The sequence below is a fragment of the Artemia sp. Qi Xiang Cuo genome, chromosome 20 (genome assembly GCF_049724085.1).
Source record: "Artemia sp. Qi Xiang Cuo chromosome 20, ASM4972408v1, whole genome shotgun sequence".
Taxonomy (NCBI): domain Eukaryota; kingdom Metazoa; phylum Arthropoda; class Branchiopoda; order Anostraca; family Artemiidae; genus Artemia; species Artemia sp. Qi Xiang Cuo.
In genome coordinates this window covers 22148310-22200307 of record NC_142813.1, presented here as the reverse complement: position 1 = coordinate 22200307, position 51998 = coordinate 22148310, and the positions used below count along the sequence as shown (strand labels likewise).

Sequence of the window (51998 nt, the reverse complement as noted above, 5' to 3'; positions counted from 1 at the left end):
GACACCCTGCTGGGAAAATGTTACAATATAAAACTTTGATCGTTCGAAAAAATCCCAAAGTGATATCTTAAAAGTCATAAATTAAGCGACACCTGTTGGCAAAATATTGCAGTGTAGAATTTTTAGTTGCTAGAAAAATTCCAGAGTGACATCTTGAAAGTCATAAACTTTAATTAAACCCAAGTAGCTCATTGGTGCAAGCCAGTCCAATAGTAAGGTAGGACAAATAGTGCAGCCAATAAGGACTGAAAAAATATACTTTTAGCAACGCCTAAACGTGACCTCCGGCATAGTTGCAGAGGATAGATAGTTAGGACTTAACAATTTTGCGCCAGTCTTTTACAGTCTATTTTGAGTCTATTTTCAGTCTACCACGAGCCTTAGTTTGAGTTCAGTTTGAGTCTTACACCATGATTGCGTTGTAATAAACTTTTGAAGTGTACAAACTTTGAATCATTTCCTGTGTTGTTAATTTGTTGATATAACGAAGAACTCTGCGACTATTATGTAAGTAACAATAAATGCATCATTATTTTATTTTACTCTCTTGTGTTAATATTTCTCAAGCTCGACAGTCCTTGTGGCTCCACTCGCTCCTAAGGGAAACTGAAACTCATCAACCTGATTTCGAGTTAGTATGGCCGTTAATATAAGCTCCCTGCATGTACTCCTGGATTAAGCTCCCCACTCTAGAAGTTCAGCCTCCACTCAGGTAAGCCACCCGCGGACCGCTAACCAAGAGCTTAAATAAATTTCCCATTGGATAAATTAATCGGAAATCCTCAAAAAAAGATATAAGAATTAGTCATCTTGAAAACCCCCTCAATAGAATTAGCTTTAACTAACCAAACTCGGCTATCGACCATTTTCAAAAGAAACCCCCCATTCGACGGGGCGCGGTCGTTTTAAAGTACCAAAAACACAAGGACAACATTGAAAAAAAAAACGTTGATAAAAATTAACGACAAGGAAAAATTTTTTTCCTTTTTCTCTTTGCATGCTTTGAAGTGTAATATTTTTTACATATTTTAAAGTGCAAAATTTTTTTTTAGGCCTAAATCCTCCAAAAATAGTATCAAAAGAAAGTGCATGTAATTAAAAAATATCAATTTTAAAAATAATATCAAACAATTAAAAACCAGTACCAAATTTTAACCCATCAAAAAAAACAAAAAAACAATATGTCGTTAGATCAAAACGCACAATTATTAAAGCAAAAACTTATTGCCAAAACAGTGGAAATATCAAAATCACTACCCCCATATAACGGAGACTCAGATGTGGAGGAATTTATTATCCAATTAAACCAATTTGTAGAAGTAACTCAAACGGACTTAAAATCATTAGTAGGCATGTTGTTAATGAGACTTAAGGGACAGGCATTAACATTCCTGAAACAAATTGAACAATACGATAGGGGAAGATAACAATCTTCCAATAGACTCAATTGAAAAATTACTAAAAGCGTTCCGAGAAAGATTCGTTGAAACCAGTTCAACACACAAACTGAAGCATGGTACGGTTTGTTTCGACGAAACACAAAATGTTAGAGAATACCTACACAAGGTAATGGTATCTATTGAAGCCAAGTACGGAAAAGAGTTTGGTCCCTTTATACGATAAAATCGTACTTAAATGCTTTCATGCAAGGATTAAGCCCCAAACTGTACAGAATGTTGATATCAAAAAATATTCAAACGTTAGAACTAGCAGTTCAGGAAGTAGAGAGAATGATAGAAATTGACTCAATTGTGGCGAACCACAATAAGTCAAGAATAAATAACGTAGAAAATTCAACTCCGGGACGATCACGAGGAATTTCCCCCAATTCTTTTCCAAGAAAAAACTCACCCAAACCAAACCAAAATCGATCTCCACCCCCTACGAGACAAAGACTGGTACGTACCCATAAATGCAACAAACTACGTACAGAACCCTCCAATTATATGCTATTCATGTAATAAACAAGGACATATTGCCAGGGACTGCCATACTAGAAATAACTTTACGCAAGCAACCCCCAATTTTACAAACCGTTTGTTCGGTAGAACAAACTCAAACGCCAATGGGGCAGAAAACTATAGAAATAACCCCCCACGTCTCCCCTCGTACCGCAACTAGTACCAACAAGAATTTGTACACACGAATCCTTCCCATTATACGAATCCCCATACCTATATAAATCCTTCCCCCAACCGACAAAGTAATTATCGGCTCCCCAACCCAAATACGCAACAAAACATGTACCAATATAATTCACGAGCAATGTATCCAACCAAATTTGACAGTAATACAGGTAATGACAGAAGAAATTTTTTCCCGACGGGTAACGAAAGAAATTTTTCGTCAATACAAAGTGAACAAATGCCACGAGCCGTCGGCACAAGAAACTTTAACCCACGCAATAATGCGTGGCAAACAAGACAATCAAAAGTCAACCAACTTGGAAATTCACTAGCATGTGAACTTCCCACTGAACCCCAAAGTCAAACCTCAACTTATCAAATAAGATCACAGGGAAACGAATTAGGCCCCCAAGAAAATTATCTGGGACCCTGGAGGCCAATATTTTTTATAGGTCCCATCCTGTAGTTGTACCTTCTTTTAGTGATAATAATGATACGCTACCCATATTGAATAATTTTAGTTTCGCAAGTATTAACTTCAAAGCGTTAATAGATTCGGGTGCATCGGTTAACATAATAAATACGAATATATTTAATAAACTCCCAGTATATATTAAGCGACGGAAAAATTTCAATATTCCCAATTTAACAAGTGTCACGGGGCATAGGCTGGAAGCTATAGGCTCCATATGCCTAGATGTTGTAAAAGATAATAGGATCTTTCCTACAAACTTAATAATCTTAAAAAATTTCCAATATGAAGCTATATTTGGTGATATTTTTTTAAAATATAATATGGTTTTTTTTTATATAGAAAATAACCGACTCGTGTATCCACACGACCCTATTCTCCAACGCGTGGAGAGAGGGGAAGAAACAGTAAATAGAATAAGATCTTTTGCACCACACGTCGCGTCATTCCCCCCCATGTCTCGTCCCGTGAGAAATCAAACGAGCACACGGATCGAAAATCAAACTCAATGGAGCAGACGAAAAAGTAAATCAAACAGTAAATGGATCGAGTCAGTAAAAGTAAAAATAGGAAAAATGCAGGAGTATAGACAAAAAGAGATAAAGAAAATAACTGAATTGTGGAATGAAATAATAAATCCAAACACTGTTGTAAGGGGAAAGGACTTGGAATCACCCTTACAATCAACTGCGAAAGCGGAAGACCTGACGCAACCAAGCGCCAATCTTAATTTAATAGAAAATAACACGGAAAAGAAATATTATGGGTTCGCAGTACGTAAAACAAAAATCCCTCAAAAGACCATGCAAAGAGTACAAATCTCTCAAATGGTCACCCCTGTAAATGACAATTCTGAAATCTGGTTTGCATCCCCGTGTAAAGAAATTCCAGAAAATCTGTTTTGTGAAGAACAGATCATCTCATACGAAAAATGCGAAGGTTTTATTTGGTTAACGAACACGCATGAAAACGATATAATTACAATGAAAAAAGGGACATGTCTCGTGGAAATACAGGTTATTTCTGAGCAGGAGCTAAACAAATGGAGAGACTCCAGGGAAAGCTCAGTTAATAACATTGGAACCAACAATCCAAAGAATAGGTACCCCCTCACAAAACCCCAATTTTTCGAAAAATTTAAATTAGATCATATTCGAGATACGCAATTAAGGGAAAAATTATGTGAATTGCTTTGGAATTTTAGAGATATTTTTTCTACATGTGAGGAAGACATCGGGTTGATACCATTTTATCAACACTCTATCCAAACCACAGGGTTACCTGTAGCTAAACAGCCCTATCGCATCCCCCATCCCTATAAAGGCTGGTTAAAAAATAAAATCCGCGAGTTAGAAAGAAATAATATAATACGGCCGAGCATAAGCCCGTATTCAGCCCCCGTTATACTAGTACCAAAAAAGAACAAGGACTTTAGACTCGTAGTAGATTATAGAGCCTTAAATAAGCAGGTAGTTAGCGACAAATTTCCCCTTCCCCGAATTGATGAAATCCTAGATTCCATTTCAACCAAAAATAAAATTTTTACATCCCTCGACCTCACGCAGGGTTATCACCAAGTTAAGATAGCAGATGATGACGTCTATAAAACGGCCTTTTCAACGATGGAATGTGGTTCTTATGAATATTTGAGAGTACCCTTTGGACTCAAAACCAGTTCAAGTGCATTATGTAGACCTCTGTTACACTTATTGCGAGGTATAGAAAATATTATCCATTTTGTGGATGATGTTATTTGTGTGGGAGAAACACCAGAGGAACATTTGAACACATTAACCAAAGTTTTCGAAAAATTCAGAGAGGGTAATTTGAAATGTAGGCCGGAAAAAGTAAATTTGTTTCAATCCGAAATAAAATTCTTAGGAATGATAGTGACCCAAGGTCAAATATCACCGGACCCTGAGAAGATAAAATGTGTAGAGAACCTTAAGCCGCCAAAAACTATGAAACAATTAAGAGGCATTATTGGTTTAACCAGTTATTTTAGAAAATTTATACGTAACTACGCCCAAATCGCAAAACCCCTAACAGATCTAACTAAAGGGAAATTCCCAAAATGTTACCTGGTCTCAGGAAGCTCAAACTTCTTTAGACACTCTCAAGAAAGCTCTTACTTCTGAACCAATATTAGCGTTACCAGACTTTGAAAAAAGTACATTTGTGGTTACCACCGATGCTTCAGCTCTAGGTATCGGTGCAATCCTTTCCCAAATAATCCTCGTGGAACACAACCCCGATCCCCAACAGGATCCCCCCCAATATATGGAGAAAGTCATATGCTATTCAAGCAGAACTCTAACCAAAGGCGAAAGTAGTTATTCAGCAACGCAATTGGAGTTACTATCTATAATTTACCACTTAGACAAATTTAGACATTATTTAGTAGGTCGAAAATTTAAGTTGCGCTCGGACCATAAAAGCTTACAGTACCTAAGCACATTCAAGAATCCAACCGGAATCTTAGCGCGATGGATAATGAAAATCCAGGATCTGGATTATGAGTTTGAACACGTGACCTTTAAAAAGGATGCCCCTTGCGACTCCCTAAGTAGATACCCTGAGGATAACCCCTCAGATGATGAAACCAAAAAGATAAATAACATCAATCTAAGTCAACGGAAACCAAATAAGAAAATACCAAAAATCACTACAGAAGAAAAAGGACCACGAGTAATTCCCTTATCCCTAGACAATATTAAAAGAAACCAAGTTAAGGATGAAATATGTTTGACCCTCATTAACTACTTTGTAAACTCCGATAATCTCCCTAATAAGTTCAAAGCCATAAGACGGGAAATAGACAATTATTATTATGACCTTGACGAAGAAATCCTTTGCCGGATAGTAACAGGCGAAACGAATAGAAATCAAACCTTAATAATCCCAGTGCTCCCCCAAAACTTAATAATACCTGCCTTTGAGTACTTCCAGTCGGAAATAGGTGGACACTTATGAATAACCAAAACCTTTCACAAGCTAAAACAATACTTTTATGTCCCCTCGTCATGGACAAAACTCAAAGATTTTATAAGTAAATGTGAAGCTTGTAACGTAAGAAAAAATCCTCAAACGTACCCAAATCCCCCTTGGGAAGAGTGCCAGTAGCAAGGTTCCCTTTCGACATCGTTTCATTTGACCTTTTTGGTACAAGTGGAGGATTACGTGTTTCTAATAGAGGTCATACTTGCATCCTCTCAGTAATAGATCATTTTACCGGTTTCACTTTTGCCAAAGCATTGAAAAATCAAGGCGCATATGCCACAAGTAAAGCCCTAGCAAAAATATTTTTAGAATTTGGCGTTCCTCAACGGGTCATTAGCGATAATGGATCTAACTTCGTTTCTAAAGTAACAAAGGATTTAATGAGTGTCCTTAAAATAGAAAAACTAGTAACCTCTCCCTACCATCCCCCAGCTAATGTAAAAATTGAAAATAGGCACAAAATATTTTCCAATGTTTTGAGTATTTATTCAAAGGACAATCGAAACGATTGGTACTTGTATCTACCCTACCTGACCACTGTAATTAACACCACTTACTCAGAAGTAACCAAGGATAATCCATTTTTTCTTTTGTTCGGACTCGATTATGAAATACCTTATCAAGAAATTATAGAATCAAGACAGTGTTACAATAGTACAGAGGACTATAAACAAGACCTTCTAAATAAGATGAGAAAAACCCATAAAATAGTTAGACAAGAGTTAGAAAAATGTAAATTGAGTCAAGAGTTGAGGAATGAATCGAAAATCAAAGGAAATATAAATTTTAAGGTAGGCGACCGTGTCTATCTGAAAAATGAAGCTAAACTGGAAGGCAAAAAACTTTCCAATAAATATTCAGGACCCTACAGAATAATCAAAAAATATGACAACGATTTTACTTTTAAAATGATAAATCCAGAAAACGGAAGAACATACAAAGCACATGTAAGCCGTATGAAAGGTGCCAAATACCCTGTTAAGTGGGCACCCGAACCCTCATCTTCAGATTCATCAAACCCGGAAAATCAATTTCCTAGGTCCAGGCTATCCGAACTAAAACCCTTTAATTTCAAACAAAACTATTTTGAAAACAATAGCGAAGAGGAAGATTTTGAAGAATTTTTGGCCATGAAAAACCTAGTCATCCCTAAAAGAAAACCCCTAATACCCATGCCTCCAAGAACCAAAAAATCCAGAGAGTTCGTCCACAGATAGCTCAGAGCAAGAATTGGATTATACGCTGTCACCAAAAACCCAATTTTTCCCCGATAGAATTTCGACCCCATGTCCCCCCAAAAGATTTCCTGATGACATGGTATCCCCAGCAACCCCAATAGAAAGACCCCTGTCGCTACAGGAAGAATTAAACAGAGCCGTGGAGACCCCAGGTACAAAAAGGAGGAAGACTCCTCCTAGGGATACAAACACAAAAAGTTTGAGAGAAGCCATGGACATTATAAATTATCCGATAAAAACAAGGCAAAGTACGTTGCCTTGGACACAGGAACACCCGGAAGATGAAAACTTGGGACAATACCATCACATAACGGTATCTAAAGTAAAACCCAAAGAATCTCACTCCTGGAAACAGACCATGCTACGAAATACACCTCACCCCCCGGAAGATATGGCATTCAAGCAGTGGAGACATTCCCCAAAGGTATTCGACTCCTCCAAAAGTTCCCAAGAATCTTTTAACTCCCCTGAAACAGGATTCCAACGCGAGGAAATGGAAAATAAGCCCTCTACCTCAAAAGGAGACGAAATATATGAAGCAAGGGCAGGAGACACCCCTCAATCGCAAAGGACCGCCCTCGAAAGCCCAAATAATGAATCCTCAGATACTAGCTCTAATGAGTCCGACGATGAATAAGATCCTGACTACCCCCAGAATGCTCCAAAACAAAAACCAACTTCTGCCACGGCCCATGCGAAAGGCGCAAAATTAAAAGGTCAAAAATTCCTATTAAAACAGTACAAGAAATTCGACCTAATCTCTACGTTAAAATCAAAACATAGTAGAACGCCTGAAACAGAACAGGAAATTACCACAAAATCTGGCCGAATTATTAAGAGGCAAGACAAATGAACATACATCTATGATAAAATACCCAAGAAAATTAAATAGCAATATTAAATTGAAACTAACAATTTGAAAAAAAAGCCTTAAAATAATGGTGCATGAGTAGAATATTAAAATGAAAAATACCAATGAAAGGTCGAAATAAGTCAATATTTAATTTTTCCAGATAAACTAAACCTCGGATTGGAAAAGAACCACGAAGATTGAAGAAGAACAATACGAAAAAAAAAATACCCTTAATACCGGTAGAAGCCGCAGTTGTCACATTACGATTATTTAGTCACCCTAGCATGCACCATGTGTACTAGTTGGGCTCCACTCAAATACAAAGAATGGGAAATGCGCTAATTTTCCCTTAATTAGTAATGCAAATTTTCGTTATTATGGACAAGGAATTCTTAATCAATCAGAACAACAAAGGCAGTCCTTACTATTCCTTCAAATCCTTTCTGATATTTAAAGAGTTCACAAACCAATTTAACCAAATTTCACAATAAAACTCGAAAAAGCTTTAGCACAGGTAGCAATTAGAAGTATTCTTCCAAATAAAAAATCAGCAAAAATAAGGGGCCTACATACTCGTAATCGAAACCCGTGATGTCCAAACATAGTAAAGACCATTAATATTTACGGTAGTATAGCCAAATCACATAAGCATATTGGCCTCGAGTTAAATCGTCTTCACTTTTCATTTCTTCATTAACAAGAAAAATATTTGACCCGGGTGATATCGTGTACTCTGAGTTAATTGCATACCTATAATTAATAGGCTATTCGCCTAAAAACTAAGAATTAGCTTGCCATACCAAGATGTTTCTCAAATATCAAGATCCTCGCAGCAAAAAAAAATGGCCCTGATGAAAATGATGATATTATAAAAAAAAAAAAAAAAAAAAATTATATAACTTGCCATCAAAAAATGGTATCTACGATATATCCATAATTACATATTTAGTCATATATTGCTCATTGAGTGGTCTGGCATAACAGAAAATAAATAAAACAATACAAAGTTCCGTTCCAAAATCTAAGTGAATAAAGGAAATTAATTGCTAGAAAATTGATATAAAACGAAAATTTCAGTAACCTTAGAAAACGTAAAAATAGTCCGCAAGAAAAATGTAAAAATAAATCCTACATAAAATCCCTATAAAACTTAAAGATAAATCAACATTGTTGAACTTAAAATACTAAATTCGATAGGCAGACTTCAGCCTATAGAAACGTAATAGAACATTTTAGTAAGGGATAAGTCCTTTCGTAGAAACTAAAGATTTCTCTTTTGTTTCCTCTTTTAGAAGTCTCGACATCTTTTTTCAGATAATTGATCATATGTTGGTCATAGAATGATGCAGTATAATCAAGAACATATAAAATAAATATAGGATTCTCTTTTAAAAAGAAAAGTATCGTCAGAAATTCAACGTAAAATAACCGTAAGTGAAAAGTAAAGCAAAATTGTAACATTTAAATACCGATCTCGTGCATAAATTTTGACCCGTAGAGATGCCATACAATCCTTAATAGGAGGCGTGCCCCCAAACAAAAAATAAACATACAAAAACCAAAAAAAAAGGAAGACTTTTATCATCTTAAACAATTTGTATAGTTTAATTCCTGTAATGGCGTAGTCGAACGCTAATTAACATATCTTTAAGCCCGGTGTGATAAAACCATAAATAATATAGCTTCGACAAATAATCTCCGTAATGTAGATCCTAATTTCGCATCATTCTTGCATACTAAACAGCTTGAATGACAAAATAAACCTTCCTTAGTCAAGAAAACACGCAAATAGTTAAAAAAATCGTAAAATAATGTACCTGCGAAACACAAGTAAGACAGACTAAAGCAAAAAGAGAGGCATTAATTAATTTTTTATTTTTTTTTCTACTGTCCCTCTATCGTAGAAGCGCTTCGCTATCAAAAACAGCGGTACCACGAACAAAAACTATAACCAACGTCCAAGGCAATTAAACCAGTAATTGTATAAGTAATTGTAATTGTAATTGTAATTGTGTAAATAATTGTATTAACAATAATGACATTATTGCCATACAGCCGCTAAGGGAAGAATGAAACCAATCGTCATAAACTGCCAATTGTATCAATAATTATAACTAGAAATTTTCCTAGAAAAAGCTGTAGCGATAAAAAAAAATGGAGCCGCAAGATTAGAATAAATCTTGCAATAAATACATTCATCAAAAATCCAAGAATCAGCTATACGCTATATGCATATATATATATATATATATATATATATTCGAATCCTAAAATATTGCAATTGCAGAAAAAAATATATAAAAAAAATGAAACATGCCAAGGCGTATAACTAAACTAGAGTCTCGTTAACAGTGACAAATTTATTCTGCCTCGAACGATAATCAATAAGCCTCAAAGGAGGACATACGCAAAAAAAGAGGGAAACTTATTTCCCAACCAAAATATAAGGAACCAAAGGAAATAGGCAAATTTCAGCCTAACCCTGGAGTAGGAAAAAGAGAAAAAAAAATAATAGCATCCTTTTGCAAAAAAAATTAATTAAAAATGAGACCAATATAATTCTGCCTTGATGCGGCCTAGTAACTTCTTCACAGACCAAATAACGAAACGAAAAAAAAAAAATTTTTCCTTCAAAACAATTATCGCGTACACCTGCAGGAAACAATACTTAATAATTTTTACTAACCTTATAAACGAGCCACAGCCTTTAGTCAGAGTTAATCCCTATTCCCCCCAATAAGGAATATAATATAGTAAGTCACACATATTTACAAGAGCTAAGTCTTGTCCACTATGGAACAAGTATTCTTAACTGAAATTAACCAGGTGATAATGAACATATATATGAATAATTCAATGATTATTTTAAAAATAATCAAGCGAAAGTTAAGCTGTAAAGGAGAACAAGCGAATAAATTTTAGCATCTGTAAAGCACTCCTGCCCTTTGTTCTGAAAAAATGTTTCAAAAACCCTAAATCAAAAGGTAGATCAAAGCTAAATTTTTAAACTCTCTCTTTAAATTGAGTTCCGGCAGAAGAAAAACCTAGTGAAGATTAACACGATAAAATATCAAGGAAAAACAATTACGAATGCTATACGTAATGACCTAATCAAACTTATGAACCCCCCTCTTAGTCGCGTGGGACTCTCAGGCAGCACCCTTGTGGCATCAGGTTTTGGCATCAAACGTAGATATATTTTAGTCTCCACCTGGGAAATACAAAGAAATTAAATTCATGTGGCTTATGACAAGCTACAAAACTCTTATATAATTACGCGGGGGATAACAAATACCTCTACCACGTGGCGTTAACTCCGCCACAGGAGAAGAATGATTTCACACCTTAAAAGTAAATGAGTTACACTTCAACTAACTTGACTCCAATTAACAAAGGATATAATAAGCTGATGAAAGTGGAAGAATAAATAATTTAGTCACGTCACAATTAAATGAAACATAAAGATAAATGAAAAGAAGGCATTACAGCCTAATAGCTGAATTTTGAAAAGTAACAAAAAAAAGTAAACCTATACTCTCAAAAAAAGGGCCTTAACGAAGTTAATCGAAACTACTGTTTAAAAGAAAAAAAAATTTTGCCTCGTCAATCATAGACTACTTAAGAAAAATTTAATTGTAAATAAGCATTCAACAATTATAGAAATCAAATGCCACATTAAATTACAATAGAAAACTTCTGGGCTTCCCTCAGGCTGATCAACAAATATAACATTAACTGAAATACGCTAACAAAAAAATATATAATATAACCCTTTACTTAACTACTAAAGAAAAAAAAAAGATACTTTCAACTAAAAGTCAGTAGTAGTACCTTACACACTTCCACGACGGCAACAAAAAATTTTTTTTTTTCTCTAAAGAATTAATAAAAGCACGGTATACATGGCAATTCTAATTCACAAAAAATTAAATAAAACAACAGTCAACGGTCAACACCATGAAATACCTTAGAACAGCATAGGAAAAATGACTCAAATATCCACATGACGTATAATAGTGAAAACGGGTGGACCCCCAACCATAGGAAGTTAGAGCCAAGGATGAGCATGGTGTATATTATCCCACCATGCAATCACTTGACTTTCACCCGTCGTAAAATATAAGAGTTACATGAACACGAGACTTGATTGCACAACGAGACGTTGCTTGGCAAGCAATACAGCTCCTTATTCGTCAAATTCTCAAACAAATAGACCCTCGTGGGTAGCCATGGTCACGGGGGAATGGAAATGGTATCATTATCTTTCCGTTTCCGTTCCCGTTTGGCCTGGCTCTCTATGATTAATAACTATGGAAATACGAAAGGCAAATAAGCAACAAGGAAATGTGATAAATGAATGCCCTACCAATCATGGGAAGCCGTGGCAAAGTGGAGACGATGGATGGTGTTTACATAACATCCCGTTTCCATTAGGGACATAGCTCTCTTATGAGAAACTACCAAACAGTTACAAAAAATTAATCATCACATAATGAGAAACTACAGTTTTGGAGTTGGACAAAAATACCCTAAAACATGGGGACCCGCTGGTCGAATGAGGTGACATGTGGTGCATTATATCCCTTTAGTCATTATTGTTTGACCGGCGAACTCTCACGAGAAAATCAACCAATCTCTTCATAAATAAGTGACCCGCGAGATTTACCCTAACTCACTTCTTTCATAAGAAAATAATGTAATAACAAAAGTGACCATACGGGAATTTGAAATAAGGATGGACATAAGCCCAATACGCGGGGAATGCCGTGACTTTGTAAGCTTTTCCTGTTGACTGTTTGGGAGAGGCGTGCAAAGTGGAGGTATCTCTTGCGAAGTACATCTAGAACAAAAGGAAGAATGCAAAAAAAAATAGTGAAATTAACTATGTGATCTGCCAAAATTACCCTACCTAACCCTCAAAATTTAAAAATGTGATAACTCAAGTGACCATACGAGAATATGGAATAAAAATGGACAAAAATCCCGATGCGTGGGAGTGCGTTGACACAGTGCTGGGACCCAAGTAGTTTAATTTTGTGTTCGGGCCCTGCGCCGAGGTATTTACTACGAAGATCAACTCAAGCAGGAAAGGAACCCAAGGATACCAGTGAAAGTTAAATAACATAAATTAGAGGAACCAACTAAAAACAGCTAAGAATAATAACAAATATCACCAAATTAAAGGCACCTGACTAATCTATCATTATGCGTTAACCATTTTTACTTTAAGTTAATTTATTTCACGATTACTGATAAATTTTACATAAGAACACATTTCCAGATACGGTGTGTAACTAACCTTCAACCACGTGTTAAGAGAAACGCCGGAACATGCAACCATACGGTATGTTGCTTATATTAGCCTAAAATCTAGTATAATAATCAAAAAAAAAAAACGTAAACATGATGAGATACCCTAGTAATCAACGATTAAATGAACGTAGACGAGAAAATGCAATCTTTCTGAAACTTATGATAAGACAGCTTAGATAATAAATTAAGGCTCAGCTCTAGTACTGTTGACATGTCAACAATTTAATTAAAGAAGAGAAACTTATTAAGGCAGTAGAATATCTTGACTGTCTAAGACTATGTTGTCTTCTAAGAGCTCGAAAGACAAGGTTGGAACAAAGAGTGGTCCTTAGATTAACGGCAAGCCTAGTGTTTTATAATTTTAGCGCACATGAGATAATAAGAACACTAGAGCACACTAGACGAAGTGCCAACCTGGCCTTCCGAACTTTAATACAATATATCCCTTCAACAATGTATAGCTCGTTGTCTGAATATATCGCCAATAATATGTGGTACGATCAAGACGATAATAACATAACTACAATTTGGCCCATTAAATTTCTCTCCATACTAATAGACGAAGGACATATGTTAAAAGGTGAAAGTTTTCTTAAAATCCTGTACGTCAATTGTGTAAATAACACGTATCTGAATCCGATAAACCCTTCAATGGGAGCTGCAATTTTTCAAGTTGCCCCAAGAGAATACAAAGACATAAAGAAAATAACCCTGAATTTCTTCCAAGAGGATGAAAATCTCGGAAGAAAAATAGTCCCTGGATTAGACGTAATAATACGCGAGCAACTATGCTGTTGCCAATCACACGTAAACTTAAGTTTCTCCGTAGTAAAAATAATAAATGACCCATTGTCATTATCTCAGTTGTGCCAGAAAGTCATTCGTCAAAATATGCGAAGGAATGACATAACCGCCACTTTGGAAGGCCTGCACCTCCCAAACCAACTTTTAGTGTATTTAATGTACCTAAATATACCTGAAAACGGTAAAAATGATATAGTATTTGAACTCCAATTTCTCAGCCCAAATGTTTCGTCATGGGAAGATTATCGACTTCTAGATATGCTTAAATCTCCAAATTCAAAGGCGGCACTGCCGGATGATACACCCATATTGAAATTAAACCCCAACCTCGGTGGAAGAAACTGTATATATAAATAACCTTGTTAAAATGAATGATGAAAGAACCCTACAATATTACCTGAAGTGTTATAACCATGAAAATCGATTAGTATCAAAAAATGCATTATAAACCAGTATTGTGTTAATATTTATGGAACTGCGAATTAGCGTAAATGTCAAAAGGTCTAAATACATTATCAAAGTATTGACAAAAAGGTAGTTTCTCGAAAATCTCTATACTTTTAAGTCTAAAAAGCGACCGCAAAGTCGTTAAACTAGAGTATGGAACTTTAGCAATGAAATTATGTTCGAACGCATAAATAGCTAAATCCAAGGTGGCACCGGTGAAAAAGTAGTTCAACTTTATCCTAAAGTTGCCTTGTTTCCACACAAAGTACATATTCATTATTGGTTAACATGGAGCTTTAAGTAAGTTATGGTCGAACGAATTAGTACCCGATGTATTGAGGAAATGCCGGTGAAAAGGTAGTTTGACTTCGACGTAGAGTGTACCATGATCATAACCAATCTTGAAAAAATTATAAATTAAACAAAGATCAATAGAAACTACCTTTTATTTCAGAATAATGGCCAGGGCAATTATAGACACAGAGTTCATATCCATTAAACATGCCAAAGAGAATGTCATATACTCAGTGGCAATAATCATTGTGGATAAATCAGGGAAAGAAGTCTTTGCAAACAAATGGGATGTCAAGTACGACTTAAGGGAATACAACATAGGATCTTATATCTTCGGATTACGTCTAGCAAATACGCCCAAATATCGACCAGCAAGAGGCAAACTAGGAATAAAATATAACGGCAGAAAGGGCAAGTACCTTTATTTCGTTCAACACGAGATAAGAAAGTTGCAAAAACAATATAAAATTCGATATTGGTATGTTAAAGGTCCTTGTCAGACAGATTTATTACTCCTTGACAAATGTAGAAAGCAAAAACTAGTCTACAAAATTGAAGGAAACCCAAATTGTGTGAAATATCAAGGTAAACATGACCCCCTCCAAGAAATAAAATATTTTAAACAGTATTTATATAATCCAAAAAGTGCAATATACCGCGCAATGAAAAATAAAATTATATTTAGGAGAATAAAAACCTATGAAGCAAAAGCAAAGGTAATTAAGAGATCAAAAAAACTGCGCCAACCGAAACAAGTTAACCAACCTATTATGTAAAAGGAAAAATTCTTACGCGAAGGAATTAAAATACCTATCCCCCCAGCTTAAGAATCAACAGTGCAATGACCCTAAGCGATGTAACAAATTAAATGACAACAAGTTTTAATATCACCTTGTTTCCTTCGAACCACAAAAATTATTATAATATAGTAAAAATATAATATCAAACCAGTACCTTGTGCCCCCCCCCAAAAAAAAATAAAGAACAAATAATAAAAATCTGAGTCCTCGTTCAATAATCAATCTAGGAAGTCTTTCTATATAATGTCTAATGAAATATTAATTCCAGAAGCAGCAAAAAGGATGTGGATAACAAAGGTCATAACAATCTTCATTTCCCAAACTATAGCCCAAGACATCGTAAAACATGGAATAATCTTCAAACATGAGAACTCATTACTTGCAAGCCACAATGCCTGGAAAATATTTATGAAACTGGATCCTAAACCGTTTGAAACCCTGTTTCAACAGGTAATGAAACTGGATAAAAACACCAATGAATTAAAGGATTCCATATTCCAATTTTTAAAATCAGATAAAAGCTTGCAAACCACGAAAGACATGCACCATAAGGAAAATAAAGGAAATCTACCCCCCATTCTTCCCAAACTAAAGTCGAAATTCATAGTGGAAGATTTTGACAAGAAAATGGCAGAAATCGACAAAGCTTTGTTAACCAACAAGCTAGGAAACAGGAGGAAAAGGTAATTAAGAAATGGAGACGGACCCACGAGCGAATCTGCCAGAATAACACACACTACCAAGTCTAACCTAACAACTTCGAAAAAAAGAAAAATCGATGAAGGAATTTATGCTATGATAAATGAATTACCGATCCTACTGACTTTTCTCGGGAAATTATGTTAGAATCATGATTAAAAATATGTTACAAAACAGATAATACCAAAACTCACAAAGGAAAAGGATTACAAGAAAATTATTAACCTAAAGTAATTAAAATCCTCAAATACACAACGAGATGATAAGAACAAAAAGCCTACTGAAAGAAAAAGAAAAGCCACCAAAACAAACACACCTACATATGGCACTCCAGCAAGAGATATACAATCTTCAATGTCGGAAACTACGACAAGCACAACCCCAGAAATAACCTTACTAAGCAAGGAATCACCAAGAAATTTGAATACAATAACTTATCTAATGCCAACGATACTTACAAAGTGGACGTGGTCAACGGGACCCATTTTTTACCGCACCCAATCAAGTGGAATATTTACTATAGGATTTAGAGCAAGACTCCAGGTAAGGCATAACGAAATACAAACGATAAAGGTACAGGTGATTAAACCAGCAAAAAAGAAAGATAAAACTAAGAAGGAAGAAGAAGATGATTACCCACACAAAAAATGTTGGACAATAGATGGTAAACGTACGTGTGCTAGATTAGCAATGGCCGATGAGCCAGCAAAGGAAAATATCGAACCATTACCTGAGCTAAACGAGAAAAACGCTCTAAGAGTATCGATTCAACAATCCTTCCTAGTCTTAAATAGACAGAGACTGCAAGCACAATTCTAATTGTTCAATACATAAATACAAAAATTAAAACAAAGGTCCAAAAGAACCTTCGAAGTATTTTTTCGAAGAAGCAAATATCGAAGATCAGCTAGACTGATACCAATCATGGGAGAACTAGCCTCGCGCTTGTTCGGGCTTTCGACTGAGGCAGACCTGAATATCCTAAGGCAAAACGTAGGAAAGCTAAATAACGCCATGAACGTGACCTTACATGTCCAAAAAATACAGGCCAGTATAGCCAATTACCAGAGAGACAAAATTGAGGCAATCTCGAAGAAAATATCAAAGACAGTAAACATAATGAATTACTTAAAAAATGAAGTAGATCTTGTGATTACCGATTCAAGCCTCACCATGGTATCACTAGACATAGTGACAATGTCCTTACTTAGCCTGGCAACTGACGTTAGCAAATTTGAATGTGCATTATTTGCCCTTACCGGAGGAACCTTATCATATGACCTGGTGGATCCTTCGAACCTAAGAAATATTGTGGATGAAATAAAAACGCATTTAACGTTTGTACTACACCTACCAACAGAACCGGAAGTAGCAAACTTATTTCACTATTACACCAAGCTGAAGGTTTACATCACAGAGATAAATGAACAATTATTTGCAGTGGTAACAATCCCGTTAATAAATCAACAATCATTCTTCGTTGATTGTTTTTTAATTTTTAATATATCTGAATTTTATGACCTGAAGACCATTGATAAATTTAAAGCCGGACTTCACCAGCAGGATTTCCAGAATCTAAGATTCCAAACTATTGTTTGACGTCTTGGTTATACCACATCTGGAATATGAAGCCTATCCAGTAAATCCAAATAATAAAAAAAAAGGATTTTTGCACTTATAGGTTTCCGGAATTTTCAATCATACTATGAAAACGAAAAGAAAGAGGAAAAGAGAAAAAAAGAAGAAAAAAGGAAAAAAGAATGTGGAAATGCTATTGATTATCCTCCTATAGTAAAAATCGATAATTGCTGGTGTGTGTGCGACAGTAGCCGCACGCGCAAAAATTTTTTCCGAGTATTTAAAAAAAAACAGATGTGATTTAGTAAAGTTGTACTCTCAGATTTAGGAAATTCTTCCAAGCCAGGGTGGCACCCCTTCTCTTCATCTCGAGTTAATCTTTCGCCTTTTACTAAAGATTACAGTGGTGAGGGGCAGTTGATGAGTTTTAACAAATTTTTGAAATGCGAAAGGCAGACTAGTCTACTCTTGTAGTATGTTCTAATATTCCAAGATTACTTATCTGACAAGCCCGACTACTTAGTCTTAGCATTTGACAAGACGTAAATGACATGAAAGGTCAGCAGGACTACTACTTCAGGAAACGGTCTTGAGTAGTGTTCAGACAAGTAACCCTGGAAAATGCGGGACAATTGAAGTCATATATGAACAGAAATTCAATGTTTTCAAGAATTAAAAACACATTATGAAATTATGGACAGATTGCAAAAAGACACAATAACTGTGAAATATTGCAAACCTTCCAAGAGTTTCTAAATAAACTATGTTTATACTGAGGAAGACATGATCAGTGTTACAATTCACCTAGTTTCATACAGCTTTTCAGTTGACAAGCTACTGGCAAGGTATCTGTTGTTATCTTTTGCAGATTGCATCCGGGAAAGCTAATTTTAAGCAGGTAAGGGATGCTGGAAGGCATTCTTGGCTCGATGTAATAACGAGCCAAGTCTTAGGTGATCTTGACACCCAATTCTCTTAGGGCCCTCATTCCTCCTTCGTCTAGGAACAGTATTTCCATTCCAGTTAAGGAGGTTCCTCTAAAATGAGGAGTTTTGAGATCATATAGGGTCAAATCCTTTCATTTGAGGATTCCATGGGTTTCTAGCCTAATACTATCAAAGATTTGTCTCTTTGGTTCCTTATCTTGCTTGTAGACACAATACTCTGTCTGGCGGGAGGGAGAACGTAATTCAAGAGACAATGCTCTGTGTGAAGGGAAAAGAGATCCAAGAGGCAATTCTCCATGTGAAGGGAAAACGAGAATCAAAAGAAAACGGTCTGTGATGAAGGAGGTGCCTGAAGCCTAAATGCAAATAACACGAAAACCCTTTGATTTACCATCTCAAAGTTTTTTCTTCGTTGATACATTCGGGGAGTCTGAAGCCTGGCATTCTGACAGCTTAACTAATGATTCCTTGGTCCATATTCATTCAATTAAGAATGAATTTATTTAGATGATGATAAAAGTGCATTCTGTAAGATATTTTGGTACAAGGAATTGGTGTGGTCAAGGCTGGCCCTTGTTTGCATAGCAGGCCTTGCAGCAGAACCGTCCAAAATTTTACAGATGTCTGTATTTCTCCAGAGAAAGAAGACTTTTTGTGGGGTCCCATGGGCCATTACGAGATTGGTATTTATTTCTTAAGCCCTTAGATGGCGTAAAAGTGAGCCAAGTTCAAGCTACATTTAGTTCTCTTTTGTTTCGTCTTAGAAAGTAACTATGGCTGGATTTGTTATCCTTACAGCATAGCCGCGTAATTTATTTGGGCTAAAAAGTAAAGGGCAACAAATCTAGAGCAAGTCCATACACAATATTATTCCATAAGACATTGATCTTCTGCACTTGAAAAATCAAAAGATACTACCATCTTGGAATGCAACTTCCTCGTACTACTTTGTTTCTACTAAGTCTTTCTAGCTTGAGTCCATCTTATAGGACTTTTGTTTTATTTTCAATTTCTTTTCTACATATCAAACATTAGGGCGCCTTAGTAGGTTCACCATCGAATTCTACAATAAAAAGCAATTTTTACTTTGATGCTATCTATTCTTTAATACAGTCTTTTGGGTGAGTTTTTAGCAGTAACATAGAATTATGGAATTAATCTAGTAATTGACAAATGAAAAAGATAAATACTAATAAAAATAAAACAAATAATCATTTACCTGATGAAGTCTCACTGTATTGTTTATGTGTATTATGCTTGGGTGATTAAAAATTCAGCTTTTGTGTCCATCTTTGGAGCAAATTTTGTAATGTCACAATACAAGCTGTATTATTATCAAGTAGCATGGGTGAATAATACCAGTAGCTTCAATGGGGGGGGGGAGGGTGTATTTTCCTGTAAGATTTTTTTCTGCAGTTCCCCCTTCCAGATTCAAGAACCTCTTTTGGTTTTGGAGGGGGGGGGTATAAAATGGTTAAAACACTCATAGAAAATTCTTTTAAATGCATTGCGATACGTTTTAATGTATCAGACGAAAATATCGGGGGGGCGGGGGGGCACTGGATGTTGCCTAGCCTCTTTAATTTTAGTTAATTGACGCCACTGATCATCACGAGTGGTGTCAATGGGGAAGAGGGGACATTTTTCTTGTAATATTTGCTCGGCTTATTTTGAATCCAGTTTTTGTGTTCATGTTTAGAGCAAGTTTAATAATACCACAACCTAGCTTGCATTATTGTCAAGTAGGTTACATCAAGGTAAATGGCATTTACATTGGAAATGAAACTAAATCAAAATATACTATTTGTATCCAAGGTTGTCAAAAGGGAGTACATGTGATATTTACGGAAAAGTTAAGAAACCTAAGTTCAAAATTTCAGGGTATGTCGATGGTAGTAGTTGCGTAATATTTTTCTATACTCATGTTTTTAACATGATATGGGCTTGACTCCTTTCAACCCCATATAAACAAAAAAGTAGTGTAGATTTTCAACTTATTCATATTTGAGTATTTCTTCCCCTACATATCAATCGAAAGTATTATATTACAACTTCTCTCAAAAAATTGTTGGGGAAAAGTTTGGCAAAAATACAAATAGTGAACCCAAATTTGAATTCTTATATGGAGAAACAGAAACGAAGTAAAATATTATTTACTCAACCAATGCAAAACGATATATAAAATAAAAACTGTTAGATGCTGTCATTGTATAAAGGACAGAATTTTGTGTTAAATAAATAAAATTATTTAGCGAGTGATACAACTAAGAAAGAATTTTTTAATAGTATTTCTTAACTAATGCACTATGTTATATAAGTAATGTACCGTGTCCTACTTTTCCCTTGCCACGTTTCCCCCTATATTTGGGACAATCCTTTTTTATTTGGATTGTCCCCAATCATTGCTTATATTCAACAAACTTCGTAGGATAGCGTTAAACCGTGAAAAACAGCAAACAAAACTAATCACCTAAATGTTGCAACTCCTTTTAAACATTGGGCTACATATAACTACTTTTAAAATTCAGCAAAGATCTTCCAATTCGTAGCTTCTACAAATAATTTTAATGTTGCACTGCATTATAAATAGCAAAACAGAAATTCAACGCAACCTCCTAACGCAAATGGTTATGCTTGTGGTGAAATCAATGCCGGAGAAATTGTATGGAGGCTTGTATTTTTTTTTTTTTTTTTTTTTTTTTTTTTTTTACAACACAGATAAAATCCTTGAAAATAAATTTACTTCTGATGTCACAAATCGATGCAATTGTTTTTTGAAAATGTTTTTCTATGTTAAGATGTTCGAGGCTTTGCCAACATATAACGTTAAATAAGTTTTAATATAAATAGTTTAAATTAAAATTAGAATTTAATATAGAACTTCAGGCTATTTTTGGGGGATTCTAAACTAAACGAAAGAAACTTCATGCTTTCAGTTTTATCCAAAGGGCGATACGTTAGGAACGGCTAAGGTTACTGCTTTGAAATTGTCAGGACATGTTCAATGGGAAATTCAACTAAAACAAAATATACTATTTTTAAAGTATTTAATTTTCTTGGGGAGGGGGTTCCCTAAAATGTCTTTACACTTTTAGCCTGAGAGATAAAATATCTTTTCGTTGTTTTTATTGAAAAAGGCCCTGTGTTTCGTATTTTAGAGTTCTCTGATAATTATATAATTATTATATACTGAGAGTCATTAAAACAAAGAAAATGTTTTTTGTTTTTTTTTTGTTTAATAAATTGTATTTAATTTTTTTTCATCAATTCTGTTCATTGGTTTTTTTGTTTCATTTTTGGTTCACTATTTACAATCATGTAATTAAATTTTTGTTTCATGCAACATTAGCTAGAAGTTAATCATTTGCACCTCTCTGGGGCCATTTTCTTATTTCTTTTTTTTAAGAAATTTTACGCTTTTTGAAAATTTGCCAAAATTCCTGGTAATTAGTCATTGTATTCCTGGTTAGTTTCAAATCCTGTTAAAAAAAAAAAAAAACTGATATAAATTTACGGTACTATTTTACTTAACGGTACACACCGCTATAGACTATATCAAGGAAACTAATCAAATGGGAGAGACAGATACCCAGTTATAATGGATTATGAGACAAATTTGGGAAATATATTTGCAAAGTAGGGGGTGGGGGGTAAAGCATAGCATATATTAAATAAGTACCCTAACCTATGTCCCTCCCCCCCCCTAAACCCTAAAAAACAACAGTTTAAATATTTTCAATTAAATGAGAAACAAAACTGTGTGATCAATTTACATAGTAATTAACCGGATTATAAGTATCCATGCTCAATTGCTATAGAGTCTATAGGGGTGGTTACTAGTAAGTAGAATAGAGCTGAATTTACTATGATTTTTTTTTGAAAAGCTAAATGTGCTCTCAGGCGACTAGGGCATTTTTATCCGAAAGAAACCATGACTTTAATATCTAAATGAATAATCTAGAAGCTTGATATGTTAATATGAAAATGTTTCACAACATTTGGATTTATAAAATCATACGGTAAAAGTGCATTATATCTTACACACCGCTCTATACTGTATCGGGAAACAGTAAAGGAAAACAGTCAAACGGGTATTTGCAATAGAGAAATGGATCGCAAGGCGTGGTTTTCCAATGCGTTTAAATATTTAAACCCTAATGGGCAAATATATAGCCCAAATTGGGGTTCTAGGCGGGGATATGTGTATCCTAGGTTATTGTTAGCGTTACGTATTTAACTTCTATCGCGTGTAAGATATAATGCACCCCTACCACTCCTATTTATTGGGCTTTAAACTACCTATAACATGAAGGAGGCGTTCCAGGGGCGCAATTTGCTATGAGGCAGGAGAGCTGCCCCTCCAGACCCAAAATTGACCCCTTTTCAGACCTCAGTTTGTCCCTCAAGCTGAAATTTAGTTTCTGCAAAATATCTTGTCAAAACTTAGATAATTCTGCATAATTCAAGGATCCAGATAAACAGGTCAGTTTTTTTTAGTATATCTTTGTCTGATTTTGGTATTTTGAATGGTAGTTTTTTCAAGTCTTGATTGTAAATTTTTCCGATTACCATTCAAATTTTGAGATGAACTTTGATGTTACGGGAAATGTTTTTTGCTGCTTATAAAAATCTAAAGACTAAGTGATAAGTTAATTGAATGACTATTTGAGTATTGCAACCGACATTAAATCTGCGACAAACTTTATTACTCGTATTGTCATAAATTCTTTGGCAATCCATGTGGAATTATCGCTTCTCGGCCTTTTGGCTAAAATCAAAGTGTTCTTAACAGCTTAATATCTGATGCGGTCCCTACATGGGAACCAGAATATTAGACTGATTTTTGGAAACCGGGGGCACGTCGGGACTTGCTCCGCTCCCTTCAAGCATTGGCCTGGTATTGTAGCAGTGATGCCAATGGTGGTACAATTGACCATATTGGTACATTTCCCCTCTACTGGTACAATTTAGTACAATCCCACAAAATATGAAACATTTTACAAAAAATTATGGTACAGTTCAGTATTTTTAAACCTATGTTTGTATTCTTTCATCTACAAATATTTTATTTAACCCTGATCTGTTCGGCATAGTCAAGATAATTAAAAAAAAAAGTTTTTCCGAGGGAAGCGAAGTTGAAACTTAAAACGGACAAAAATTATTAATTAACAGCCCTTTGTATATATATTAATATAACTAGTACAAATAAACCAACTAATTATGTTTCCCTATGCTTTTATGGTTATGCAAAACTAGCGCTTTACTGAAAACACAAAAGTCAAGTATAAAGAACAGGATTATTGATTTAAGAGTCAAAAGTGAGCATTAAGCCTGACAACACTAAACGAATCTATAAAGCTTTTTAGAGTTTAACAAAAGTTGCGACATTAGTAACCTTCAGTACACACATAAAATTATACTAAAAATATAAACGTAAAACTAAATATTTTTTAATAACCGCGAAGTCACTGAAAAGAAGATATGAATAAAGGAATGATTTATCAATCAGAATTTGGCTCTCTCCAGGTGTAATACAAATGTTGGGTCATACACAGTCTTAAATTGTAAAAAATATGCTTTAGTAGCCATCGAAATGGAGATCAAGTAATACATAATTTGAACTCTAGAAATTAGATTATTTCTCTCTATACAAGAGTAAATTTCAAGTTATAGTACAAATCCTAAAGTTACTCTATATTCCCAATGCTATCAAGACGACCTTAATTTAAACCTGTGAACAAACTAATCATGACATGTCCTTCTAAGAACGTAAACGAGAGCCAGTCATTCAACTGAGCCATTGTGCAGAAGTGATACCAAATTAAACGTAAAAAAATAAAGAAAATCCCAAAATGGATTGTTGCTTTATTTTAAAAGTGATTGATTTTAAAAGGGATTAAAAATATTTTGATTCTATAAAAGTTGTCCTTAATTGGTTTGCTTTTACTTAACCAAAACTCCTATATTATTTTATGTTTTCAGTAAAGCGCTAGTTTTGTATAATCATAAAAGCATAGGGAAACATAATTAGTTGGTTTATTTGTACTAGTTATATTAGTATATATTAAATAGGCTGTGAAGTAATAATTTTTGTCCGTTTTAAGTTTCAACTTAGATCTATGGTTCCCTCGAGAAAAGTTTGTTTTTTTTAAATTAATCTTTCTTCGTTTTTGATTAAAATTCAACGCAGAAACAAGTTTTCTTTCAGTTTAAATTAGTTATAAAAAATTATCCCCAAAAATCGGAATTGAAAAGCTTTAGTATCCTTTTTAAGTGACCAAAAAGATTGAAAATTAAAAGGTAACTAGTCCCCCTCACAGAACCCTCTTTTCCCAGAAGGCGTCCAGTCAAAATGTTGAGATATCTTTTTGAGCCAATATAGTTGAAAGGTCTTTTAACTATGTCTTTGGAAATGGTATTGACCCCAATAGTCCGTGAAAAAAGGGCGATAAGTTATGTTATAGCCCATAATTGGTCCAGAGTTCATCTAGGCCATATTCTTAGTTATTGGGAACTGTACATGTTTTTCAAGGGGGGGGGGGGTATTGTTAGGAGCGAACAATGTATCAGTGGATTTAAAAGGGAGTTCTGGGCTTTATTTTACTGGTTTTCAGAAATAAAAAAAAATCAATTCAAGCGTAAGGAGCAATACTAAAAATTAAAATGAACAGAAATTAGTCAGTATATGAGGTGGTTAGCTCCGTTACTAAATCCTCCGTTTTAAGTTTTACTTTGTTTCACCATTATTTAAAATAGATTGATCCAAGAAAAGGACCGTTGAATTTTAACGGATGTATTTTTAGAGAACATTAAGATTTTACCATAAAGACCGAAGGTTGTGGAAGGGGCAAACGCCTTCGTATTTTCGTAGTTTTAGCTAATTCCCATGTCCCCGTCACTCACTTACTTTGAAGTGAGTATTATCTGATCAGCTAACAGGGGTATCACGAAGAAGATTATCTTCGCTCATGTTGCCTTGTTTGCTTTTACTTAACCAAAACTCCTATATTATTTTATGTTTTCAGTAAAGCGCTAGTTTTGTATAATCATAGAAGCTTAGGAAAACATAATTAGTTGGTTTATTTGTACTAGTTATATTAATATATATTAAATAGGCTTTGAAGTAATAATTTTTGTCCGTTTTAAGTTTCAACTTCGATCTATGCTTCCCTCGAGAAAAGTTTATTTTTTAAATTAATCTTTCTTCGTTTTTGATTAAAATTTAATGCAGAAACAAGTTTTCTTCTAGTTTAAATTAATTATAAAAAAATTATCCCCAAAAATCGGAATTGAAAAGCTCATCGGAAATTATTCTGCATATGAGGGTGTCTACTCCGTTACTCAATCCTCATTTTTAAGTTTTACTTTTTGTAACCATTATTTAAGAGAGATTGATCCAAAAAAAGGACCGTTGAATTTTAATTAATGTATTTTTAGAGAACATTAAGATTTTAGCAAGAAGACCGATGGTTGCGGAAGGGGCAGACGTCTTCGTATTTTGGTAGTTTTAGCTAGCTCCCATGTCGCTTCACTTACTTTGAAGCGAGTATTATCTGATCAGCTAACAGGGGTATCACGAAGAAGATTATCTTCGCTCATGTTGCCTGGTTTGGCTAAAATTACCATTTTCTATGCCAAAATAGAACTGGGAAGATGTTCTTTTTCTCTATGTTTATATATATCCAAATTTAAGTCAAAAAGATCATCTGCAAGAAAAACAAGCATAATATATAAACTAACATACAAAAACAAATTAAAACTAGCTTGAAGAATAAGTAAATTTGATATTCAGAAAACTAAAATTTTCCAAAGTTCAATCCTGTAAATTTTGTTGAAGTTGAAAAGAAAATTGTTTTTTCTAAGCATGTCAGCATCGAAAGGAGAAAATTCTTATAAAACCTATGAGCTCCTCCAGAATGATTTCGGAGCCTTCTATTTCTTGCTGCCATTTCATGCAATATAGCTCTCTCGAAAGTAACCCCATCACTCCCCCTTTGTGCAAATCTTCTATCCATATAAATGTTTAAGTGTTTCACAACTAAAATCTATTATAATGTTGCTTGATGTAAGTTAGTTTCACAACTAAATTTTTGACTAATTCATTTCGTTACATGAATGAACATGCATGTAACGCTTGTTCATGCGTCACATGCATGACCAACATAGCTCTTTAGATATTTGCACCAATCGATGCGAAGAGAATTGTTGACGTATGATCTTGGGGTTTTTCAATCGTGAATATTCCGTTGTTGGTTGTAATTAATTAAATAAACTTTTTTCCACAAAATAAGTTTTCAAAGAAAAGTAAAGAGCTCCATTCGACCAAAAATGAGCAAAAATAAAATAAAATAATTTACCAAGCATTAAAATACCACAAATCAGCATCGATAAATAAATGAAACCCAAAACGAACAGAAATTACAATAAATAAGCGAGTCAAATCTCAAAGCGAGCAGAAATTAACATGAAAAGGCCTCAAAACCCCTGTGCCTTCCCAATGCCGGAATAAAATTTGCAATTTGCAGAAAAAAATACAAATGAATGTGCATTGTCAGTTTAATATACATACACTGATATTTAGTAATCAAAAAGTTATTAAAGTAAAAATATTTATATTTTTTCAGTAAAGTGCACGTTATGTTCTAGCCTTGGGAAGGCACAGGGGTTTTGAGCCCTACTCATGTTAATTTCTGCTCGTTCTGAGTTTGACAAAGTTTGCCAAGTTTATAAATGGTCGTAAATGTCCAAAAAACCACGACTTTTGTTCATACATGTTACTCCGAACAATTTCTTCAAGTACTGTCAGGAATAATGTACTGCATGAGAAGAGAAAGAAAAACAAAGGAATGGAGAAAGAAAGTGAATGAAAATCACAGTCTTATTCAAAATTTTCATAGACCCAGAATATTAAACTGATTTTTGGAAACCGGGGGGATGTCGGGGCTTGCTCTGCTCCCTTCACGCGTTGGCCTGGTATTGCCGTACCTCCGGGATCGGCGCACTCCTTTCGAGGGGAAATCAAAGTCCATGAATTCTAATCATTGATGTGTATAATGCGCTTTTCAAATTTTCTAGAAACCGCACCTGTAGTTTCCTAGCCCTTAAATATATTGAAAGTCATTTTTTTTCATCTGAAAAAAAGAAGAAAAATTGTATTTAATTTATAAAATTTAATGGTGAAAAATCCAATGACCACTCACCATAATTAAATTGAAGTTCCCATGCATCTTTTTCGAAAATAGTGCATAATAAATTTAAATTGAACCAAGATTCGAATGGAATTGCTGAAGTAATTGTTTTTGGCCTCCGACGGCTTGGTTCTGTGGTGAGTTGTTAGCAGTAGTAGTAATGACAAAAGCCCCCTTTGCTTGTTAACAAGACAATAATTGACATAATCAGCAGAACGGCCCCTGGATTTTCAGAAATTAAAGTTTCGACTTTTCAGTCATATTGATAACAGAGTGAGAAACCCCTGATTTTCTTTTCTCAAAAGGGTAAACTTGCAATCAAAGGATTAAGACTTTTGCATATGAAAATGAAATGGGGCATTGACTTGATTTCCCCTTGACTTGATTCATTGATGTGAAAAAGTTTTGTAAACCTGCATCATAAATCGGAGCTTCTGAGTGGCATTCAAAGCAACCTGATTTATGTTGAAAGATATTAGTAAAATGTTAGATTTTAACAAAACATACTTACCAGGGTTGCCAACTGGACATATTTTATGTCGGAAGGGTATATTCCTGTGTTCCGGGACACAATGACATAATAGGGCGAAAAAGGGACATATTTTAGAAATTTGGGACATATAAGGGACATATTTTGAAAATTTATGAGATAAAATAGAATTATTACCCGGCTGGATACATGTTTTTTTAAAAAAAAATGTTATTTTTCACCAAATCAGTATTAAAACTATTTATCTAACACTAAATTTATATTTTCTACTAATTTTTTTACAAACGTTATTTTTTTTACAAACGTTATTATATTTCGGAGTTGTTGCACTTTCCCGCAGACAACTATTTGCAAATACTCTTGAAATTCTTTACAAGTTTGTATTCTTTCATCTATAAACGATTTTATTTCTCCTTGCTTTTACGCTACAGTCAAGATAATAGGGAATCAGGCACTTTTTTAGTTAACAATCGCTTCTGGCTTCCAATAGTCAGGCAAAAACATTTATCTATCTATCAAGTATTAAAAAACTAAAAATGAAAAGTTAGCAAAAGAAAAAAAATAAGATTCTTGATGATCTGGAATCAATTTTGATATCAATAGATGTACCAAAAAATTAGCTTATTGTGCTGATTAAAAAATACATAATATTTTTTAAGTATAGTGTTACCCATTAGTGGGCCTGAGAAAATTTGCAAAATTTTCGAAAAAGGTAAAATCCACCCCATAAAAGTCAAAGAATTTTATTGGAAATCACGCCATCAGATTCAGCGTATCAGAGAACCCCACTGTAGAGGTTCCAAGTTCCTATCTATAAAAATGAAATTTTATAGTGTTTGCCAGAAGAAATATCACGGATTCGTGTTCATTTGTTGCTGTTGTTTTCAGGGTGATCAAATCGAACCAATGGTACAGAATATAGAATTTTGCAAGATAACTCGTTCAAAAGAAAATTAAAAGATCTAGTGTCCTTTTTTAAGTGAACAAAAAATTGGAGGACGACTAGCCCCTGTCCCACGCCCTTTTTTCCTGAAAGTCGTCTGATCAAAATCTTAAGATAGCCATTTTATTCAGTATTGTTGAAAGGTACAACAGATAAGCCTTTGGAGATTGTAAGACCCCCCAGAAACACCAGAGGAAGGGCAGCAAGTTATGAAATTTTCCCATTGTGTATATATAGTATTTGTTATAGGGAAGTATACCGACATTTTAAAAGGGAGGAAGGAGATCTTCTGGAGATGGATTTTCTATGTGGAGAATTTCTCATTGGGATGAAAGTTTCTGGGGTTGAACTTTTAAGGGGAAATTATACATGGGGAGAATTTATCAGAAATTATATACAGAATGTTTTCTATTTGTCTTTTTTCTCTTTGTTGATCCCATTGTAGGCCTACATGTTGAGACACTCTGAGGGAACTCTCAGGGGTGAAGTTTTGAGCGGAGTTGGAATTCTCTTGGGATCACCCTTTATTTATTTTAATTTATTTTTTTTTTTGGGGGGGGGGGGGTATTTTCCACGGGAGAAATTTCCATGGTCGAATTATCACCAGTAGAAATTCTCCATGGAACTTTTCTGGGGGATAAACTTTCCAGGGGGGGGGGGGTATTTTCCAAGCAGGTATATTCCCCAATGACCTTAAAAAGGATCAGAAACTAAATGAATATAAGTCTTTCTTCAAATAAAGTATGGTAAGGAGTATTTTTCAAGTAGAATCTTAAACAAAAAATATTCTGGGAAGGATTCGTAGCAGGGATGGAATTGTCCGGGGGTAAGTTCCCGGCGGAAAAATTTTACATGGGAGGAACTTTATATAGAGGAATTTTTCGTGGGGAAATTTTCCACAGAGGGGGTTGAATTCCTGGGATTATCTGAAAAGCGATCAGGAATAAATGCACAAACTATTTTTTCCTACCGAAAGTAAGGAGCGACATTAAAACTTAAAACGTACAGAAATTATTCCATATATGACGGGGGCTATTCCCTCCTCAATACCCCCCTCTCTATAGTAATGTTCAACCTTTTGTCTAATTTTTTTAAGAACGATTTTTGAAACATAATGGCCGTGCCCTCCGCGGAGTAAGCCCCCCTTCACCCGTGTTGGAGAGGGGTGGAGCCACCCCCTCCATACACGTCTTCTTTTCCCTAGATGCACCCAACATAAATTTTGAGATAGAAATTTTGTTAAAAATGGTCTAAAGAGCATATAGCAATGTCCTCAGCGTTTACACAGCCCATGAAAGCCCTGGGACAAGGTTTGTAAGTTATGTCCCAGGGGCATTTTAGGTTTTATGGAATGGTCTGTCGTAAAAACTTCAGATGGGGCTAAGTTTATTGAATTTTAGTGCCTTTTCTCCGAGTCAAAATTTATTTGAGCCCAACCCCCCCCCCACACCTATCAGTTCCTAAAATCAGCATTCAATCCGAATCTGTAGACATCTATTTTATTCAGCCTTGTTCAAAGGTCCAGTAATAATGCCTTTGGGGATGTCACCACCCTGATTGAAGGGTGACCCAGCTTACTGAGTGCTCTGCAACGTCGCTTGACTCCTTGATTGTACCTTATGACATGCGCAAGAAATACTCTTATTGGCAAAAAGCTACCAAAAGAAGTGAAAATGCTGACCCTCATGCCGACCGTACCTGTCAAGCGAAACTCTCGTAGGAAGATGAGCCTTAAGCTCCGACAATTCGTTTTTTACTGTTTATATGTTTTTATGACTTTTGTGCTTTCACACTAGTTAATTTTTTATGGATGAACTAAATGAATCTTTTTCGTTTTCATTATATTCGATGTAAACTGACCACTTTGAAAGAGGTTTACCAGTCGTAAAAAAACTAGTTTCTGTGATTTCAAGATGGACATATTATAGACAAAATTTGGACATAATTTGGCTGAAAAAGACACATTTTTGGATGCTCAAGGGACATATTCATTAACCAAAAAGTTGGCAACGATGGACACAGCATACCAGTAAGATAGAAAAAAAAATCTTGAACAATGAAAACCACTGCCTGGAACGCACAAGTAGTGAAATCGCAAATTCTTGGGATAAAATCACCAAAGGTGGCAACCCTAGTCATGTTAATCCAAAACATTTTGAATTAATGAAATTATTGCTAGCTGAAACCTGAAATCGGAGTTACTAATTTTTACAGCACGCCAGCCATTCCAAAATTTCTCATTAAAAAATACAATTGCAAAGAATATTTAATTTTTGAATCAGATTTAGTCACCCGAAATGGCGGGATACGTACTTATAATGAATTATTTACTTTTCTTTTATTTTAAACAGAACCCTAACTAGTAGATTGATTATAAAAAAGCAATTAGTAGTTTTAAAGTAATAACTTGAATAAATTAGTTTATTCTGCAACTATAAGTGCGTTCATGTTATACACTTTTAAAATGTTTTGAGGGGCTACTAACTTCAGTTTTAATTTACACATGGAGTCAAGGAAGAAGAAACTTTTGAGAAACAATCAGGCAGTTCGTAGTAACGAACTGTAAGTAGCCTAACCAGCGATGTGGCTCAATAGTAACCGCGAAAGTCTAAAAAACGGAATTTTGACATCAAAAAATATATCGAAAGAATTTGCTTATTATGCTGATTCCAAATATATAAGATTCATTAAGTTTAGTGTTACTTATCAAAATCTACGAGCCTGAGAAAATTTGCCGGATTTTTGAAATAAGGGGGAAACACCCCCTAAAATTAAATGAATCACATATAGTGTATCCGAAGATTCTACTGTAGAAGTTTTAACCTCCCATCGAGAAAATTGTGGAATTTTGTATTTTTTGCCAGAATAAGATCACGAATGCGGTTTTATTTCTTTGTTGTTTTTTTTTTTTTTTTGGCTGTTTTTTTTCCCAGGAGTGATTGAATCAGACGAATATTCCTAGAATATCGGGAAAGGACTCATTCAAACGGAAATTAAAAGTTCTAGTGCTCTTTTTAAGTGACCAAAAAGATTAGAGGGTAAACTAGCCCCCCTCCCATGCCCATTTGCACCCAAAGTCTTCCGATCAAAATTTGAGATAGTCGTTTTGTTTAGCATACGCGGATTATGAATCATCCACTTTAAAACTAATTCTCTTAGTAAAGGATCGTTGGTATTTGGAAATTCAGCCGAAAGAAGATCTTCAATTTCAACTGGATTACAGATTCGATCAAGAGGACTTATGATTAAGAGCAAAGAATCTAAGAATTTAAGAACTATGTATTTGAGGATGACTTTACCTTCCACAGCCCCGGGGAAGGGGTACAAGCTATGAACTTTGCCCATTGTTTACATATAGGCCTAGTATTTGATATTGGGAAGCATACAGATACTTTTCGTGGGGGGGGTTCTTCCAGAAGGTTTACTTGGGACAAAGACATATACAGGCGGTTAAGGGTTTGAACTCCCTGAAATCTTTATCCGACTCGTAAAAACCTAACACAGATGAAAATAAACACAATTTTTATGTGTTTTTCTTTTTTTTTTGGAACCCCCCCCCAAAAATAGTTTTTGACCCCCCCCCCCCCCCAAAATTTTTTTTGATACGGTGCTGCATTAGAGGATCTTTCAACAGGGGATTTTTTTGTGGGGCAAGGGATTTTCTATAGAGGAGGGTCTGGATTTCCAGGCGGTACTTAAAAATAATAAAAAATTAAATAAAAAAAAGTGATATTCCGCTATTAAGCGCACTTTTTTATACACTGCTATTTTGGTTAATGCTAATGAAATGAAACAAAAAAAGATAAATGTAAAATAGCTTAGAGAGAAACGTGGGCTATATATGTGCGCATTTCGGGTGGGGTTGGGGGGTAAAGCATAGTATATATTATTACGTAACCTAACCTAGCCTAGGTACCTTCTCCCCCCCCCCCGAACCCCAAAAAACAACACTTTAAATATCGTATACGCAATGAAAACCACGCAATACATTGTAGTACCCTATAGAGGTGTCTCAAATTAACACGCATAGAATGTAAAGCATAGAATATATTAAATGCGTAACCGTACCTCGGGCCCTCCCCCCCCCTAAACCACAAAAAACTAAAGATTAAATATTGTAAACAAAGTTAGAAACCACCGTTTGCACTCCAATTCTCCGCTTAAAGAGCCTGTTTGATTAGTTTATTTTATCATCTATCTTTCGTGGTTTACAGCTAATAGAACAGTACCAAGGATTATTATTTTGAACTTTATAAATTTTATTAAACGTCCCTTGTGTTTCACGAAAGATTCTTAGATAATTGGAACAAAACGTCAAACTTTAGCGTAAAGAGCGATGTATTGAGGAGGGAGTAAGCCCCGTCATATTCGTAATAATTGTTGGTTTGTTTTAATTTTTAATCTTCCTCCTTACGTTCAATTGAAAAATCTTGTTTTTTTATTTAATATACATATAGAGGAATTAGTATTTTATGGTAATTCCAATTTACTCTATGTTTCTGCTTAGAAATTTCGAGTATATGCGTTTCACTTATTACTCGTCTTTTTATGTCCTAGCATGTGTGATATGGCGTTATTAAAAAACATTTACACAAAATTATGTTACAGTAAAACGTAAATTTAAACTATTTGTTTTTCATCATTATTTGTGAAATACGATGAAAAGTTTGAACCTATTTTTGTCTTAAATGATTATAATAGTTTTGCGAAAATTAACAGTAAAGTATCCTTATTTGTTTTATTTTCAAACAATTTTTGAAAAGCTGATGTGCCTTGAAAGATGGTAGTTCTGATTTCGGGTTTCAGCTAGCAATAATTTCACTCAACTAAATTTGTCTGCCTCAACATGACCAGGGTTGCCACCGTTGGTGATCAGGGTTGCCACCCTGACCTGGAAGAATTTACTAAATCGGAGAGGAAAAATTTACTAGATCGCATCTGTTTTTACTAAATGCTCCAAAAAATTTTTTGCGCGTGCGACTACGCCACACGAGCACCATCAAGCATCAATTTTTACTAAAGGAGGATAATCAATACGATTTTCGCAATCTTTTTTCCTTTTTTCTTCTTTTTTTCTCTTTTCCTCTTTTCTTTCGTTTTCATAGTATGATTGAAAATTCTGGAAACTTACAAGTTCATATATATATATACATATATATATATAAATATATATATATATATATATATATATATATATATATATATATATATATATATATATATATATATATATATATATATATATATATATATATATATATATATATATATATATATATATAATGTTACATTTCTACTTACTTTTAATTTCTCTCAGCAGGCTCCTTTTTTCTCAATAAAAAATTTTTAACTGGGGAGATTCACTTAATCACCTTGGGTGGTTGGCTTTTGTTTTGATTCAAATAGATTCCCAATCATCACAAATCCAAGTGTCATTATAGCTTCATTTTTAGTTGGTAAGATTTAATACACAGAAAGCTGATTCTGTTGACCTTTAGACGCCGGAAGTGAAGTGTCTGTTTATGAAAATAGGTGACTGCTTGTCTGTCTCTGAGACAGAAAAGCAAAATTATAAATTGTAAAACAGACAAGCAAAAATTGTAAATTGTCATATGTTTACGACAATTTTTTTTCCCTGAATTCTAGGTAAATAAAAAAAAGTTGTGTTTACCATAGATAATGACTTTTTGGTAGTTTTTACTAGATTTCGGGAAATTTACTAGATCCTCTAAATTTACTAGATTTTTTTTTTACTAGATCTAGTAAAATTCTACTGACGGTGGCAACCCTGTTGGTTATTTTATCATGAGAATTTGTGATTTCACTACGTCTGGGTCCCAGGCAGTGGTTTTCGGTGTTCAAAATTTTTTTTCTATATGACTGGTATGCTGTAACTTACCTGGCTGGGGAGCTGCCTTGATCATGAAGGAGGTGCTCCCAGGGTGAGGTCTTTCCATTGCACTTCAGATTGGCTGACCCCTGTGATTACCCCAAATGAGGGTAACTCAACAGCGTAATTTTTGGTAGTGGGGGACTGTGTTCGCGCGGGCCTCTGGCCACACGCCGGAACTTTTTGTCATTTGGGTCCCTTTTATGTGTCATAATTTTATTATTTGATAGAAAATAGTATACTATACAATTTGATGTTGTTAAGAAAATAATGAGACATGTAAAATTGATCATTGGGTCCTTTTGAAAAAACTATTTTTTCTTGATAAACTTAGCCTACATGTTTCATATTTTACGGAAGAATTGTGCCTAAAATCCCAAGCATATGAGAGAGTTGAGCGTATACTGTCTAGATTCTTGATGCATTTTGTTTTTGAAGACACCGTTTAGTCATTAAATAAGTATTTTTAAATTGAACTTGAAATCGAATCACACATCAGAAATTTAGAATTAATCACAGAGGCTAGTCTTAAAAATGTAAATGCCCTTGGTCCACAAACATTTCATCAAGTCAATTGCGTTGGCGACATATAAAGCTGCAAATTCCTTCAGTACCGCGAAGCTTCTTGGACTATTCCTATAGAGGGACCTTTGGCTGCAGCAATTGATCGACCACTCAGTTATATTGCCATTATTTTCTAGCCTGAGTTCTGAATATTTATTTTATTTTATGCAGATGTACTTTTAGTACCATATCATTGAAGTAGCTTTTGAAATGCTGCTGATTGAATATATTATCTTATCATATGATTTTTTTGCTAGTATTTGCTTCTTTGAAAATTGAGTTCCTAGTTGATTTTGAACCTTGTTAGGAAACCAATGAGGATATACTAAGATATCTTTATATTTGCTCAAGTCAACTCTAGGAATTTTCACAGCTCTGGCCTCTCCTCATCAGGGTTGACACCGTTAGTAGGATTATACTACATCTAGCAAAAACAAAATAATCTAGTAAATTTAGAGGATCTAGTAAATTTCCCAAAATCAAGTAAAAAGTCATGATTTGTAGTAAACAAAACCTTTGTTATTTTCCATGAATCCAGAGAAAAATTAGGATTCATTCATTACAAAATCTGATTTCTATTACGTTAGATATTATGGCTACGTACTATTGCTCTTATTCTTGCGATTTCGCGTCAACCCTAGCGCTTAAAAATCTCTACTTTTCTCTCGACTTCTTCTTGATACTCGCTTTTAAAGGCAAACTATTTAAAATCAGGACTGTTATTCCGGCTTAATTTGTTTTCAGAAAATTTTCCCAGACTCTCATAGCAGCTGCTACGTTGGTTAGTTAGCCTTGTCCCTTTTTAAAGACGCTACTGGAAACGAACTTTGTCCATACTTGCCCAATTTCTTTCTGACTCTCTGCAGCTTGCCCCATTCAAGGGCTGGAGCAGAGAGACAGTTCTTGATTTTGTCGGTCATCAAAACTAAAAACCGGAATAGGCTAAATGTCTCAATTGTTTCGTCCCTGATGAAAACGAAGCAACTTGTTCTCAGGTCGTCAAGTGGAGTACATGACTGGGTGACCCCCAGCGATTTGACTCGGACTATCAAGAAATGAAAACCAGTAGATCCCTTCAGTCAGAATTCGACACTAGTGGATACTTTAAATTCCAATGAGGCCAAGGACGATTAAAGCCTTTTAAGTGCGACTTTTTTTTAATTGTGACTACATATTTTTTTTTCTTACTTTTCAATTTGTATGATTTGCCTGACCTGAAGAAAACTGACACAATGTTATTTTTTAAATTAATTATTGTATGTTATATAAGTTTTCTTTTTCTTGGCAGCCCTAGTCCAGTTCGAGGTGTACTTTTTAATTTACACATTTTTACAACTAAACCGGTAGCCGATTACGTCATTTTCGTTTTGAAGTGACATAGATTGTATTGGTTTTTGATTCTCTTGAATAAGAATGAGAGAGAATCTAAAAAAAATCAGTTCAAAAAAATCCTAAATTAATTGCTTTAAAATTTGCTGGAAATTTTTGTAAGCAGCTTATCCCTTATTTAAAGACCAGCCCAATTAGTGTTTTAAAAGTGGCAAATTTTTTCTTAAAAATGCAAAATGGAAGGGTTTAGATTTCAAACCTAAAAACGGAAACTGGGGGACAAATTTCAAAAGTCGTTACTTTCAAACACACCTCAGATTCTAAGCACCCCATCGCCTGAAATACTTCGTGAATATGAGTTGTAGCTGTTTTTCTTCGTTGATTGTTTTTTAATTTTTAATATATCTGAATTTAAACACATGAAGACCATTGATAAATTTAAAGCCGGACTTCACCAGCAGGATTTCCAGAATCTAAGATTCCAAACTATTGAATAACGTCTTGGTTATACCACATCTGGAATATGAAGCCTATCCAGTAAATCCAAATAATAAAAAAAAGGATTTTTGCACTTATAGGTTTCCGGAATTTTCAATCATACTATGAAAACGAAAAGAAAGAGGAAAGAGAAAAAAACGAAGAAAAAAGGAAAAAAGAATATGGAAATGATATTGATTATCCTCCTATAGTAAAAATCGATAATTGATGGTGTGCGTGCGACAGTAGCCGCACGCGCAAAAATTTCGCCTGAGTATTTAAAAAAAACAGATGCAATCTAGTAAATTTCTCCTCTCAGATTTAGTAAATTCTTCCAAGCCAGGGTGGCAACCCTTCTCTTCATATCGAGTTAATCTTTCGCCTTTTACTAAAGATTACCGTGGGGAGGGGCACTTGATGAGTTTTAACAAATTTTTGAATTGCGAAAGGCAGACTAGTCTACTCTTGTAGTATGTTCTAATATTCCAAGATTACTTATCTGACAAGCCCGACTACTTAGTCTTAGCATTTGACAAGACGTAAATGACATGAAAGGTCAGCAGGACTACTACTTGAGGAAACGGTCTTGAGTAGTGGTCAGACAAGTAAACCTGGAAAATACAGGATAATTGAAGTCATATATGAACAAAAATTCAATCTTTTCAAAAATGAAAAACAAATTGTGAAATTATGGGCAGATAGCAAAAAGGGACAGTAATTGTGAAATGTTGCACACTTTCCAAGGGTTTCTAAATAAGCTATGTTTATAGTGAAGAAGACATGATTAGTGTTGTTATTCGCCTAGTTGCATACAGCTTTTCAGTTGACAAGTTACCGGCAAAGTATCTGTTGTCATCTTTTGCAGATTGCATCCGAGAAAGCTAATTTTAAGCGGGTAAGGGATGCTCAAAGGCACTCTTGGCTCAGTGCAATAATGAGCCAATTCCTAGGTGCCCTTGACTCCCAATTCTCTTGGGAAACTCATTCCTCCTTTGTCTAGGAACAGTGTTTCCATTCCAGTTAAGGAGGTTTCTCTAAAATGAGGAGTCTTGAGATCATATAGGGGCAAATCCTTCATTTGGGGATTCCATGAGTTTCTAGCCTAATACTATCAAAGATTTTAGTCTCTTTGGTTTCTTATCTTGCTTCTAGACGCAATACTCTGTCTGCCGGGAGGCAGAACGCAATTCAAGAGGTAATGCTCATTGTGAAGGGAAATGAGATCCAAGAGGCAATTCTCCATGTGAAGGGAGAACGAGAATCAAGTGAAAACGGTCTGTGAGGAAGGACGTCCCTGGATTCTAACTGCAAGTAACACAAAAACCCTGTGATTTACCATCTCAAAGTTTTTTCTTGGTTGATACATTCGGGGAGTCTGAAGTATGGCATTCTGACAGCTTACCTATTAATTCCTTGGTCCATATTAATTCAATTAAGAATTAATTTATTTAGAGGATGATAACAGTGCATTCTGTAAGATATTTTGGAACAAGGCCTTGATATGGTCAGGGCTGGCCCTGGTTTGTATAGCAGGACTTGCTGCAGAACTGTCCAAAATTTTACAAAAGTTTATTTTTCTCCAGAGGAAGAAGACTTTGTGTGGGGCCTATGGGCCTTTACGAGTTGGTATTTATTTCTTAAGCCCTTAGATGGCGTAAAAGCGAGCCAAGTTCAAGCTACATTTAGTTCTCTCTTGTTTCGTCTTAGAAAGTAACTATGGCTCGATTTGTTATCCTTACAGCATAGCCGCGTAATTTATATTACTCCATAGGACATTGATCTTACGCACTTGAAAAATCAAAAGATACTACCATCTTGGAATGCAACAGACATTGTGCTACTTTTTTTCTAGTAAGTCTTTTTAGCTCAAGTCTATCTTAAAGGATGTTTGTTTTATTTTCAATTTAGTTTCTATATATCAAACATTAGGGTTCTTTAATAAGTTTATACTCAAATTCTACTATAACTCTGGATTTATACTTTGAGGCCATCTATTTTTCAATACAGTGTTCTGGCTACATTGTTAGTAACAAGATGGGATTATAGAATTAATCAAGTGAATGACAAATAAAAAGGATAAATAAAAATAAAGCAAATAATCATTTACCTGATGAAGTCTCACTGTATTGTTTATGTGTATTTTGCTTGGGTGATTAAAAATTCAGCTTTTGTGTCCATACTTGGAGCAAATTTTATAACGTCACAATACAAGTTGTATTATTATCAAGTACCATGGGTGAAGAATACCAGTAGCTTCAATTGGGAGGGGGGTATTTTCCTGCAAGATTTTATTCTGCATTCCCCCTTCCAGATTCAAGAAAGTCTTTTTGTGGCATTATGATTGAAAAATTGGTTTTTTTCGTATTTTTGTTAAAGAAATTAAAAAAAAACAATGAACTTTCCCTCCTTGGATTATGAAGAATACTCCTCCTCTCCCGAGGGCCACTTCCAGAATTCCTTTTTGGAGGGGGGGAGGGTATAAAATCGTTAAAACACTCATCGAAAATTTGTTTAAATGCATTGTGATACGTTTTAACGTTTCAGACGAAAATATCGGGAAGGGGGGGGGGGCACTGGATGTTGCCTAGCCTCTTTAATTTTAGTTAATTAACGCCAATGATCGTCACGAGTGGTGTCGATGGGGACGAGGGGACACTCTTCTTGTAATATTTGCTCGGCTTATTTTGAATCCAGTTTTTGTGCTCATATTTAGAGCAAATTCAATTAAACCACAACATAGCTTGCATTATTGTCAAGTAGATTATATCAACGTAATGGGCATTTACGTTGGAAATTAAACTAAATCAAAATACACTATTTGTATCTAATTACCTTGTAATGCAAAACAAAATTCAACGCCTCCTAGCGCAGATGGTTATGCGTGTGGTGAAATCAATGCCGGAGAAATCGTATGGAGGCTTGAATTTTTTTTTTTTTTTTTTTTTTTTTTTTTTTTTACAACACAGATAAAATCCTTGAAAAGAAAATTTACTGCTGATGTCACGAGTCAATGCAATTGTTCTTTGAAAATGTTTTTCTATGTTAAGATGTTCGAGGCTTTGCCAACATGTAACGTTAAATAAGAGTTAATATAAAAATTTAAAATTAAATTAGAATTTAATATAGAACTTCAGGCTATATTTGGGGGGATTCTAAACCAAACGAAAGAAACTTCATGCTTTCAGTTTTATCCAAAGGGCGACACCTCAGGAACGGCTAAGGTTACTGCGTTGAAATTGTCAGGACATGTTCAATGGGAAATTGAACTAAAACATTTCAAATTATTTAATTTTCTTTAGGGGGGTTCCCTAAAATGTCTACACTTTTACCCTGATAGATAAAATATCTTTTCGTTGTATTTTATTGAAAAAGGGCCTGTTTTTCGTATTTTAGAGTTCTCTGCTAATTATAAAATTCTTATATAATGAGAGTCATTAAAACAAAGAAAATGTTTTGTTTTTTTCTTTTGTTTAATAAATTGCATATAATTTTTTTGAATCGTTTCTGTTTATTAGTCTTTTTGTTTCTCTTTTTGTTCGCCATATACAACCATGCAATTTAAATTTTGATTAATGCAATTTTAACTAGAAGTTAATCATTGGCGCCTCTCCTGGGCCATTTTTTTAGTTCTGTTTTTTCAAGAAATTTCACGTTTTTCGAAAATTTTCCAAAATTCCTGCTAATTAGTCATTGTATTCCTGGTTAGTTTTAAATCCTGTTAAAAAAAAAAAAAAAAAAAAAAAAAAAAAAAAAAAAAAAAGATATTAATTTACGGTACTGTTTTACTTAATATTACATACCGCTATAGACTCTATCAAGAAAACAAGTCAAACGGGAGAGACATATACCCGTTTATAATTGTTTATTAAACATTTTTTGGCTATATATTTGCACATTAGGGGGGGGGGGGTAAAGCATAGCACATATTAAATGCGTAACCTAACCTAGGTAACTTCCCCCCACCCTAAACCCCAAAAAAACAGTTTAAATATAGTAAATTCAATAAGAAACAACGCTTTGCAATCAATGTAGATAGTAATTAACCGCTTTACGGGTCTGGATGCTCATTGGCTATATAGTCTATAGCGATGTGTACCATTAAGTAAAACAGTACCGAATTTACTATGATTTATTTTCGAAAAGCTAAATGTGCTCTCAAGCGATTAGGACGTTTTTATCAGAAAGAAAGCATGACTTTAATAACTAAATGAATAATCTAGAAGCTTGATATGTTAATATGAAAATGTTTCACAGCATTTGTATTTAAAAAATCATATGGTACAAGTGCATTATATCTTACACACCGCTGTATACTGTATCGGTAAATAGTTAAGGAAACCAGTCAAACGGGTATTTGCAATAGAGAAATGGATCGCAAGGCGTGGTTTTCCAATGCGTTTACAATATTTAAACTAATGTTTTTTGGGGTTTAGGGGGGGAAGGTACCTAGGGCATGTTAAGTTACGTATTTAATTTATGCTGTGCTTTACCCCCCCCCCCCCTCATGAGGAAATATATAGCCCAAGTTAGATTCTAAACTATTATATTTGCTTCCTATTTTACTTTATTTCATTAGCATTAACCAAAAATGACTTGTTTCGTGTGTAAGATATAATGCACAAGTACCAATCATATTTATTTAGCTTTTGAACTGCGTTGGTCATGAAGGAGTCGTTCGTGGGGTACAGTTTGTTCTGACGCAGGAGAGCTGCCCCCTCCAGACCTAAGCTTGACTCCTTTTCAAACCTCACTTTGTCCCCCAAGCTGAAATTTAGTTTCTACAAAATATCTTGTCAAAACTTAGAAAAGTCTTCATAACTCAAGGATCCAGATAAACAGGTGAGTTTTTTTAGTATATCTTTGTCTGATTTTGGTATTTTGAATGATAATTTTGTCCAAGTCTTGATTGGAAATTTTTCCGTTTACCATTAAAATTTTGAGATGAACTTTGATATTACGGGAAATTTTTCTTGTTGCTTAAGAATCTAAAAACAAAGTGATGTGGTAAGCTAATTTAATACTATTGAGTATTACAACCGAAATTAAATCTGCGATAAACTCTGTTACTCGTCTTGTCATAAATCCTTTGACAATCCAAGCGTAATTATCGCTTCTCGGTGTTTTGGCTAAAATTTAAGTGTAGTATCTGTTTTTAACAGCTTAATATTTGATACGGTCCCTACATGGGCCAGAATATTAAACTGATTTTTGGAAACCGGGGGGATGTTGGGGCTTGCTACGCTCCACTCACGCGCTGGCCTGGTATTGCAGCAGTGATTCCAAACGTGGTAAAATTGTACTGTTTCGGTACATTTCATCTCTACTGGTACAATTTTGTACAATCCCGCAAAATATGGTACATTTTACAAAATTATGGTACAATGTGGTACAATTCAGTATTTTTGAACCTATGTTTGTATTCTTTCATCTACAAATATTTTATTTCACCCTGATCTGTTCGGCATAGTCAAGATAATTTACAAAAAAAAAGTTTTTCCGAGGGAAGCGAAGTTGAAACTTAAAATGGACAAAAATTATTACTTCACAGCCTATTTAATATATATTAATATAACTAGTACAAATAAACCAACTAATTATGTTTCCCTATGCTTTTATGATCATACAAAACTAGCGCTTTCTAAAAGGGATTGATAATATTTTGATTCTATAAAAGGTGGCCTTGATTGGTTTGCTTTTACTGTACCAAAACTTCTACATTATTTTGTGCTTTCAGCAAAGCGCTAGTTTTGTATAATCATAAAAGCATAGGGAAACTTAATTAGTTGGTTTATTTGTACTAGTTATGTTAATATATATTAAATAGGCTATGAAGTAATAATTTTAGTCCGTTTTAAGCTTCAACTTCACTCTTTGCTTCCCTAAGAAAAACTTAGTTTTTTTAAAACTAATCTTTGTTCGTTTTTGATTAAAATTTAATGCAGAAACAAGTTTTCTTTCGATTTAAATTAATTATAAAAAAAAATTATCCCCACAATTGGAATTGATAAGCTTTAGTACCCTTTTTAAGTGACCAAAAAGATTGAAAATTGAAAGGTAACTAGTCCCCCTCACAGAACCCTCTTTTCCTGGAAGTTGTCCAGTCAAAATGTTGAGATAACTTTTTGAGTCAATATAGTTGAAAGGTCCTTTAACTTTCCCTTTGGAGATGGTATTGACCCCAATAGTCCCTGAGGCAAGGGCTGTAAGTTATGTAATTTGCCCATAGTTCATATAGGCTATAGTATTTGTTATTGGGAAATATACGTGTTTTTGGGTAGGGGGGGGGGGGGTATTCTTCGTGGAAAAAAGTTCCCAGGGGAATGAAAAGGGATTTCTTGGCATGATTTGACTGATGGTCAGAAATATAAAAAAAATTTGAATTAAGGATAAGAAGTAATACTAAAAATTAAAACGAACAGAAATTATTCTGCATATGAGGGTGTCTGCTCCCTTAATCAATCCCCATTTTTAAGTTTTACTTTGTGTAACCATTCTTTAAGAGAGATTGATCCAAGAAAAGGACCGTTGAATTTTAATGGATGTATTTTTAGAGAACAATTTAGATTTTAGCATGAAGACCGATGGTTGTGGAAGGGGCAAGCGCCTTCATATTTTCGTAGTTTCAGCTAGCTCCCATGTCCCCCTCACTTACTTTGAAGTGAGTATTATCTGATCAGCTAAAAGGAATTTCACGAAGAAGATTATTTTTGCCTATGTTGCCTGGTTTTGCTATCGTTTAATATCCAAATTTAATGCAAAAAGATCATCTTCAAGAAAAACAAGCATAATATAAAAACTAACTTACAAAAAATTTAAAACTAGCTTGAAGAATAACTAATTTTGATATTCAGAACAAGAAAATTTTCCAAAGTGCAATCCTGTAAATTTCGTTGAAGTTGAAAAGAAAATTGTTTTTTATAAGCATGTCAGCATCGAAAGGAGAAAATTCTTAAAAAAGATCTATGAGCTTCTCTAGAATGATTTTGGAGCCTTGTATTTCCTAGCTCTCTCATAGCTATCTTCTCTCCTATTACTTGAGGACTGTGAGCTGTCCCTGTAGTTAGGCAGCTCAGGGCTATTGCCGATTTTGAAATACTTTTACTAAATTTATTGGTCTTGTCTGTTTTCGCATACATGCGTTGCATAATTCGCTGTCTTTGATCCTAGCTATTTTCGGTCTGAAAAATTCTGGTAGCTTCTTAGCTACGATACTTGGTCCCGTACACACTGAGATTGGCTTTGGGGCTTGTCTCATAGAATCTGTCTGTTTTTCCAACTGGTGTTCTTCTATCAACTGGCCTGGCTCCCACTTCAGTTTTTCAAGTTCAAGCTCAATTAATAAAGGCCTTTTATTTTCCCTAAAAAACTGCTCCAACTCTTTAGTTACCACTGGCTGGACCTCCGTCATAGTGTATACACTTTCCCTTCTCTTTCTTGCTGCCATTTCATGCAATTTAGCTCTCTCGAAAGTAACCCCATCACTTCCACTTTGTGCAAATTTTCGATTCCATGTTAATAGTATTTTAATCTCTTAGTTAAGTTTTTCACAACTGAAATATATTATCATGTTGCTTGATGTAAGTTAAGTTTTACAACTAAATTTTTGACGAATTCATTTCGTTACATGCATGAACATGCATGTAACGCATGTTCGTGCGTTACATGCATGAACAACTTAGCTCTTTAGATAAATGCACCAATCAATGCAAAGAGAATTCAGGACATATGATCTTGGGCTATTTCAATCACGAATATTCCGTTGTTGGTTGTAATTAATTAAATTAACTTTTTTCCACAAAATAAGTAAAGAACTCCATTAAACGAAAAATGAGCAAAAATAAAATTAAATAATCTACCAAGCCTGAAACTACCACAAATCAGCATCGATAAATAAATGAAACCCAAAACGAACAGAAATTACAATAAATAAGCGAGTCAAACTCAAAGCGAGCAGAAATTAACATGAGTAGGGCTCAAAACCCCTATGCCTTCCCAAGGCCAGAACATAATTTACCCTTCACTGAAAAAAAATACAAATGAATGTGCATTGTCAGTTTAATGTACATGTACTGATATTTAGTAATCAAAATGTTAATAACATTTGATTTATTAAAGTTATTAAAGTAAAAATAGCTATATTTTTTCAGTAAAGTTCACGTTATGTTCTGGCTTTGGGAAGGCACAAGGGTTTTGAGCTCTACTCATGTTAATTTCTGCTCGTTTTGAGTTTGAAAAAAATTGCCAAGTTTATAAATGGTCGTAAATGGCCACGACTGTAGTAAAATGTTTCTGCTGCAATATTTGTTACTCCAAACAATTCCTTCAAGTACTGTCAGGAATAATGTACTGCATGAGAAGAGAAAGAAAAACAAAGGAATGGACAAAAGGAACAAAGACAAAAGGAAAAACAAAGGAAGGAAACAATTCGCGTGTTACGCGAAGCGTAAGGTGCGGAAAAAAACTTAAGATATGGTACATTTTTTTTGTCTTTGGTACAGTTTTCATGCAATTTGTGGTACATTTTGTTTTGAAGTGTTGGTAACACTGGTCCTCGTCGCATGTACATTTACTGTATTATATGTATAAATAAACATTTTATATTCTACACATAAACTTTATGAAAGTTAGAGACACTAGACATCCTACACCGGTTGAACCCCATATTGTAGGCCAACGCTACCATAAGACTACAAAGAAGAGAGCAAAGAGAAGAAGTCACACTTTACAAAGTAGTACACAACTTTACAGAGAAGTAGACAATTAACAGAGAGGTGAGTCCAAAAACTTTACAAAGTGGTGGCAGCAGTTTTTGCCGGAGAGGATTACAGTTCTTACCATTTCAATCTGCGGTTGTTACATATCAAGATAACATTTTCGTTTGAGGCCCATTACCTACATTGTCGTCATAAGTTTTGTAACCTTCAAATTTGGGTAAAATTCATCTTTGTCAACTGTAATTGTGGCGTAGAGACTATCCACTGAAAACCGTTTTGGCTTGTTCATAATTGTGTTACCTATCCGTGGTAAAAAACTTTTCATCGTTTGACGTCGGAAGTTGAAAATTGTTACCGTTTGCATCATCAAAGATTCCAGATTCCAGCTTCCAGCTTCAGTTCCAGGTTCCCGCTTCAATTTCAGGTTCCCGCTTCAGATTCCAGTTTTTGAGAAAAAGTGAAGAACGCCGAAGGACAATTTACGAAAGTAAGTCATGCATTTAAGTTCGCACGCGGGTAGGAAATCTGTTAGGAGTGTTGAATAACGATTTTGCCTTGTTTTTACAGCTTTTACCTAATTAATTTGTTTTACTCATTTTTTTTTCTCGTTTAAAATGAGCGCAATTCTAATTTTATATCCTTCAGAGTAAAAGCAGAAGCTATGTGTAACTTTCTTTGCGAGTCAGTGATAGCATACTTTGGTCTTTTTGAAGTTTTGATCACTGATTCCCACCAGTCTTTCCGTTCAAATCTCATTTTACATATGTGTGAAAATTAAAAATTAAACATCATTTTTCGTCAACTTATAATCCTCAATCGAATGGGTTATGCGAGAATCGAGTGAAGGTAACAAAATCCGTATTAAAAGCTTATTGTCAGGATCATCCCAATTCTTGGGATACTTATTTGCCTTTCGTTCAGAATGTATTAAATTCTACTATTTCTTCCACAACTAAATATTCACCACATCAAATAATTTCTTGTAGGCAGCCTCTTTCATTTTGGATATTCAACTTTTATTGCCTTCAATTGACTATTTTGATAATTATGAGGATTGTATGGTTAATTTAGTTAGAAATTTATTCACGATTTACAGGATGTGTGATGAACAAATAGGAAAACAGAGAAGTACAATATAATAAAAATGCTGTATTTTGCGAGAAGAGGACTTAGTTCATGTCCAAGACAAAGCTCAGATTCCAAGGGAAATTAAGGGTTTAAAGCTTAAATTTCGTGGACCATATATAATTTTAACAGTTTTAAAAGATTCCCTATTCTTGGTACAAGAACTTTCAGGGACGCCTAAAGGATTCAGAAACTTTCTTACGTTTGAATCCTATTTTTCAGGAGAAAATTGATATGATCAAAAAACCTAATATTGTCACTAGTAAGTTTAAAATTTAATGATATATTTAATAGAATTTAATGATATATATAATAGAATTTATGATATATAGAATTAATTAATAGAATTATTAATGGAATAGAATTAATGATATATTTAATAAAATTTAATGATATAATAATCATTAAATAGAATTTAATGATATATGGTTTTTACATGATTTTAGCGTCATCGTTGCCACAAGCAGCAAAATTTGACTGCTTAACTTGGAAAGATATAATTCCTTGTTTTCTTAAGATTATCCCAAGGCCGTATCCAGAGGGGGGAGTACCCGGTTTGAACCCCCCCCCCCCCGAAATGTTTGCTTGACTCGTAAAAATGTAACAAAAATGGACATAAACAAATTTTGTATGCGTTTTTTGAGGTTTTTTTATATACCCCTACCCCTAAAAAATGTCAAAATGTCAAAATGTCATTTTTTGTAAATATTATAATTTCCCTCTTTTTTTCAATTTTTGTCATGTGACGCTTTGACCTAATTTATTCAAAGAATGATTCGTTTGGTGTTGGTTCGATTCGATTCGGAGAAAAGCAGATTCGGGTAGAATTCTGCTTTAGCTACTTTTGGCTATCTTGGAAAGGGGTTAGGTTAGGAAAATTAAACTTTCAGGGAAGGGAATACAGGCTAAAGTTTGTCCTGGGAAGGTACTTTGAAGTACCTACCTCCACTCCTTCTCCCTCTAGAGCGTCCTGAAATTTGCCTACATGACAGGTCCTATTGAAATTTTGACAAAACAATATCTTACCTTAATTTTCAGTTATCAGTTTCTTTTTCTCTAGGTTTAGTTCTGAAAATGCAATTTCTGTTATTTGAGTAGAATTTTAAGCCATATGGGTGCTTTTATCAAAATTTAGGAAATGTATTTGCATGTCTTTAAAACCTTATAAATTGGGATTGAGCAAAGTTGTGAAGATTATTAAAGGTCATCAAAGGTCAGGGCCCTCTAGAGGGAGAAGGAGTGGAGGTGGGTACTTCAAAATACCTTCCCGGGACATACTTTAGCCTGTAGACCCATCCCCGAAAGTTTCACTTTCCTAACCTAACCCCTTTCCAAGATAGTCAAAAGTAGCTAAAGTAGAATTTTACCCTTTTCTCAACCAATGTATTTACTTCCTTTCGATATCTTATAAATAGCAAAAGAACCGAATAATTTGTCGAAAAAAAAAGAATTAAAGCTTTGGTAAAAGGAAAGTAAAGGAAAATCTCATTGTGTTTCTGTTGAAGATTATCATTTTTGTTTAAGTGTTCTGTTCAAACTTAAGTTTTTTTTTAAAGATGTGCAAATTTTTCTATTAGGTGTAGCTATGCCGATTTTATGCGAGCTTAGCATGACAATATAAAGTGAAATGAAAGTGCCAATTGGAAAAATATTTTCTTGTGTCTTGTTGATTCAGTTTTAGTGTCAGTATTTTATTTTATGTTCTTGTTAAGTTTACCTTTGTTTGAGGATAGAAAATCATTTTTTTGTGAAAAAAAAAGATTTTGAAAACCAAGGGGACAATCTGTAAGCTTTGGAAGTAGGTTTTTTCGGGTTAGAACCTATAATTAAATTCTAAGTATCTGTCAAAAAACCATTTCCTAGATAAAGTTCATTTCCTTGATAACTTTATTAATTCTGAATATTGGTTATATTTCTAGAAGTTGACAGGCTAAAAGGAAAGTAATGTCAAACGTCCTGATGTGTATCTGCAGGTTGTGCTAAATATAGGTTACCAATTTAGATTACTTGAGCCAGTTCTAATTATGCTCCTGTCCTCGTTGTATGTACATTTACTGTATTATATGTATAAATAAACATTTTATGCTCTACGCATAAACTTTATGAAAGTTAGAGACGCTAGACATCCTACACCGGTCGAATCCCATACTGTAGGCCAACGCTACCATAAGACTACAAAGAAGAGAGCAAAGAGAAGAAGTCACTTTACAAAGTAGTACACAACTTTACAGAGAAGTAGACAATTCACAGAGAGGTGAATCCAAAAACTTCACACCGTCGTCGAATCTTCAAAAGGAGCTCATTCAATTGGAAATTGAAAGAGCTAGTGTCCTTTTTAAAAGTTGAAAGTGATTGGAGGGCAATTAACCCCCTCTCACGCACACAATTTCCCCAAATTCAAGCAATCAAAATTTTGAGATCCATTTTGTTTAACATGGTTGAAAGTTCTGGAAATTAGGTCTTTCAGGATGACAACCCCCCCCCCCAAAAGCCCTCAGGGTATGTGTTGTAAGTTGTGCCCTGGGGGCATATAAGGTTTTAATAAAAAGGGTTGTCGTAGAAACTTAAAAAAGGGATCATTCTATTGGAAATTGAAAGGGCTATTGCCCTTTTTAATAGTCGAAAGTGATCGGAGGGCAACAAACCCCCTCTCAGACCCACCATTTCCCCAACCACATCCAATCAAATATTGAGATAGCCATTTTGTTCAACGTAGTTGAAAGTTCTGGAAATTAGGTCTTTGAGGATGACCTCCCCCCAGAGCCCTCAGGATAAGGGTTGTAAGTAATACCCTGGGGGCATATATGGTTTTTATAGAAAGGGCTGTCGTAGAAAGTTCAAAAAGGGCTCATTCGATTCGAAATTGAAATGGCTAGTGCCCTTTTCAATAGTTGAAAGTAATTGGAGAGCAACTAACCCCCCTCTCAGGCCCACCATGTCCCCAAGTTCATCCAATCAAATATTGACATAGTCATTGTTTTCAACTTAGTTGAAAGTTCTAGAAATTATCTCTTTGAGGATGAACCCCCCTCAACCCCCCCCCCCCCCCACAGTATTCAGGGCAAGAGTTATACGTTATGCCCTGGGGGTACATACGGTTTTATAGAAAGCTTTGTTATAGAAACTTCAAAAAGGGCTCATTCGATTGTAAATTGAAAGGGCTAGTGCCCTTTTTAATAGTCGAAAGTGATTGGAGGGCAACTAACCGTCCTCCCACACCCACCATTTCCCCAAACACGTCCAATCAAATTTCTAAGAAAACCATTATGTTCAACGTAGTTTAAAGTTCTGGAAATTATGTCTTTGAGGATGACAACCCTCCCACATCCCTCATGGCAAGGGTTGTAAGTTTTGCCCTTGCGGCATATAAGGTTTTTACAGAAAGTATTTTCGCAGAAACTCGAAACAGGGCTCATTCGATTGGAAATTGAAAGGGCTAGTGTCCTTTTTAACAGTCGAAAGTGATGGGTGGGCAACTAACCCCCCTCTCACGCCCATCATTTCCCCAAACACATCCAATCAAATATTTGAGATTCTCATTTTGATCAACGTAGTTGAAAGTTCCAGAAATTATGTGCGTACTTATGTACTACTAGTGCCTTTTTTATTAGTCGAAAGTGATCAGAGGGCAAATCCCCCCCCCCACGCCCATCATTTCCCCAAACACTTCCAATCAAAATTTTGAGATAGCCATTTTGTTCAACATATTTGAAAGGTCTGGAAATTATGTCTTTGACGATAAAGAATCCCCCCCAACCTTCAAGGCAAGGGCTGCAAGTTGTGCCCTGGGGGCATATAGGGTTTTTAAAGAAAACATGGTCATATAAACCTCGGAGGGGGCTCATTGGATCGGTAATTATGCACTCTAGTGCTCTTTTTAAGAGTCAAAGTAATCGGACGGCAGCTAACCACCCCCCCCCCGTCACACACATACACACGTCGTATTGTCCCGAAATCCATCTAATAGAAATTTCGAGATAGCCATTCTATTCAAAATAGTCTAAATATCATATAACAAGGCTTTTGGGGTTTAAACAAACTCCAAAGATTAGGGACAAGGGCTGTAAGTTATGCCCAGGGGGTATTTAAAGGTCTTATGGAAGGAATGGTTTGTTTAACTTTAGAAGGGGCTCAATCTTTTTCCCTGAAAAGGACTATGTCAAGATAAAACGAACATAAATTAATTAAAAAAAATTTCAACAAAATAAGTTTTTAAAAAAAATGTAAAGAGTTCCATTAAACCAAAAATAAACAAAATAGAATCAAATAATCCACTGATCATACAACTACCACAAATCAGTATCAATAAGTAAATGAAACAAAAAAAAAACAGAAACTAAAATAAATAAGAGAGTCAAACTCAAAACGAGCAGAAAATAATATGAGTAAGGTTCTAAACCCTTATGCTTTCTAAAAGCCAGAATATAATTTGTAATTTCTAAAAAAAATTCTTTTAAATGTTTTCATTTTTACAACTTTAAGAATTCAAAATTAATTAAGATTTTAAGGTATCAGCATATGTTTAGTAACCTGACAATGCACATTTTTTTTCATTAAATTCATTTGATTTTTTTTCAGTAAAGTACAAATTATATTCTGGCTTTTAGAAAGCACAGGGTTTTAGAACCCTACTCAGATATTGAGGTTGACTCTGTTGTTTATTTTAATTTCTGTTTGTTTTGGGTTTCATTTATTTATTGATACTGA

The 51998-nt window shown here is 34.6% G+C and overlaps 1 protein-coding gene, 3 non-coding genes and 3 pseudogenes across 4 annotated transcripts in view; 6 read left to right on the top strand and 1 right to left on the bottom strand.

The window, feature by feature from the left end:
- zip (myosin heavy chain 10) overlaps positions 1-2172 on the bottom strand; it is a 230892-nt gene extending 228720 nt beyond the window's left edge. The window contains exon 1 of the mRNA XM_089106054.1: positions 2113-2172. Within this exon, the coding sequence (XP_088962180.1) occupies positions 2113-2172 (60 nt within the window). The remainder of the gene's footprint in view (positions 1-2112) is intronic.
- Positions 2173-17973: 15801 nt separating this feature from the next.
- On the top strand, positions 17974-18088 carry LOC148940011 (U5 spliceosomal RNA; annotated as a pseudogene).
- Positions 18089-23319: 5231 nt separating this feature from the next.
- Positions 23320-23505, top strand: LOC148940010 (U2 spliceosomal RNA). Its single transcript, XR_016143508.1, has one exon. It is a non-coding gene; the product is annotated as a U2 spliceosomal RNA (small nuclear RNA).
- Positions 23506-27440: 3935 nt separating this feature from the next.
- On the top strand, positions 27441-27578 carry LOC148940009 (U2 spliceosomal RNA; annotated as a pseudogene).
- A 7505-nt stretch (positions 27579-35083) lies between these two features.
- Positions 35084-35247, top strand: LOC148940008 (U1 spliceosomal RNA). Its single transcript, XR_016143490.1, has one exon. It is a non-coding gene; the product is annotated as a U1 spliceosomal RNA (small nuclear RNA).
- A 2549-nt stretch (positions 35248-37796) lies between these two features.
- Positions 37797-37913, top strand: LOC148940007 (U5 spliceosomal RNA; annotated as a pseudogene).
- Positions 37914-42558: 4645 nt separating this feature from the next.
- Positions 42559-42751, top strand: LOC148940006 (U2 spliceosomal RNA). The gene has a single exon (XR_016143505.1). It is a non-coding gene; the product is annotated as a U2 spliceosomal RNA (small nuclear RNA).
- The last annotated feature ends 9247 nt before the right edge of the window (positions 42752-51998 follow it).